The sequence below is a fragment of the Staurois parvus genome, unplaced genomic scaffold (genome assembly GCF_062004578.1).
Source record: "Staurois parvus isolate SC_StPar_1 unplaced genomic scaffold, SC_StPar_1.0 ptg001138l, whole genome shotgun sequence".
NCBI classification, from domain to species: domain Eukaryota; kingdom Metazoa; phylum Chordata; class Amphibia; order Anura; family Ranidae; genus Staurois; species Staurois parvus.
Window position 1 is genome coordinate 401,158 of NW_028318934.1, and position 72,089 is coordinate 473,246.

The window sequence follows — 72,089 nt, forward strand, 5'->3', positions numbered from 1 at the left end:
ATGGAGAGCTCCTTCTCCGCACCATGGGGGGTATCACGGAGTATGGAGAGCTCCTTCTCCACACTATGGGGGTGTCACGGAGTATGGAGAGCTCCTTCTCCACACTATGGGGGTGTCACGGAGTATGGAGAGCTCCTTCTCCACACTATGGGGGTGTCACGGAGTATGGAGAGCTCCTTCTCCGCACCATGGGGGGTATCACGGAGTATGGAGAGCTCCTTCTCCGCCATGGGGGTGGAATTTGTTTCTTTGCTGGCAGACGGGGGGGGGGGGGGGGGTTCTCGACCTTACTGAGACCAGGACCTGGATAATTCTTCCAAAACCTTCCACACCCCGATAATAAAATAAATCTTGTACTCCCACAATAGAAATATGGGAACAGACAGGGGCGGACTGACCATTTGGAAACTTGGGCACTGCCCGAGGGCCTGGGGTCAGTAGGGGGCCCCATGAGATGCCCCTGGTACCTTTTTCATAGGCTTTTTTGAGTTTGGCCAAGGACACAGGGGCCCCACGATCCCCTATTGCCCGGGGGCCCCATGAGTTGTCAGTCCGCCCGAGAACAGAGAACATATTGAAGTACTGGAAGGGTCTGGATGGGGTGGGGTGTCACTGTGCGGAGGATGGGGGTTGTGGAGGGCACTTGGTGGCTCTGTAGGGGAAGAGATCTCTCCAGAAGGCTGCTGGCTTTTCCAGGGCACTGTGAGAGACTATTGGAGCTTCGAGGCACTATGAGGGGCACTGTTGGAATTTGGGGAAAATATGGAGGACTGGAGGCTCTGCAGCAGGTTGGGGGGCAATATGAGAGGCTGAGCTGACACTGGAGAATGGAGGCGCATTATAGAGGCTGAGGGCTCTCAGGGAGCACTGTAGGCCACTATGGGAGGTTGAAGTGCTCTATGGGGCTGGGTTTCACTGTGTGGGGGATGGGGGTCGTGAAGGGGGGTAGGGGACTCTGCAGCAGACTTTGTCACATTGTTGGAGGTTGGAGGCACTATGGGGGTCTGAGGGGCACTGTGGGAGGCTGGAGGGCACTGTCGAGGCTAGATGGCATTGTGTCACATTGTAGGAGGCACTATGGGGGTCTGAGAGGCACTATGGGAGGCTGGAGGGCACTATGGAGGGTCTGAGGGGCACTTTGGGAGGCTGGAGGGCACTGTTGGGGCTAGATGGCATTGTGTCACATTGTTGGAGGTTGGAGACACTATGGGGGTTTGAGGGGCACTGTGGGAGGCTGGAGGGCACTGTGGGAGGCTAGATTGCAGTGTGTCACATTGTAGGAGGCACTATGGGGGTCTGAGAGGCACTATGGGAGGCTGGAGGGCACTGTCGAGGCTAGATGGCATTGTGTCACATTGTTGGAAGTTGGAGGCACTATGGGGGTTTGAGGGGCACTGTGGGAGAATGAGGGGCCCTGTGAGGGCTCTCAGGAGGGTCTGGGGACAATGTTGGGGGTTGAGAGGCACTGCAGGCAATTATGGGATGTTGGGGGTACTATAGGAACTAGGAGGCACTGTAGTAGGTTAGGAATCTGCAGCTGGCTGGTTGGCCCCCAGACAACTTGTTTTTTTCTTTTGCTGCACCCCTTTTACCTGTCAGACATCCAGAGGTGGCGCTGTAGTGCTGCCCTCATAGATCCCAGAAGAAGGTGATGATCAGCGGCGCTCACATCTGGACCCATATTGGAGAACCTTGATGTGCTGGTGACATATCTTCCTTGTGACACATCTGGAGAGGGGGGGGGGGGAGTTTGGCATCTTCACCTTGGGCACTGCATGACCTTGTCCCGGCACTGGCTCCACCCCCCATGTTGCTGCCATTGCAGAGAGGTCTTCTATTTCTTCCTGCAATGTACCGCGTGTGGCCCCCACCGTGGAGAACATGAGGAAGACAAGAAGGCGTTGAACGTTTCAGGCCGCCGGCATCCGCCCACCAGTGCGGCCTCCGCGTCAGACCGGAGCGCTCCTTTAACCAGCACAAATCTCCTTTTGAGTTGGGTTTCGGCGGTCTCTGAGCGACCTCGCCGTGCGCATGTTCTCTTCTCAGTTCGATTTTCCTGGCGGAAGACGCCGGCGCGCTGTCTTCTCACAGTTTGATGTTCAGCGCCGTGTTGATCTCTACAACACGGCGCAGAGAGCGAGCCGAATGAAAAATGCATTTAAAGACCGCGCCGCCATTGACCTCCCTGCCCCACGGCGGTTCTTCCCCACAGAACATTCTGTTTGTAACTCCTTCCGTCTGCGAACCGCAATGTAAAGAATCATTTTCAGGAGGGTGGGAGGAGATTTACCCCAATGGGGCTCCGTGTGACCCGCTGGCTACGGGTAAGTGACCTTCAAGACCTTAAGGCCGCCCCCCCAGGAAGCAATGCTGCTAGGCCAAAGCCGCAACCCAGCATCAGATATATTTTTCATGTTCCATCCAGCAATGCATGCTCAGTAACGGTTCGCTGTAAAACCTGCAGTTATCGGGTCCCTCTCACAGAGATCACAGTACTCCCTGACAATCTGCTTTTCTCCTCTGAAGCACGGCGCCATCTTTATTCAGATCTCATCCGGGGTCACCTGCTCAGAAATGACACAATCGTGCTAATCCTGTGCGGTGTTTGAGCATGTTTACAAATGTCTGACACAGATCAGCCCCTGTAGCCTCTCACCTTGTGACTTGCTACAAAGCTGCACAACTGCAGACACCCTGAGATCCGGGACCTCATGACTGCATCGTCTTTGTGCATGGATGGGAACGTCCCATAGATCTCCGGTGGGTCCTGAAGGCCTGCAGCACATCTGCGCATGCACAGAATCCGACAGCTGGCAAGTGAGGAGCGCAACACCATTCTTGACTAGACAGGAAAGAAGGAAGTGCAAAAAGTATTAGAGGGAAAAACAAGAGGGAGGGGGAGGAGCCAGGTGCAAATAAATTGCTTTATTGAGTGAAATTTTATTCCAGTCAAATTTCAGAACCCCTCCCCCACCACGTGTTCCCATAAAGGCCTGGTTCACCACTATGCAAGTGGCAGTTGATGTGTTTTCATGGATGGTTTTTTTTTATGCATTTTCCATTTTTGGCGGTGTCTGTTATCTTACGGAAGAAACCAGCAGAAACACATAAAATAACGCAAGCACTGTGTTTTTGATGCATTTCTGCTGCATTTCCTGAAGTCTGTGGAACCAAAATCTCAACCTGGTGCATGAATAAAAAGTCGCTGACCGTTTGGTGGAAAACGCAGAGATGTGAACATGACCCATCAAACCTGCTAAATGGACTGAAGTGAGCTTCTGCAAAACTGAAAACGCTGAAAAATGCAAAGGTGTGAACCGGCCTAACACAGCACAGCTAGAAAAAGAAGTTATTTATCCTACTAGCTGTTACTTTGTATCAAGTTTATATCTATATATACACAGTATATACACGGCTCAAAAAAAAGTTAGACTCTGAAAACCTATAAGATCTGAATGGGGAGGAATCTCCTGCTGGATCTCTATCCTGACATGGACGGGGGATGGGTGAGGAATGTAAGGACGCCCCATCGTTGGATGGAAATGATGGACCTACAGAGGACTGAATTCACAGACACCCCGAAAATCAAAGTGAAGGAATGATGCAGCAGGAAAGTCCATGTTGGTGAAATGGCATTGCAGCAACTCAGAATGGTCCTCAGTAGTCTGTGTGGCCCCCACGTGCTTGTATGCATGCCTGACAACGTCGGGAGAGGGTCCTAATGAGACCACGGATGGTGTCCTGGGGGATTTCCTCCCAGATCTGGACCAGGGCATCACTGAGCTCCTGGACAGTCTGAGGTGCAACCTGGCGGCGTCGGATGGCCCGAAACATGACATCCCAGAAGGGTTCTATTGGATTTAGTTCAGGTGAGCGTGGGGGCCATTCAATGGTATCAATTCCTTCATCCTCCAGGAACTGCCTGCATACTCTCCCCCATGAGGCCAGGCATTGTCTGCACCGGGAAGAACCCCGGACCCACCGCACCAGGAGGAACCTCGGACCCATCACACCAGGAGGAACCCAGGGCCCATCACACCAGGAGGAACCCAGGGCCCACCGCACCAGGAGGAACCCAGGACCCCCTGCACCAGCGTAGGGGGTCAAAGGATTTCATCCCGATACCTAATGGCAGTCAGGGTGCCATTGTCTAGCCTGTAGAGGTCTGTGTGTCCCTCCATGGAGATGCCTCCCCAGACCATCACTGACCCACCACCAGAACGGTCATACTGAACCATGTTACAGGCAGCAGAACGTTCTCCACGGCTTCTCCAGACCCTTTCACGTCTGTCACATGTGCTCAGGGGGAACCTGCTCTCATCTGTGAAAAGCACAGGGGGCCAGTGGTGGACCTGCCAAGTCTGGGGTTCAATGGCCAATGCCAATCCAGCTCTATGGTGCCGGGCAGTGAGCACAGGGCCCACTAGAGGACGTTGGGCCCTCAGGCCACCCTCATGAAGTCTGTTTCTGATTGTTTGGTCAGAGACATTCACACCAGTGGCCTGCTGGAGGTCATTTTGTAGGGCTCTGGCAGGGCTCATCCTGTTCCTCCTTGTACAAAGGAGCAGATACCGGTCCTGCTGATGGGTTAAGGACCTTCTACGGCCCTGTCCAGGTCTCCTAGAGGAACTGCCTGTCTCCTGGAATCTCCTCCATGCTCTTGTCTCCTGGAATCTCCTCCATGCTCTTGTCTCCTGGAATCTCCTCCATGCTCTTGTCTCCTGGAATCTCCTCCATGCTCTTGTCTTCTGGAATCTCCTCCATGCTCTCGTCTCCTGGAATCTCCTCCGTGCTCTTGTCTCCTAGAATCTCCCCTGTGCTCTTGTCTCCTGGAATCTCCTCCATGCTCTCGTCTCCTGGAACCTCCTCCGTGCTCTCGTCTCCTGGAATCTCCTCCATGCTCTCGTCTCCTGGAATCTCCTCCGTGCTCTCGTCTCCTGGAATCTCCTCCATGCTCTTGAGACTGTGCTGGGAGACACAGCAAACCTTCTGGCAATGAATTGTTTAGAATAAAAATATTTGAAAAAATAATAAGTAAATAAAAAATATAACATTTCTTTCTGTTGTAACAGGTTTACATGTAGGAATTTATAGACAGCTTATATTGTCAAAAATAAATAAACAAACAAAAAAATAAAAATGAATAAATAAATATAAAAAAAAGTCCCTTCCTAGTTGTTTCCTAATATCAGGTTTATATGCAGATTGAATTGTTTAAAATAAAAATATAAAAAAAATCTGATCTTTCCAGTTGTTATTTTGTAACAGTTTTACACAAATGACTCTATAAGCAGCTTGAATTGTTTAGAATAAAAATACAATAAAAAAAAGTAAATGAAAATAAAAAATTACAAAATATTATCTTTCTAGATGTTACTTTGTAGCAGGTTACAGACAGGACTGTATAGGCAGCTTGTATTGTGCAGAATAATGTCCGGAACACACAATAAGAAAATCATCTGAACTTTTCTGTGGGAGGAGCGATCGTATGATAATCCGATTGTTAGATTTCGATTGGCCGATCATGACAGAACAATATCCGAAGTGAGAAACCCAAACATTTTTTTCGTATAATACCGGAACGAACGATATTCATTTAATCAGTGCAGTAGTCTGCCGGAAAAAAAATTCGGGAAGACCAAGACCGCTCATGCTCAGAAACAAAAAAATCCATTGCAGTACAATACATGACATCCCTTCCGAAGTTGTATTCTGTTATACGAGAATTTTCCTAACTCTAGTAACCTCTTCATTGTCGATATGAGACCAGAATCCAAACAAAAAGGACGATCGTTCGTTCAATATTCTCATCGCGTGTATGGAGCATAACTTGCAATGTGCAGTCAGTAGACCGATTGGTTGTTTAGTGCATTAACATGCAATGTACCACCCAAACCTTGAGGTCTCTAACCCTTTGTGGGGACAGTGTGCACATCTAGTTTACAACTGATAGTGAGGTCTCCCAGCACAGTAGCCAGCGTTAATTATGGTAACTCCCCAGCAACTACCCCCCTCCCCCAACATTACATAGAAGGAGAATGCTAGGTAGGATTTTTCAGGAAGTTAACAGCAGTATAAAGGAAAGTAGCAATTTGTATTTATTTTTTTTAAGCAGATATTTAAAAACATTTGTAATGTGACGGAGAATGTTACAAATATACAGCAGATGTGTTCCCAGAGCTTCTCATGACCCAGGGTACCAAATGTCGCTGTCCTGTGTGCATGCCCCCGGGTAGGAGGTAACAGTGGCACTCCTCTGCTGCAGCGCCACTCCTCTGCTGCAGCATCATTCCTCTGCTCCAGCAGAATTCCTCTGCTCCAGCGACACTTCTCTGCTCCAGCGCCACTCCTCTGCTCCAGCAGAATTCCTCTGCTCCAGCTCCACTTCTCTGCTCAAGCGCCACTCCTCTGCTCCAGCGCCACTCCTCTGCTCCAGCACCACTCCTCTGCTCCAGCAGAATTCCTCTGCTCCAGCGCCACTCCTCTGCTCCAGCGCCACTCCTCTGCTCCAGCGCCATTCCTCTGCTCCAGCTCCACTCCTCTGCTCCAGCTCCACTCCTCTGCTCCAGCAGCATTCCTCTGCTCCAGCTCCACTCCTCTGCTCCAGCTCCACTCCTCTGCTCCAGCAGCATTCCTCTGCTCCAGCGCCACTCCTCTGCTCCAGCAGCATTCCTCTGCTCCAGCGCCACTCCTCTGCTCCAGCAGCATTCCTCTGCTCCAGCGCCACTCCTCTGCTCCAGCAGCATTCCTCTGCTGCAGGCCAGAGCTGACAAAGCGGGGCCGGTCAGAGGACCTTCTCCTCCACACACACAGAGTCAATGTGACCCGCACGAGGGTCAGACCCCCTTCTCCTCCTCACACACAGGGCCGATGTGACCCGCACGAGGGTCAGACCCCCTTCTCCTCCTCACACACACAGGGCCGATGTGACCCACACGAGGGTCAGACCCCCTTCTCCTCCTCACACACAGAGCCGATGTGACCCGCATGAGGGTCAGACCCCCTTCTCCTCCTCACACACAGAGCCGATGTGACCCGAACGAGGGTCAGACCCCCTTCTCCTCCTCACACACACAGGGCCGATGTGACCCGCACGAGGGTCAGACCCCCTTCTCCTCCTCACACACAGAGCCGATGTGACCCGCACGAGGGTCAGACCCCCTTCTCCTCCTCACACACAGAGCCGATGTGACCCGCACGAGGGTCAGACCCCCTTCTCCTCCTCACACACAGAGCCGATGTGACCCGCACGAGGGTCAGACCCCCTTCTCCTCCTCACACACACAGGGCCGATGTGACCCGCACGAGGGTCAGACCCCCTTCTCCTCCTCACACACAGGGCCGATGTGACCCGCACGAGGGTCAGACCCCCTTCTCCTCCTCACACACACAGGGCCGATGTGACCCGCACGAGGGTCAGACCCCCTTCTCCTCCTCACACACACAGGGCCGATGTGACCCGCACGAGGGTCAGACCCCCTTCTCCTCCTCACACACACAGGGCCGATGTGACCCGCACGAGGGTCAGACCCCCTTCTCCTCCTCACACACACAGGGCCGATGTGACCCGCACGAGGGTCAGACCCCCTTCTCCTCCTCACACACACAGGGCCGATGTGACCCGCACGAGGGTCAGACCCCCTTCTCCTCCTCACACACACAGGGCCGATGTGACCCGCACGAGGGTCAGACCCCCTTCTCCTCCTCACACACAGAGCCGATGTGACCCGCACGAGGGTCAGACCCCCTTCTCCTCCTCACACACAGAGCCGATGTGACCCGAACGAGGGTCAGACCCCCTTCTCCTCCTCACACACACAGGGCCGATGTGACCCGCACGAGGGTCAGACCCCCTTCTCCTCCTCACACACAGAGCCGATGTGACCCGCACGAGGGTCAGACCCCCTTCTCCTCCTCACACACAGAGCCGATGTGACCCGCACGAGGGTCAGACCCCCTTCTCCTCCTCACACACACAGGGCCGATGTGACCCGCACGAGGGTCAGACCCCCTTCTCCTCCTCACACACAGGGCCGATGTGACCCGCACGAGGGTCAGACCCCCTTCTCCTCCTCACACACACAGGGCCGATGTGACCCGCACGAGGGTCAGACCCCCTTCTCCTCCTCACACACACAGGGCCGATGTGACCCGCACGAGGGTCAGACCCCCTTCTCCTCCTCACACACACAGGGCCGATGTGACCCGCACGAGGGTCAGACCCCCTTCTCCTCCTCACACACAGAGCCGATGTGACCCGCACGAGGGTCAGACCCCCTTCCCTCCTCACACACACAGGGCCGATGTGACCCGCACGAGGGTCAGACCCCCTTCTCCTCCTCACACACAAGGCCGATGTGACCCGCACGAGGGTCAGACCCCCTTCTCCTCCTCACACACAGGGCCGATGTGACCCGCACGAGGGTCAGACCCCCTTCTCCTCCTCACACACAGAGCCGATGTGACCCGCACGAGGGTCAGACCCCCTTCTCCTCCTCACACACACAGGGCCGATGTGACCCGCACGAGGGTCAGACCCCCTTCTCCTCCTCACACACACAGGGCCGATGTGACCCGCACGAGGGTCAGACCCCCTTCTCCTCCGCACACACAGGGCCGATGTGACCCGCACGAGGGTCAGACCCCCTTCTCCTCCTCACACACACAGGGCCGATGTGACCCGCACGAGGGTCAGACCCCCTTCTCCTCCTCACACACAGGGCCAATGTGACCCGCACGAGGGTCAGACCCCCTTCTCCTCCTCACACACACAGGGCCGATGTGACCCGCACGAGGGTCAGACCCCCTTCTCCTCCTCACACACACAGGGCCGATGTGACCCGCACGAGGGTCAGACCCCCTTCTCCTCCTCACACACACAGGGCCGATGTGACCCGCACGAGGGTCAGACCCCCTTCTCCTCCTCACACACAGGGCCGATGTGACCCGCACGAGGGTCAGACCCCCTTCTCCTCCTCACACACAGAGCCGATGTGACCCGCACGAGGGTCAGACCCCCTTCTCCTCCTCACATACACAGGGCCGATGTGACCCGCACGAGGGTCAGACCCCCTTCTCCTCCTCACACACACAGGGCCGATGTGACCCGCACGAGGGTCAGACCCCCTTCTCCTCCTCACACACACAGGGCCGATGTGACCCGCACGAGGGTCAGACCCCCTTCTCCTCCGCACACACAGGGCCGATGTGACCCGCACGAGGGTCAGACCCCCTTCTCCTCCTCACACACAGGGCCAATGTGACCCGCACGAGGGTCAGACCCCCTTCTCCTCCTCACACACAGGGCCGATGTGACCCGCACGAGGGTCAGACCCCCTTCTCCTCCTCACACACAGGGCCGATGTGACCCGCACGAGGGTCAGACCCCCTTCTCCTCCTCACACACAGGGCCGATGTGACCCGCACGAGGGTCAGACCCCCTTCCCTCCTCACACACAGAGCCGATGTGACCCGCACGAGGGTCAGACCCCCTTCCCTCCTCACACACAGAGCCGATGTGACCCGCACGAGGGTCAGACCCCCTTCTCCTCCTCACACACACAGGGCCGATGTGACCCGCACGAGGGTCAGACCCCCTTCTCCTCCTCACACACACAGGGCCGATGTGACCCGCACGAGGGTCAGACCCCCTTCTCCTCCTCACACACACAGGGCCGATGTGACCCGCACGAGGGTCAGACCCCCTTCTCCTCCTCACACACAAGGCCGATGTGACCCGCACGAGGGTCAGACCCCCTTCCCTCCTCACACACAGAGCCGATGTGACCTGCACGAGGGTCAGACCCCCTTCTCCTCCTCACACACAGGGCCGATGTGACCCGCACGAGGGTCAGACCCCCTTCTCCTCCTCACACACACAGGGCCGATGTGACCCACACGAGGGTCAGACCCCCTTCTCCTCCTCACACACAAGGCCGATGTGACCCGCACGAGGGTCAGACCCCCTTCTCCTCCTCACACACAGAGCCGATGTGACCCGCACGAGGGTCAGACCCCCTTCTCCTCCTCACACACACAGGGCCGATCTGACCCGCACGAGGGTCAGACCCCCTTCTCCTCCTCACACACAAGGCCGATGTGACCCGCACGAGGGTCAGACCCCCTTCTCCTCCTCACACACAGAGCCGATGTGACCCGCACGAGGGTCAGACCCCCTTCTCCTCCTCACACACAGGGCCGATGTGACCCGCACGAGGGTCAGACCCCCTTCTCCTCCTCACACACACAGGGCCGATGTGACCCGCACGAGGGTCAGACCCCCTTCTCCTCCTCACACACAGAGCCGATGTGACCCGCACGAGGGTCAGACCCCCTTCTCCTCCTCACACACACAGGGCCGATGTGACCCGCACGAGGGTCAGACCCCCTTCTCCTCCTCACACACAGGGCCGATGTGTCCCGCACGAGGGTCAGACCCCCTTCTCCTCCTCACACACAGGGCCGATGTGACCCGCACGAGGGTCAGACCCCCTTCCCTCCTCACACACAGAGCCGATGTGACCCGCACGAGGGTCAGACCCCCTTCTCCTCCTCACACACAGGGCCGATGTGACCCGCACGAGGGTCAGACCCCCTTCTCCTCCTCACACACAGGGCCGATGTGACCCGCACGAGGGTCAGACCCCCTTCTCCTCCTCACACACAGGGCCGATGTGACCCGCACGAGGGTCAGCCCCCCTTCCCTCCTCACAATCCTCTTCGTGGCGGTAGACAAAAGAAAACACAAACCAGAAACTTGCAACAGCTGAAGGTAAAAATAGCAGCGTAGCTTGGCCGTCGTCCCTCCCGCCCACATCATTGGCCCTCTTCATTCTCCCAGGCCCCCAAAAATACTCTGAAAACATTGGAAGCGGCGGCAGAAAATTTCGGGTAATTGGCGCATCTGCTGCGGGTTATCGGCAGGCCAAAGCTATGCGCTGAGCCTGTAATTACCAGAGAACCGTCCCTCGTGAAATTACAGTACGGATGGGATCGGCGTAACCCCTTCAGTGGCAGCTGTGCTCACAGCGAATGGAAACCTCAGACATGAAAGAGGAACAAAGCACATCCCTCTGTAGTGTGTCCTTGTCTCAGTCCAGAGCACTGAGTGTCATTTCTGTCTGCTGCCTCCTTCCTCTGCTATCAGCATCAGTCACTCCTGACAAGTTTTCCTGACACAGGACCAGTGCTAGACTACTTAGCACCCTAGGGAAGACCAGCTACTTGCACCCCCTCCTCTCCCCCCCCCCAAAAAAAGAAAAACTGCACCTATAGTTCAACTTCACCTTTCCTAGCACTTCCTTTTTCCCCTCAAATTTTCCACCCTAGCCCTCTCCCCCAAACCCCCCCCCCTCCTCCTAGCATGCCCCCCTCTAAATTACCCTCCCCAGCACAAATCCTTCCTCCCCATCCAATCCCCCCAACCCCCAGCACATCCGCTCCCAATCCCCCTCCAAGCACAAATCCCCGCCCAATATCTTCTAGCACCCCCCCCAATCCCCCTCGTAGCAAAAATCCCCTCATCCTTTTTAGCACAACTCCCCCTCCCCCCGATCCTCCCCCCTAGCACAACCCCCCTTCATAATACAAATCCCCCCCAGTCCCCCCTTCTAGCACAAATTCCCCCATCCCTTCTAGCACAACCCCCTTATCCCCTCTCCTCGTACAAATCCCCCCCCCAATCCCTTTTAGCACAACTCCCCCCCCCCATCCCCTCTAGCCCAACTCCCCCCTGATCCTCCCCCCTAGCACAACCCCCCTCATACTATAACTCCCCCCAATCCCCCCTCCTAGCACAAATCCCCCCATCCCTTCTAGCACACCCCCCCCGATCCCCCCTCCTAGCACAAATCCTCCCCCCATCCCTTCTAGCACAACCCCCCCCCCCCCCAATCCCCCCTCCTAGCACAAATTCCCCCTTCCAGAGTGTATGGCTCAAATTGCACCATACAGCATTCGCATGTGATGTGCATAGTAATGCAGCGCAGTTCCCGTGTGAATTACACGTGATAAGCCGCACCGCACACGCGTGAACCCGGGCTCAGAGCGCCCCTATCATTCGTGGGTTCACGTCCAACTAACGGCCGACTCGAACATCAAGCCCATAATTACTGATTATTTGTGGAAGATGCGATTTTCTCGGCAGGGGGAAGCGGTTCAGGATTTTGCGGCGATCCTGCGCGGGAGCGAAGACGCAGCAAGACTCCCGGAGACGTCTGTCTGATGTGTGTGGGGCGCCTCGACCTGTCAGGATTCGGGGAGCGGTGAGTATTAATGACCCTCCGCAGCCGGGAAGGTAGAAGACGATTCCAGAATTAGATTTCGGGGTGATAACGGCTCCATCATGGCGGCCGATGGATAGATTATTAGGTAAGCGCAGCACTGCAATCAGCCAATCAGCAGTCGGCTTTCCTTCGCACTTTGCTGAGAGAGGAAATCTGGCCACCTCGGGATTTTGTCTTTTTATTGTTTTTTTTTCGTTTCTCTTTTTCTTTATAATTTTTAAGCGTAATGAAGCCCTTGGAGAAATTTGTGCATTTTTTTACCTGAACAGCACTTTCCGGGCCGCTGATAAAGAGCGATTCCAGGGCAAAAAGGGAGAGCGATCGGCGAGCTGCAAATGCCTTCCAGCAAACACTGCGGCTGTGTGATAATTAGAGAGTCGACGCAACGGGGTCAATTTACTAAAACTGGAGGGTGCAAAATCCGGTGCAGCCGTGTGTGGGAACCAATCAGCTTTCAGGTTTTATTGTCAAAGCTTCATTGCACAAGCTGAAGCCAGAAGCTGATTGGCCGCCATGCACGGCTGCACCTGATTCTGCCCCCCCCCAGTTTTAGTAAATCAACCCCAGTGTGCTTTGTTCGATCCGAGGAATCTGCAATTCCCTGCAGCCAGAATCCAGAGAGCTTCTCACAGGGTCATTGGAAGTGAACTCCCTGAAGGAGGGGCTTTGTAGCTTCCCCTCCCTCTGCTTTCTGCATTGCCAATCACTTTCTGGTTGGTGACTTAAAGGAACATCTCGTTACTTACATGTGATAGCGATGGACCAATGAGAAGAGAGATTGATTCTAATGAATAAAGAATAAAATGTTTTTTTTTTGTTTTTTTGGGGGGGTTAGGAGATCCTAGAACAAACTTTCATCTCACGTCAAACTTGTTTCAAATATTTATTTGTTAAGCGCATCAGATACTCCCAATCAGGGGCGGACTGACAACTCATGGGGCTTCCGGGCAATAGGGGATTATGGGGCCCCTGTGTCCTTGCCCAAACTCAAAAAAGCCTATGAAAAAGGTACCAGGGGCATCTCATGGGGCCCCCTACTGACGCCAGGCCCGAGTTTCCAAATGGTCAGTCCGCCCCTGCTCCCAATTGAAATGTAACAAACAATAAAAAAATATAACTATAAAATATATGACAAGGAGAAAATATATAACAATAAAAGTATACAATATGTGACAAAAGACACATATAATGTAAAACAATAACAATTCAACTAAAATTTATCAAAATATATAGCAATGAAATATATCATTTATAACAACCCCTTTTTTATTATTATTATTATTATTATTATACAGGATTTATATGGCGCCAACAGTGTGCGCAGCGCTGTACAACATGAAGGCGGACATTACAGATACAATACAATTTGGCACTAGAGGAAACAGAGGGCCCGGCTCCTGGGAGCTTCCACTGTCAGCTCCAGGAGCCGGGCCCTCCTATTCCTGTATTGAACTGTTTTGTAATTGTACCGTCTCCTTTATATTGTACAGCGCTGAGCAAACTGTTGGCGCCATATAAAGCCTGTAAAATAATAATTAAAAAAAATTAATATAGAATATATAACAATTAAAATATATAGTATGACAATAAACTTAAAATATATAATATAGGAAAATATTTAATATTTCACAATAAAAATACCATCAGTAACAATAAAATATATATATATAAAACCAGGATAAAATATACAATATATGACAATACAAATGTAAAATATAACAAGTATGAGTCATGCTGTATAATGTAAAACAATAACAAGTCAAATATAATATATACAATAAACAATATATAGCAAAATGTATCATTTATAATGATAACAAATAAAATATAATATAAATGACAGTACTTCTACAATGTTACAATGTACAGTCTAGGGGGGAGGGGAGACTGAGGAAATGGCTCCTCCTCCTTCTACAAAGTTACAATGTACAGTCTGATCACTAGGGGGGGGGGGAGACTGAGGAAATGCCTCCTCCTCCTTCTACAAAGCTACAATGTACAGTCTGATCACTAGGGGGGGGGAGACTGAGGAAATGCCTCCTCCTCCTTCTACAAAGTTACAATGTACAGTCTGATCACTGGGGGAGGGGAGACTGAGGAAATGCCTCCTCCTTCTTCTACAAAGTTACAATGTACAGTCTGATCACTGGGGGAGGGGAGACTGAGGAAATGCCTCCTCCTTCTTCTACAAAGTTACAATGTACAGTCTGATCACTGGGGGAGGGGAGACTGAGGAAACGACTCCTCCTCCTCCTACAAAGTTACAATGTACAGTCTAATCACTGGGGGAGGGGAGACTGAGGAAATGCTTCCTCCTCCCTGCAGCAGACGGATGACATCAGATATGTTTTCACATATAAGGAATGTTCTGGCTCCTGTAGGTTGTGACGTGTCAGGGATATTTTCACGCAGGCTCTTGGAGTGATTGGAAGGTCGTCTGTCATTTTCAGGGTCACTGTTAATAATTTGCAGCATTAGAAGGTCGAGGATTTTTTGCCTTCTGTTCCCCGTTGTTCACGCCCGCGATATGAAGTTTGTTTTTATCGCTCCTTTATCCTTCTTCGACACACATTTGTTCCAATAAACCATTTCCGCGGCGTTATTTACTCGATGGCGCGTCCCGCCGAGCCCAAGCCGGTGTCACCGGCGCCTGTACCATGGCAGTCACAGGCTTATCGCGGGCCATCACCTGCCAGGAATTAGCGTTGTTGTAATGAGCTGTCAGGCGCAGCGGAAGACGAGGAAAACGGATCTCGCCATGGCGGCGGGGGAATGGAAGGGAGAGCGCGTCCTCGTCTATTAGGAGGAAGTCGATATTCGCGGTCGGGTCTGTGTTTGCGTTGGTGACAGTCACACCGGAGTCTGCCGGGTACCCTTCCACCGTCCTACCGCGTCCACCATCCTACCGCGTCCACCGTCCTACCGCGTCCACCGTCCTACCGCGTCCACCGTCCTACCGCGTCCACCGTCCTACCGCGTCCACCATCCTACCGCATCCACCATCCTACCGCGTCCACCGCCCTACCGCATCCACCGTCCTACCGCGTCCACCGTCCTACCGCGTCCACCGTCCTACCGCGTCCACCATCCTACCGCGTCCACCAATTCGCGGCCTTTTTTTTTTTTTAGTTTGGAGCGAGAGGTAGCTCTGCGCACATTTTTTTGTACAGTTTATTCAGATATATGTATCAGGAACGTATATAGAAAATATTTCTTTGTATCGGAATTGAACCAATCTAAACCGATCGATAAAATCTCCGTGGTAACCCCTTCTTGCCCAGGAGTGGCGTCCCTTTAATAGGTTCTGTCCTGCTGGGGGGATGGAAAGAAGCGGTGATCATGTGACCACTGTGGTTGGCTGTCACATGACCGGAAGCTTGTCCTGCTGGCCATTGATTGTTAGTGGGGCACTCGGTCTAACATTGGTCACCAAGCAGGTGTTAAAGCCCTTTTTCTGCCACACATATTTTATGGAGGTGGCAACAGGTAGCTTTCAGAATTTTTTAAAATCTGCAGCTGGTGATCCTGCCACGAAGGTCCTTGCTCAGGCACTTCCTGTTAATAGGTGACAACATTCAATCCTTAACTCCCAATTGTGCCCATGAGTTGTCATCCTCAGTAGAAGTCGGGAGGGGGGATCTGATGTCACACACTGCACAGCTAGAGCACAGAGCTGAGTGGAATCTGAGAGCTGAATGGAGGAAATGAACAGCTGAGGCTGTCGGTCACCTGCTGTGTGCTGAAGGGGGATGGGGCCCCCGAGATTCCTTGGTGTTGGCATAGACTGTCAGAAGTGATTAATTCAGGTAGCAGAGGGAAAAGACAGCAGACAGGAACCACATTTGGTGCTCTGGATTAAAGTCATTCAAAGTGCTGACTTTATACAGCTTGTCTGAGCTTTCAGAAAAAAAGGGGTTTGGAAGCTGAAGTTACACTGCAGAGCTCAATGAGAGCCGATTGGAGGCAAGGGACTCTCCCCCCTTTCAGCATGCAGCAACAGAGCTGAGGCTGTCAATCAAAGTCTGTGTGCTGGAGCTCCCTCTCCTGTCACCATTTATCTCTTGGTGTCAGGAAAACCTGTCAGAAGCGACTCATGCTAGTAGCAACGGCAGCAGACAGAAATGACACTGAGTGCTCTGGACTGAGACAAGTACACACTATAGAGGGATATGCTTTGTCCATTTTCCATTTCAGAGGTTTACATCCACTTTAGAAAAAGATAAAAGACAAAAAAAATAAAAAATCAGACTGAGGTCCCTCTATTATCTGCGGCCTTGAAGGCCTCCATCCCCGCCACCTCCAGAGCTCAGTCATTGATGGTCCAGCATTATTGCTGGTGTGTGAGAGATAACGCCGTGGTCAGGGAGGATTTTCAATGCACAAGCTAGGTGATGGCAGCTTCCGGCAGAGCCTTCTCACGCTCTTTGCTCCATGGTGAGCGCCCCATCCCCCCCATTATTGCCCCTTTAAGTGTCACACAGATGACGGCCCCCCCCAAAACCTGCCACCACCGGCTCCTATCATGCTAATGGCATCCTGCGGTTATTACAGCGGCTCGTGTCCAATAAATGATGCCGCAGACAAGGAGCGCGATGGAAGGCGAAGCCGAGAGTCGGGAAGATGAGGCATTCATAACGGTAATTTGATTTTGTAGCAGCAGTATCCCACATGTGCTCCCAGGGAGCAATCTCTGTTACTCAGGTATAGTGTGCCCCCCCCCCCCCGCCCCCCAGGGGGGGGACAGATAATAAAAGGAGAAAGTTCCCCCTCCCCCTCCCTGCAGAAGTCATTATACCGGAGGAGGAATGAGCGCACTTCAGTGCCGGAGTTCTTCTCCTCCGAGGTGAAAGGGACACTCCAATCAGAAGAAGAAAAAAAAAGATTCTAATAGCTGCTGCTAAAAGCTTTTCGTTTTGTGTGCGGCGGCTCTTTGTTCCGTTTTTGTTGAAATTTACTTTTTGCACTTTTGCAACGCTTTTTGTTTCTCCGGGGAGCCTCAACTCTGCCTCCTGGCACATGCCTGAACCCTTCCTGACCTCTGCTTGCTTTCTGGCTGCTTTCTATAGGATAGCGGATGGGCTTGGTGGTGGGCCACTCGTAGCTATGCATGCTCCTCCGGCCCCCATGTGACAGTGCCTGGGCTTGGTGGTTGTGCCACTCATAGCTATGCATGCTCCTCCGGCCCCCATGTGACAGTGCCTGGGCTTGGTGGTGGGCCACTCGTAGCTATGCATGCTCCTCCGGCCCCCATGTGACAGTGCCTGGGCTTGGCGGTGGGCCACTCGTAGCTATGCATGCTCCTCCGGCCCCCATGTGACAGTGCCTGGGCTTGGTGGTGGGTCACTCATAGCTATGCATGCTCCTCCGGCCCCCATGTGACAGTTCTTGGGCTTGGTGGTGGGTCACTCATAGCTATGCATGCTCCTCCTGCCCCCATGTGACAGTTCTTGGGCTTGGTGGTGGGTCACTCATAGCTATGCATGCTCCTCCGGCCCCCATGTGACAGTGCCTGGGCTTGGTGGTGGGCCACTCATAACTATGCATGCTCCTCCGGCCCCCATGTGACAGTGCCTGGGCTTGGTGGTGGGCCACTCATAGCTATGCATGCTCCTCCGGCCCCCATGTGACAGTGCTTGGGCTTGGTGGTGGGCCACCCATAGCTATGCATGCTTCTCCGGCCCCCATGTGACAGTGCCTGGCCTTGGTGGTTGGCCTCTCATAGCTATGCATGCTCCTCCGGCCCCCATGTGACAGTGCCTGGGCTTGGTGGTGGGCCACTCATAGCTATGCATGCTCCTCCGGCCCCCATGTGACAATGCCTGGGCTTGGTGGTGGGCCACTCATAGCTATGCATGCTCCCCTGCCCCCATGTGACAGTGCCTGGGCTTGGTGGTGGGCCACTCATAGCTATGCATGCTCCTCCGGCCCCCATGTGACAGTGCCTGGGCTTGGTGGTGGGCCACTCGTAGCTATGCATGCTCCTCCGGCCCCCATGTGACAGTGCCTGGCCTTGGTGGTTGGCCTCTCATAGCTATGCATGCTCCTCCGGCCCCCATGTGACAGTTCTTGGGCTTGGTGGTGGGTCACTCATAGCTATGCATGCTCCTCCTGCCCCCATGTGACAGTTCTTGGGCTTGGTGGTGGGTCACTCATAGCTATGCATGCTCCTCCGGCCCCCATGTGACAGTGCCTGGGCTTGGTGGTGGGCCACTCATAACTATGCATGCTCCTCCGGCCCCCATGTGACAGTGCCTGGGCTTGGTGGTGGGCCACTCATAGCTATGCATGCTCCTCCGGCCCCCATGTGACAGTGCTTGGGCTTGGTGGTGGGCCACCCATAGCTATGCATGCTTCTCCGGCCCCCATGTGACAGTGCCTGGCCTTGGTGGTTGGCCTCTCATAGCTATGCATGCTCCTCCGGCCCCCATGTGACAGTGCCTGGGCTTGGTGGTGGGCCACTCATAGCTATGCATGCTCCTCCGGCCCCCATGTGACAATGCCTGGGCTTGGTGGTGGGCCACTCATAGCTATGCATGCTCCCCTGCCCCCATGTGACAGTGCCTGGGCTTGGTGGTGGGCCACTCATAGCTATGCATGCTCCTCCGGCCCCCATGTGACAGTGCCTGGGCTTGGTGGTGGGCCACTCGTAGCTATGCATGCTCCTCCGGCCCCCATGTGACAGTGCCTGGCCTTGGTGGTTGGCCTCTCATAGCTATGCATGCTCCTCCGGCCCCCATGTGACAGTGCCTGGGCTTGGTGGTGGGCCACCCATAGCTATGCATGCTCCTCCGGCCCCCATGTGACAGTGCCTGGGCTTGGTGGTTGTGCCACTCATAGCTATGCATGCTCCTCCGGCCCCCATGTGACAGTGCCTGGGCTTGGTGGTGGGCCACTCATAGCTATGCATGCTCCTCCGGCCCCCATGTGACAGTGCCTGGCCTTGGTGGTTGGCCTCTCATAGCTATGCATGCTCCTCCGGCCCCCATGTGACAGTGCCTGGGCTTGGTCGTGGGCCACTCATAGCTATGCATGCTCCTCCGGCCCCCATGTGACAATGCCTGGCCTTGGTGGTTGGCCACTCATAGCAATGCATGCTCCTCCGGCCCCCATGTGACAGTGCCTGGGCTTGGTGGTGGGCCACTCGTAGCTATGCATGCTCCTCCGGCCCCCATGTGACAGTGCCTGGGCTTGGTGGTGGGCCACTCGTAGCTATGCATGCTCCTCCGGCCCCCATGTGACAGTGCCTGGGCTTGGTGGTGGGCCACTCGTAGCTATGCATGCTCCTCCGGCCCCCATGTGACAGTGCCTGGCCTTGGTGGTTGGCCTCTCATAGCTATGCATGCTCCTCCGGCCCCCATGTGACAGTGCCTGGGCTTGGTGGTGGGCCACTCATAGCTATGCATGCTCCTCCGGCCCCCATGTGACAATGCCTGGCCTTGGTGGTTGGCCACTCATAGCAATGCATGCTCCTCCGGCCCCCATGTGACAGTGCCTGGCCTTGGTGGTGGGCCACTCATAGCTATGCATGCTCCTCCGGCCCCCATGTGACAGTGCCTGGGCTTGGTGGTGGGCCACTCATAGCTATGCATGCTCCCCTGCCCCCATGTGACAGTGCCTGGGCTTGGTGGTGGGCCACTCATAGCTATGCATGCTCCCCTGCCCCCATGTGACAGTGCCTGGGCTTGATGGTGGGCCACTCATAGCTATGCATGTTCCTCCGGCCCCCATGTGACAGTGCCTGGGCTTGGTGGTGGGCCACTCATAGCCATGCATGCTTCCTCCACCCTCCAGGTGAAAGTGCCAGGGCTTCATTGCTGGTTACTCCTAGCTATGCACATTCCTCTACCCCCCTGTATCAGTGCCTGGAGTTGGCAATTGGCCACCAATAGCTTTGCACACTCTACTCACCCCCACTTGACAGCACCTGGGCTTGCCGTACGACCACTTGGAGTATGCATGCTCCCTTCCCCCTCACATGACAGCCCCCGGGCTTGGCTTGTAGTCACCGAGCACTGCGCGGGGAGACAGGGAGTGTCACATACTCCACCATACTGGAAGCAGCGAATATTTTTTTTGCAGGCTGGCAGAGCATTAACTTGGCGGGGTAACGAATGGAAAGTATGTATCGTTTTTTGTTTTTTTTTATACTCCATACAATAATGTGACCCTGATGTCTGGAATTTAATAAAAAGCCGTACAGGTGATCCTACACAGAACAATTTAATAACAAGCTTAGCCGACGTGTATTGAATGGAGTCAGCGGAAGGCTCACCTACGGGCCTGGAGTTATTTTTAAAGTGGGAGCTTCTCTCGTCCTCGCAGGAAATCCCTCAGCAGCCGATCATATCCTCTCTAATATTAATATGCTGAAATAGGCCTGCAGCCTCTGGAGAGCCGCTGGTTGCTGCGAGACTTTGGTGGAGCGTTGCCGTATCCGGCTGTCCAGCCAAAGCTCACCGGGCGCCTTCCTTAATAACAACCCCAGGCAATCCTACCTATAAATACGCCAATTCGCTCTTCAGCTGTCAACACGTATTGGGATTGCTCGGCAGTGCTGGTGAGGATCTCTCTACACCTGTGTATGTAGACTGAACTCAATGAAGATATAAAGAAACACCATTGAATGCAGTCCTTAAAATAATTCACTCACGGCTAGCATGAGTACCTAAATCTTCGTATTAGCCTCCTGTCATCTCAAGTAGAGTAATGCAGGCCATACATGGTTCGAATTCTGAACGATTTTTCGATCGAAAATCAAAAATGTTCGCTCGGTGAGATCGAACATAGTCTCTCTGTCTTCTCGCAGGTCCTCAAGGGTAGGTCCTCCTTCATTGCCAAACACAAAATGATCTGTAAGGCTCTCCCACAGCAATCCAGGGCCACCAAAGTCATGTCCCTCCGGAGAGCATTCTGTTGTTACCCCTAAATATTCCTGCTCTGCGTACCATTACAGAGCCCGATGTCGGTTGTCCAGCTCTATCTCCTGCTGGACCAGCCTGTCCAACTCAGTCACCCATTGCTCCTGGGGTCGCTGTCCCAGGAATGGCATCCGTAACTTCCGATGGTCCCTGGCCCGTTCCCCTGGGGTTGGATAGCACTTGCCCTTGTACATACCAGCAACCTGGAGGGCTCCACTTCCCAGCACCTCCCAAATCCGTTGCCTGAGCTCCAGGTACTCATCCACAGACACAGTCCTGGGGTATGCTGCAAGAACGATCCACAGCAGCCCCGGGAACTCTGATGCCAGGTCCATATCTCCACTGGGGTGACCGACGTCTACTTTCATGATCTTGGATCCCGGTGGTGGTTTGGACGTGTTCACAGCCAGGAAGCACAATCCCACCGCTGCCACCAATGGAACGGAACCGACCCCGACTGCACTCGGGTATTTCCGTTAGACTCCCGCTTCCCTGTCCAAACACCGACCACGGACCCCACCGCTGACCATACAAGACTAGAGACCACCAGACTTGAAGGAAACCAGGAAATAGACTGCTTTATTTTAACACAGACACAAGATATAAACATTCAAGGGAACAACCCCCCCCCCCTGCATATGGATGCAGGGCGGGGCAAACCAAATCTAGCAACAAGAGACACATCGGCAGACACCCCCACCAAGCCAATACATAAACACAAACATCCCATAATAGTTTGCTCCCAAGCAAGACACACAATAGAACAATGGGACACACCACATGGCATTAAACAATCCACAACCCCCCCCCCCCACCTATACATGTCTACACAATATCAGAACATTCCACCCCGTACCCCTAACAGGCACAGGGTGACTTACACATAGGAGGGATATGGGGAGCTGAGACAGGGGTCTCCCCACCCCTCCAAAGGGGGCTGTGTTCCATGGCCCCCCACCCACAGTGACTCCCATCACACTCGGTAATCCAATGGCGCCATCATTGATTTAGAAAATCAGCTGATCAAGTCATAAAGCTCACCCCATATAACGGGCGAAACTTCTGTTCCTTCCAGGTCACAGCTCATGCGCATATTCTATTCAGAAAAACGATCTTACGATTTGACCATCATTGAATCGAAAATCGGTCATTTTTCACAAATTTTCCAACATGCTCGATCACCGAAAAGGGTAGGAACCACGGAAATCGGCCGGTGGCATTGACCACACTAACAGAGTGAAAATCGGTGAAAGGAAAGAAACTTGCATGATTTCCCCATCAATGTGTCATTAGTGTTGATGAGTGGAATCCCTCCTGCTGCGCCATTGTGTTCTTCCAGAGGGGGAGCCTTCCCTGCCAGCAGAGCACAATGATCACTGAGGGCTGGCTATAGCCACCAGCAGTGACCACATAAGAAAAAAATCAGACAGGCTGGTTGTATGTAAAAAAATGTGCTGCACTATGACAGAAAGCAAATAAATAAATACAAAATATCATAAAAACAAAGTCGCAAATTCATAAATAAATAGTCCCAAAGTTGAAAAAAAGGTTATAAGTGTCCAAAAACCAAAAGAAAGTCCACATCCAAAGTCGAGCTGATTGAAGTAAGGATATCCTGAAAAAATTAGAAAGGGCCTCCACAGAATCGCATCTCTCTGTGCAGGACAGTCAAGTTCCTCCACCCCAAACTGGCTCCTACATCTCTTTATGGACCTTGCTTTGTGCACTGGTGTGCAGTCATGTTGGAACAGGGAGGGGCCATCCCCAAACTCTTTCCACACAGTTGGGAAAATGAAATTGTCCAAAATGTTGCCTTAAGAGTCCTCTTCACTGGAACTAGGGGGCCAAGCCCACCCCTTGAAAAATAACCCCACACCATAATCCCCCCCTCCACCAAACTTTACACTTGGCACAATGCAGTCAGGCAAGTACCGTTCTCCTGGCCACCGCCAAACCCAGACACGTCCATCAGATTTCCAGACAGAGAAGCGTGATTGATCACTCCAGAGAACACGTCTCCTCTGCTCTAGAGTCCAGTGGCGGCGTGCTTTACACCACGGCATCTGACCCTTTGCATTGCACTTGGTGATGGAAGGCTTGGATGCAGCTGCTCGGCCATGGAAACCCATTCCATGAAGCTCTCTACGCACTGTTGTTGGGCTCATCTGAAGGCCACACCAAGTTTGGAGGTCTTTAGCTATTGACTCTGCAGACAGTTGGCGACTTCTGCGCACTGTGCGCTTCAGCATGCGCTGACCCCGCCCTGTCATGTGACGTGGCCTACCACTTGGTGGCTGAGTGGCTGTTGTTCCCAGTGGCTTCCACTTTGTTATAATCCCACTAACAGTTGAGCGTGGAATATTTAGTAGCCAGGAAATGTCACGGATGGACTTATTGCCCAGGTGGCCACCTATCACGGGACCACGCTTGGAGTCACTGAGCTCCTGAGAGCGACCCATTCTTTCACCAATGTTTGTAGAAGCCGTCTGCATGCCTAGGGGCTTGATTGTATACACCTGTGTCCATGGAGGGGATTGGAGCACCTGAATCACATGATATGGAGGGGATTGGAACACCTGAATCACATGATATGGAGGGGATTGGAACACCTGAATCACATGATATGGAGGGGATTGGAACACCTGAATCACATGATTTGGAGGGGATTGGAACACCTGAATCACATGATATGGAGGGTATTGGAACACCTGAATCACATGATATGGAGGGGATTGGAACACCTAAATCACATGATTTGGAGGGGATTGGAACACCTGAATCACATGATATGGAGGGGATTGGAACACCTGAATCACATGATATGGAGGGGATTGGAACACCTGAATCACATGACTGGGAGGGGATTGGAACACCTGAATCACATGATATGGAGGGGATTGGAACACCTGAATCACATGATATGGAGAGGATTGGAACACCTGAATCACATGATATGGAGGGGATTGGAACACATGAATCACATGATTGGGAGGTGATTAGAACACCTGAATCACATGATATGGAGGGGATTGGAACACCTGAATCACATGATTGGGAGGGGATTGGAACACCTGAATCACATGATATGGAGGGGATTGGAACACCTGAATCACATGATATGGAGGGGATTGGAACACATGAATCACATGATTGGGAGGTGATTAGAACACCTGAATCACATGATATGGAGGGGATTGGAACACCTGAATCACATGATTGGGAGGGGATTGGAACACCTGAATCACATGATATGGAGGGGATTGGAACACCTGAATCACATGATTGGGAGGGGATTGGAACACCTGAATCACATGATTGGGAGGGGATTGGAACACCTGAATCACATGATATGGAGGCGATTGGAACACCTGAATCACATGATATGGAGGGGATTGGAACACCTGAATCCAAGGATTTGTAGGGCGGGGACAATACTTTCGGCAATATAGTGTATGTAGAAGTATGAGTAGCCAATAAGGTGTGACATTTGGTCTTGTCTCAGATTTCTTGCCCCGTGTTCATGCGATCTTTGAACCATCAAATACATGATACAGAAGTGAGACGATTGGCTCTGCTGCACCTTTCTAGGCACTGATTGGTATATGTTGGCGTCAGCTGGATCCATGGCCACTGGCTGTATGCTAGTTCCGGGGCAGTGAAGGTGACCCCCCCCCCCCTCAGGAAAGACATAATTCTCACTTTCCAAACGTTTAAATGAAAGAATTATTGTTAATGTATCATCTCCAAGTTGCGACTTTCATCCAATAATTCCGCGAAGCTCCCCGTCCAGCGCAATCGCTTCCTGTTCCATCAACCTGAAGACATTGGTCACACGCTTTGCTTGCTGGAAGATCTGATTAGTAAAACGGAAATTGAGCAAAAGATGTCAGATCCAATTAAAGGGTCGAGGAGGTCACAAGCACCATCACACCTGCCATGGCAGCGGAGGGTCAAAGGTCGCCCATTACCGAGGTCGACCCGTCCATGCAGTTTACACAAATAATTTATTGTAGAAGAATTTATGATGGAAGACGTCAGTTGTGGACGTCCAGCTGTGACAGGCGGCCTTAATATTTCATGCAATTCCCAGAAGAGTTGTGCTGGGTGAAGGCTGCACAGCATTACTGATGGATGGGGGTCTGCAGGTCGGCCCATACGGGGCGCTCTGTACGATGTCAAATGTGCATTAAATAATCTGCACACAAGATCCGGGTTTAATATGCAGAAAAATCTGTAAATTGCTGGGAGGCTTCTGGGGAAGAAAACGTGACTGTGTGTGTTCTGGAGCAACCAGATTCTGGCTGTTGGGTGACAATGGAGACGAGAGGGGTCAGTGCAGGGAGAGGAGAGGGGTCAGTGCAGGGAGAGGAGAGGGGTCAGTGCAGGGAGAGGAGAGGGGTCAGTGCGGGAGACGAGAGGGGTCAGTGCAGGGAGAGGAGAGGAGTCAGTGCAGGGAGAGGAGAGGGGTCAGTGCGGGAGACGAGAGGGGTCAGTGCTGGGAGATGAGAGGGGTCAGTGCGGGGAGATGAGAGGGGTCAGTGCGGGAGACGAGAGGGGTCAGTGCAGGGAGACGAGAGGGGTCAGTGCAGGAGACGAGAGGGGTCAGTGCGGGGAGACGAGAGGGGTCAGTGCGGGGAGATGAGAGGGGTCAGAGGAGAGGGGCAGTGCAGGGAGATGAGAGGGGTCAGAGGAGAGGGGCAGTGCAGGGAGATGAGAGGGGTCGGTGCGGGAGATGAGAGGGTTCAGTGCAGGGAGATGAGAGGGGTCAGTACGGGAGATGAGAGGGGTCAGTGCGGGGAGACGAGAGGGGTCAGTGCGGGGAGACGAGAGGGGTCAGTGCGGGGAGATGAGAGGGGTCAGTGCGGGGAGATGAGAGGGGTCAGTGTGGGAGATGAGAGGGGTCAGTGCAGGGAGACGAGAGGGGTCAGTGCAGGAGATGAGAGGGGTCAGTGCGGGGAGATGAGAGGGGTCAGTGCAGGAGATGAGAGGGGTCAGTGCAGGAGATGAGAGGGGTCAGTGCAGGAGACAAGAGGGGTCAGTGCAGGAGACGAGAGGGGTCAGTGCGGGGAGATGAGAGGGTTCAGTGCGGGGAGATGAGAGCGGTCAGAGGAGGGGGGCCAGGGCAGGGAGAGGAGAGGGGTCAGTGCGGGAGATGAGAGGGGTCAGTGGGGGAGATGAGCGGGGTTGCTGCGGGAGATGAGAGGGGTCAGTGTGGGAGATGATTGGGGTCAGTGTGGGAGATGAGAGGGGTCCATGTGGGAGATGAGTGGGGGTGCTGCGGGAGATGAAAGGGGTCAGTGTGGGAGATGAGAGGGGTCAGAGGAGGGGGTCCAGGGCAGGGAGAGGAGAGGGGTCAGTGCGGGAGATGAGAGGGGTCAGTGGGGGAGATGAGCGGGGTTGCTGCGGGAGATGAGAGGGGTCAGTGTGGGAGATGATTGGGGTCAGTACGGGAGATGAGAGGGGTCAGTGTGGGAGATGAGAGGGGTCCATGTGGGAGATGAGTGGGGGTGCTGCGGGAGATGAAAGGGGTCAGTGTGGGAGATGAGAGGGGTCAGTGTGGGAGATGAGAGGGGTCAGTACGGGAGATGAGAGGGGTCAGTGTGGGAGATGAGAGGGGTCCATGTGGGAGATGAGCGGGGGTGCTGCGGGAGATGAAAGGGGTCAGTACGGGAGATGAGAGGGGTTAGTGGGGGAGATGAGAGGGGTCAGTATGGGAGATGAGAGGGGTCAGTGCGGGAGATGGACTAGTCACTAAGGACTAAAGATCACCTCCCCCTTGCAACAGAGAAGAGAAGGAGGTGTTCCTCAGTCTTGTCCTAGGGTGACTACAATGCTTCTCCATCAGTGCAGTGAGTGAGCGTTGTCACCCAAGGACAGGAGGTGTGTTACTGCCAGGATCACTAAATAAGAATAAAAGAAAACTCTTTGTGAAAACTAATGCAGCCACATCTGTGCCTTATTGAAGAGTTAAGCTGCCTGTGGATGGTGCCAAGTCAGCAAGTGACCAAACAGTCCAGACAGACTGGGTCTGAGGAGGTATGACAGTGCATTTGAAGCAGAGCAATGACGTTTTTTTGGTTGGGTTTCGGGATGCCATGTGTGGCAGGCTGTGGGTACCGCCGTAACTTCGGGATTTGTCAGAATCCTCCCCTGATTGGCTGCCTGTCTTGAAGTCCAATAATTGACATGAAATAGTGGCATCCCTGGGTCCCCTATGCCGGGTTCATTATCTATGCACTTTGCATGCAGGATGCGGGGGATGGGCTGTTCTTGGATCACAGCTCTGGGAACCCTCCCATTGATGAAGACCGATTCCCACAATCCACATTTTGAAGGATTTCAGCGAGGGAGCGGAGTTGGAGTTGTGCTTTAAGCCTGCCCGCCAGAGCCGTCTATCACCAAATCTCAAATCCCAGGCAGGTACGCAGATGGAGGTCATCATCGTGTCAAGTCAGCGTTCCCTCACCGCTGTCCCCTTCCGATGAAATATTTGGGGCCCCCCCACCCCCCGGGGGATGGAGAGACGTTAACGAGGGTGTTTATTAATCAGAGGGGGGAACGTTCATCATCCCAGCCTGACGTGTGAATGTGCCACTCCTGACTGCAAGGCGGCAGATTGATTGAGAACGCGGCTGATGGATGGCAGCGCCGCGCCAGACGTATGCCGCATTCTTTCTTTTCCCTCTCCTGCCGCCGTTAGTCTGGCCGCGAGGGGTTAATCCGATCCGCGCAGTTTAGAGCGCAATATTTTATCCGTAATCGCTACTTCTTGTAATAAATGATACATCGGATGCAGATAGACGGCGGATTGAAGGAGACTGTGCCGAGACCCGCTGGGTTTGTCTTTGAAAATGTTAGGTGCCTGGCTGGATCCAGTGCTTTGTGGGAAACAAGCATGCAGCCAGTGAAGTCTGATGAGACGTTGTTTTGTCCTCTTAAATATCGGAGTTAATGCGCTTAAAACTCTGCCACTTTGAGCCCCGGGTTCACATTGGCGCGGTGCGGAATTTGCAGTGTTTTCTGTGTGAATTCTGCACCGCATCAGAATCGCACCCCATTCCTGTGTATGCTAACAACACCCCGAAATCGGTCCACAAAATGCGGTGCGATGTACAGAATCGGATCACATAGGTGTGAATACCCATGCGATCCGATTCTAGTGCGGAGCCAAAAAAGGGTCCTGCGTGTTTTTGGTGGGGTGCGATTAGAGCCATATATAATATACGACTCGGAACGCAGCGCACAGAATTCGCAATTGATTTTCAGGGACTGCGGCGAGGTTCCTGTGTGAGTCGCATGCAATATGCCACGCCGCATATGTGTGAACCCACCCACATGGAAGAAAAATATATTTTAAATATATTTTTTAAATATTCTTCCCAAATATATTGACACATATTTGAAATACTACAATTTTGGCCGTATTCAATATATTTAAAAAAATATATATACAGTCAGGTCCATAAATATTGGGACATGGACACAATTCTAACATTTTTGGCTCTATACACCACAATGGATTTGAAATGAAACGAACAAGATGTGCTTTAACTGCAGACTGTCAGCTTTAATTTGAGGGTATTTACATCCAAATCAGGTGAACGGTGTAGGAATTACAACAGTTTGCATATGTGCCTCCCACTTGCTAAGGGACCAAAAGTAATGGGACAGAATAATAATCATAAATCAAACTTTCACTTTTTAATACTTGGTTGCAAATCCTTTGCAGTCAATGACGGCCTGAAGTGTGGAACGCATAGACATCAGCAGACGCTGGGTGTCATCCCTGGTGATGCTCTGCCAGGCCTTTACTGCAACTGTCTTCAGTTCCTGCTTGTTCTTGGGGTATTTTCTCTTCAGTTTTGTCTTCAGCAAGTGAAATGCTCAATCGGATTCAGGTCAGGTGATTGGCCATTGCAGAACATTCCACTTCTTTGGTGTCTTTTGCAGTCTGCTTTGGGTCATTGTCCATCTGCACTGTGAAGCGTCCAATGAGTTGTGAAGCATTTGGCTGAATATGAGCCGATAATATTCCCGAAACACTTCACAATTCATCCGGCTGCTTCTGTCAGCAGTCACATCATCAATAAATACAAGAGAAGCAGTTCCATTGGCAGCCATACATGCCCACGCCATGACACTACCACCACCATGATCACTGATGAGGTGGTATGCTGAGGACCATGAGCAGTTCCTTCTCCATCCTCTTCTCTTCCCATCACTCTGGTACAAGTTGATGTCGGTCTCATCTGTCCATAGGATGTTGTTCCAGAACTGTGAAGGCTTTTTTACATGTCGTTTGGCAAACTCTAATCTGGCCTTCCTGTGTTTGAGGCTCATCAATGGTTTCCATCTTGTGGTGAACCCTCTGTAGTCACTCTGGTGAAGTCTTCTCCTGATTGGTGACTTTGACACACATACACCTACCTCCCGGAGAGTGTTCTTGATCCGGCCAACTGTTGTGAAGGGTGTTTTCTTCACCAGGGAAAGAATTCTTCGCTCATCCACCGCAGTTGTTTTCCGTGGTCTTCCGGGTCTTTTGGTGTTGCTGAGCTCACCGGTGCGTTCCTTCTTTTTAAGAATGTTCCAAACAGTTGTTTTGGCCACGCCTAATGTTTTTGCTATCTCTCTGATGGGTTTGTTTTGTTTTTTCAGCCTAATGATGGCTTGCTTCACTGATAGTGACAGCTCTTTGGATCTCATCTTGAGAGTTGACAGCAACAGATTCCAAATGCAAATAGCACACTTGAAATGAACTCTGGACCTTTTATCTGCTCATTGTAATTGGGATAATGAGGAAATAACACACACCTGGCCATGGAACAGCTGAGAAGCCAATTGTCCCATTACTTTTGGTCCCTTAATAAGTGGGAGGCACATATGCAAACTGTTGTAATTCCTACACCGTTCACCTGATTTGGATGTAAATACCCTCAAATTAAAGCTGACAGTCTGCAGTTAAAGCACATCTTGTTTGTTTCATTTCAAATCCATTGTGGTGTATAGAGCCAAAAATGTTAGAATTGTGTCGATGTCCCAATATTTATGGACCTGACTGTATATATATACAGTGAGGAACAGAAGTATTTGAACAACCTGCGATTTTGCAAGTTCTCCCACTTAGAAATCATGGAGGGGTCTGAAATTCACATTGTAGGTCCATTCCCACTCTGAGAGACAGAATTTAAAAAAAATTCAGGAGATCACATTGTAGGGGATTCCCACTCTGAGGACAGAATTCAGGAGATCACATTGTATGATTTGTAAAGAATGTATTTGTCTCGCACTGCTGAACAGAAGTATTTGAACCCCTGAGAAACAGCAAGAATTCTGGCTCTCAAAGACCTGTTACTGCGCCTTTAAAAAGTCCACCTCTGAGTGGAGTACTCATTCATCTCACTTAGTAGCTCCTGTCTGAGCTCTTTAAAGACACCTGTCCACCCCACAGTCAGTCAGACGCCAACTACTACCATGGGCAAGACCAAAGAGCTGTCAAAAGACACCAGAGACAAAATTGTGGTCCTCTACAAGGCTGGAAAGGGCTACGGGGCAATTGCCAAGCAGCTTGGTGAAAATAGATCAACTGTTGGAGCAATTGTTAGAAAATGGAAGAGGCTAAAGACGACTGTCAGTCTCCCTCGGACTGGGGCTCCATGCAAGATGTCCCCTCGTGGGGTATCACTGATGAGAAGAAAGGTGAGGAATCAGCCCAGAACTACAAGGGAGGAGCTGGTCAATGACATGAGGACAGCTGGGACCACAGTTTCACAGGTCACTGTCGGTAGAACACTACGCCGTCATGGTTTCCAATCATGCATTGCACGGAAGGTTCCCCGGCTCCAGTCATCACATGTCCAGGCCTGTCTGAAGGTTCCCCTGCTCCAGTCATCACATGTCCAGGCCCGTCTGAAGGTTCCCCGGCTCCAGTCATCACATGTCCAGGCCCGTCTGAAGGTTCCCCTGCTCCAGTCATCACATGTCCAGGCCCGTCTGAAGGTTCCCCTGCTCCAGTCATCACATGTCCAGGCCCGTCTGAAGGTTCCCCTGCTCCAGTCATCACATGTCCAGGCCCGTCTGAAGGTTCCCCTGCTCCAGTCATCACATGTCCAGGCCCGTCTGAAGGTTCCCCTGCTCAAGTCATCACATGTCCAGGCCCGTCTGAAGGTTCCCCTGCTCCAGTCATCACATGTCCAGGCCCGTCTGAAGGTTCCCCTGCTCCAGTCATCACATGTCCAGGCCCGTCTGAAGGTTCCCAATGACCATCTTGATGATCCAGAGGAGGCATGGGAGAAAGTCATGTGGTCAGATGAGACCAAAGTAGAACTTTTTGGTCTAAACTTCACTTGTTGTGTTTGGAGGAAAAAGAAGGATGAGCTGCATCCCAAGAACACCATCCCTACTGTGAAGCATGGGGGTGGTAACATCATGCTTTGGGGGTGCTTTTCTGCGAAGGAGACAGGACGACTGCACTGTATTAAGGAGAGGATGAATGGGGCCATTTATTGTGAGATTTTGAGCAACAACCTCCTTCCCTCAGTCAGAGCATTGAAGGCGGGTCGTGGCTGGGTCTTCCAACATGACAACGACCCGAAGCACACAGCCAGGAGAACCAAGGAGTGGCTCCGTAAGAAGCATATCAAGGTTCTGGAGTGGCCTAGCCAGTCTCCACACCTAAATCCAATAGAACATCTTTGGAGGGAGCTGAAACTCCGTGTTGCTCAGCGACAGCCCTGAAACCTGACAGATCTAGAGGAGATCGGTGTGGAGGAGTCGGCCAAAATCCCTGTTGCAGTGCAAACCTGGCCAAGGACCACAGGAAACGTCTGACCTCTGTAATTGCAGACAAAGGCTTCTGTACCAAATATTAACACGGATCTTCTCAGGGGTTCAAATACTTCTGTTCAGCCGTGCGAGACAAATACATTCTTTACAAATCATACAATGTGATCTCCTGAATTCTGTCCTCAGAGTGGGAATCCCCTGCAATGTGAATGTCAGACCCTCCATGATGGAGAAGTGGGAGAACTTGCAGAATGTCAGGGGGTTCAAATACTTCTGTTCCTCACTGTATATATATATATATATATTTATTTATTTATTCTTTGCATGTTGAAATGCATTTTTATATAATACAAAATATATGAAAAATATTTCTACAAATATATTTTTTGAAAGTATATTCTTCAGATTTTTTTTAACATGTAAAAAAAGTCATTTTAACATATATTTTTACGTATATTTGTAAATGCGTTCCAAAAATGTAGATTTGTATTTTTAAAGACCTACAGTATATTTGAAATGGATTTTTAAAAATATTTTTCATAGATTTTGTAATAAAAATGCATTTCAACATACAGTATATATATATATATTTATCTCTCTCTATATATATTTTTTTTTTTATTGAAATATATTTTGAAATATGTTGAATATGGCCAAAATTTTAGTTTTTCAAATATATGTCAATATATTTGGGAAGAATTTCAAATATATTTTCTTCCATGTGGGTTGGCAGAAGGCGGCAGTGCCTGGGATGTTTTCATGTATGTAAAAAGGATAAAATGTAGTCATGTAGTCAGGCTGATGTGCGCTCCGGTGATGGTTCTGTGGCATTTACCATGACGGGTTTGCTGACAGCAGTAGACCGTGCCTGCATCACGTGTTAAAATCCCCTCTTGTGGCCTCCATCGAAGGCGGCTGGCAGGGTGACAACCTGGGAACAAAATTGTGAGACAGAGACAAAGCGTTGTCACCCTATAACAGGAAGTTCCTGAACATGGACCCTCGTGGCAGGATCACCAGGCATTATTTCAATAAAATCTGCCAATCCAAAAATATGTAAAATGAGTTTTAAAATGGCATGGATATAATCAGGGGCAGACTGACAACTCATGGGGCCCCCGGGGCAATAGGGGATCATGGGGCCCCTGTGTCCTCATTCACACTCAAACCACACCCAAAAAAGCCAATGAAAGATACTAGGGGCATCTCATGGGGCCCCCTACTGACCCTGGGCCCTCAGGCAGTGCCCGAGAGCCCAAATGGTCAGACCGCCCCTGGACATGTTACGGATCATGAGATTTTTGGGTTTTACGTGGCCCTGTAGGAGCCAAACAGAAGTCTTCATTCATTGTGGCCCGGTGTGTGTCAGCCGACGTCCACGGCTCACCACGGCGGGAGCTCTCCATTGCCGAGTAATAGATCGCCTGAAGTCATGCACTCGCTTTTGCCTGCGAGCTCAGCCTGAGGGGTTATCGAATGTGAAACCGGAACTTTTTTTTTTTTTTGGCATGCTCTACTTGAGAAAGTTTGTCTTTAGAATTTTTTTTTTTTGTACTTTTCACAAAACTTTGCGTTTTTATCCCCTTTAAGGAAAGTTGGAGTCCGTTCCCAAGGGAAGCGCGTCAGCCTCCAGTGCCATCCGATCCTCGCGCGCTCTGCCCAGCTCTGACCGGTTTGAGGTCATAGTTCCGGGTGGAATCGAAGTGCCGGCATTGACTCCCTGAGAATCGATCGCCGTCTCCCCTGCGCCCCCTAGACGCGGCGTCTCCTCCGTGGCCCCCGATATATTAACCGCTTCCTAAAACGGGGCACGCGGTGTGAGAATGACTCCGCTATCGATCCCGCCGGGAGCGCGGGGCACTATTTTTTCCCTTCCCGATGAGCGTGCCGACATAACCTGCAGACCTGCTAATTATCTTCCTAAATAGACTGTGCCATTAAAACCGCAGGGAAAGAGAGTCGCAGAGAGGAGCTCGGCTTTCCGAGTGCGTCCCCTGGAGCCTTCACGAGTGACAGTCTCTTTGTTTTGGACGGGGACAAGGTCAGATTGGGGAGATAAGAAACTTTATTGGAGAGCGGCACCTGCAGAGCGCACGAGGGCCCTCGCCGATCAAAGTGTATTCTGGATGAAGCGTCTGTAGGGCCTCAAAGACGCCGTCACGTTCAACGCTGCCCTTGAAGATGACAGAGAGGATCAGTGCCAATCAAGATGTTGTAGACGCTCCTTTAGATGATGTCGGGGGTTCCGGTGCCAGTATGTCCCGGGCAGGTCTGCAAAACAGTGAGGAATAGGAAAATGAGGGGTTACATTACATAAGGGAGGGTTTTTTTTGGGGGGGGTTAGTTTTGGGGTTACAGGGTGGTTGAGTGTTAGGGTTACAGAATGGGTTAGTGTTGGGGCTGCAGGGAGGGTTATTGTTGGGGTTACAGAATGGGATAGTGTTGGGGTTACAGGGAGGGTTGGTGTTGGGGTTACAGGATAGGGTAGCGTTGGGGTTGCAAGATGGGTCAGTGTTGGGGTTACAGGGAGGATTAGTGTTGGGATTACAGGGAGGGATAGTGTTGGGGTTACAGGGAGGGTCAGTGTTGGGGTTACAGGGAGGGTCAGTGTTGAGGTTACAGGGAGGGTTAGTGTTGGGATTACAGGGAGGGATAGTGTTGGGGTTACAGGAAGGCTTAGAGTTGTGGTTCTAAGAAGGGTTAGTGTTGGGGTTCCAGGGAGAGTCAGTGTTGGGGTTGCAGGGAGAGTCAGTGTTAGGGTTGCAGGGAGAGTCAGTGTTGGGGTTACAGGAAGGGTTAGTATTGGGGTTGCCGGGAGAGTCAGTGTTGGTGTTACAGGAAGCGTTAGTGTTGGGGTTACAGGGAAGGTTGGTGTTGGGGTTACAGGAAGGGTTAGTGTTGGGGTTACAGGGAAGATTAGTGTTGGGGTTCCAAGAAGGATTAGTGTTGGGGTTACAGGGAGGGTTAGTGTTACAGGGAGGGTTAGTGTTGGGGTTACAGGGAGGGTTAGTGTTGGGGTTACAGGGAGGGTTGGTGTTGGGGTTACAGGGAGGGTTAGTGTTGGGGTTACAGGAAGGGTTAGTGTTGGGGTTACAGGGAGGGTTAGTGTTGGGGTTACAGGGAGGGTTAGTGTTGGGGTTACAGTAAGGGATAGTGTTGGAGTTCCAAGAAGGATCAGTTTTGAGGTTACAGGGAAGGTTGGTGTTGGGGTCACAGGAATGGTTAGTGTTGGAGATCCAGGATAGGTTATAGGAAGGATTAGTGTTGGGGTTACAGGGAGGGTTAGTGTTGGGGTTACAGGGAGGGTTAGTGTTGGGGTTACAGGGAGGGTTAGTGTTGGGGTTACAGGGAGGGTTGGTGTTGGGGTTACAGGGAGGGTTAGTGTTGGGGTTACAGGGAGGGTTAGTGTTGGAGTTCCAAGAAGGATCAGTTTTGAGGTTACAGGGAAGGTTGGTGTTGGGGTCACAGGAATGGTTAGTGTTGGAGATCCAGGATAGGTTATAGGAAGGGATAGTGTAATATTTATAGGAAGGATCAGTGTTGGGGTTACAGGGAAGGTTGGTGTTGGGGTCACAGGAATGGTTAGTTTTGGGGTTACAGGATAGGTTATAGGAAGGGATAGTGTAATATTTATAGGAAGGGATAGTGTTGGGGTTACATGAAATGGTAAGTATTGGGGATACTGGATAGATTAGTGTTGGGGTTGTAGGGAGGGCTACTGTTGGGGTTACAGAATGGGTTAGTGTTGGGGTCATAGGAAGGATCAGTGTTGGGGTTACATGAAAGGTTAATATTTTAGGGTTTCAGTGACGGCCAAGCTGGCCATACACTATAGATTTTGATTGTTTCTCAGTACATTCAGCGACATCACGGATAAATGTCAGAAGCGCTTCAACATTTAGTTTGATTTTAGCATCACGTTAATCATCCAAAATGTGTTCAAGCGACAAAACTCTTCCCTTTCAAAATGTCTGATTACTGCAGTCAAAGCACAAACAGCCAATCAGTTCCTGTGCTGACATTAGGCTTGCTGATAGGAGGAGAGAGCGGAGTGACAGAGAGATGAGCTCATCACTGCTCCGCTTCTCCTTTCACTGTCCAATCACAGGCTGGGGGCGGGTCCATAATGAGTTGAATGATGCTTGCCATCCGACCGAGGACATCTAGTGGAAAAAGACGAGTACTGCAGGGGATATCTCTGGATCGAAGGTGACTATTGCAGCATAAAATCGATGTTTTATACTGAGCGGTCTATTTGTTTTTACCTCGTTATATACGGCTGCAGTTCTTCCTAAACACTGGTAGCATTTCCGCGGCACCCCAGGTGAACCTAGAATTCTCCCATTGGCAAACGCTCGCCCACCTGTCGTTCAGGGAGAGAGACATCCCCCCACCTATATCCGCCCTGAGCCACCCAATCCGTCTCATGATCAGTCAGCAGCGGCGATGTTTGTTGTTGTTAAATCATCTTCCACAATAAGTCCCCCCCGTCAATTATTCTCAGAGATGGATAAGCGGGTGACACCATCAGACCCCCGATCGTCGAAATCTTGAGGTTGTATCATTGTTCGCCGTTCCAATCCATCACCCCCGTCCTTCCTCCGCCGCGTTTCTTGTCTGCGCGCAGGTCGCCGGTCTCGGGTTCAGGGATAGGTCCACTTGTTGTTTGTCGTTTCCCCATTGTTCTGCCCAGCAAGGAGTGGAGGAGGGGGCGTTCAGAATTGTTCTGATTGCGGCACTTGAAGAAAATAAGGAGCGCTCATTGTGCACCGCGAACTGAAAACCGCCTCCAGCTTTGTTTATACAAACCGATTGCCGGGATGAAGAGGAGCTGAATCAGAGGGAGAACAAAGGAGGAAGAGGACCGGACGAAGAGCTGCCAATGGGAAAGGAGGTCGAAGGATCCGCATCGGGGTGTAAGGACTGCCTAACCTTCAATAAAGAGGGGGGGGGGACAAATCGGATATAACGAGAGGAATAAAAAAGAAAAAAAAAAAGAAACTTTGTAGCATAAAAAACAATTCTTTGAACCTTGGAAACTTCCCTGAACTGCAAATTGCCTAAATTGTAGCAGAATAATAACTGTAATCCGGCATTCTGACTTTGAAGGGAAGGTGTGTGGGTACAAATGCGAGCGCGGCCATTGCCAACTTCAGGCAGAGCTGACAGTTCAGATTTCACTGGCTGCATGCTTTTCCTGGGTCATTTGTTTACTAGGTTGAGTGGCAGCCCTCTAAAAAAAAAATTATTTTGGTGAAGTTGCCTTCTGTATCTTTAGGCCTCGTGCACACGGGACATTTTTTCTGGCCAATGGAATGAATGAATGCCCAAACGCTTGACACGCCTAAATACGCCGAAATGCATTTGTGGACAGAGGCGTCCCTAGGGTTGGTGTCACCCGGTGCGGTAACACTTGGTGACACCCCCTCCGACGATCCCCGCAGAATGGATGGGATCTGCGGATTGAGCATAATGGATGGGACTCCAATCCACTATATTCCCCAATCCACAGATCTGCACCATCCTGCGGGGATCGTCGGCTTGCTTTACAACTGATGGCTGTATGGCCAGCTTGGCCGTCACTGAAACCATAACATATTAACCTTTCATGTAACCCCAACACTGATCCTTCCTATGACCCCAACAGCAGCCCATTCTGTAACCCCAACAGCAGCCCTCCCTACAACCCCAACACTAATCTATCCGGTATCCCCAATACTTACCATTTCATGTAACCCCAACACTGATCCTTCCTATGACCCCAACATTAACCCATTCTGTAACCCCAACAGTAGCCCTCCCTACGACCTCAACACTAATCTATCCGGTATCCCCAATACTTACCATTTCATGTAACCCCAACACTGATCCTTCCTATGACCCCAACAGCAGCCCATTCTGTAACCCCAACAGCAGCCCTCCCTACGACCTCAACACTAATCTATCCGGTATCCCCAATACTTACCATTTCATGTAACCCCAACACTGATCCTTCCTATGACCCCAACAGCAGCCCATTCTGTAACCCCAACAGTAGCCCTCCCTACAACCCCAACACTAATCATTCCAGGATCCCCAATACTTACCGTTTCATGTAACCCCAACACTATCCCTTCCTATAACCTATCCTGGATCTCCAACACTAACCAACCCTGTAACCTCAAAACTGATTGTTCTTGGAACCCCAACACTAATCCTCCCTGTAACCCCAACACCAACCTTACCTGTAACCCCAACACTAATCCTCCCTGTAACCCCAACACCAACCTTACCTGTAACCCCAACACTAATCCTCCCTGTAACCCCAACACCAACCTTACCTGTAACCCCAACACTAATCCTCCCTGTAACCCCAACACCAACCTTACCTGTAACCCCAACACTAGCCCTTCTTGGAACCCCAACAGTAATCTTCCCTGTAACCCCGACAGTGACAACTTTACATGTTGTAAACATGCCAACATTTAAAACTCACCTTTTCTTGGAGCGGGTCGGGTGTCACCCGGTATAGGTTGCATGTCGCCGATCCCTGCAGGATGGATCGGATCTGTGGATTGAGCATAATGAATCGGAGTCTGATCCATCATCCTCCCCAATCCGCATATCCCATCCATCCTTTGGGGATTGTCGGCTGGCTTTACAACTTACCTTTTGGTGGAGCGGGTCTGGTGTCACTCCGTATAGGTTGCATGCCGACGATCCCCGCAGGATTAAGCTGCTTTGTCATATATATATATAATGTATTTATTTATTTTATATAAGCAAATAGATTTAATTGAATACTTAATATGCTATGTCTATACTGTGTGTGTATATATATATATATGTATTATATATATAAACTAGCTACAGTATATGCTAAATATTATATGCTCTGTTATATTATAATAAATATTAAATAAATAAATGTTATATTTACTATATTTAATTTATATACTGTAATATACTTTCTTATAATACAATAATATATTTGAATACATATATATATATATATATATACATTTTTTATATATAAAATATGATGCAAATAGATTTAATTGAATGTTTAATATGCTTTGTATATACAGTAATGTGTGTGCATATGTATATATATATATATAAAAAAATAATTATTATTATTGTATTATAATAAATTGATTTATGCAAGGTCATTGATAATAATAATAATAATATTATATTTTGAATACTAATTAATTTTATATATATATACATTCATTTTTTTATATCAAATATATATTTTATCAAATATGCAAATAGATTTAATTGAATATTTAGTCTGCTTTGTATATACTGTGTGTGTATATACAGTATATGTATATATATATATATTTATTATTATTGTATTATAATAAATTGATTTATGTAACGTCATTGATAATAATACAAAAATATTGTATTTGAATACTAATTTTATTTATTTATATATATATATATATAGATGTGTGTGATGCAGATTTCCCTATTCCTGATATAATTGATCTCCTGCCCTTTCCCTCTCCAGCAATAAATCTCCTCTAATAAGGGGTAACCTTTGTAATAAGCTCTCTCCTCCCAGCACACAACTCTCGGGGGGTCTCTGGGGGTCTCTGACATATGAAATCCTTTGCAAGCTTACAGCTTTTCCACCTCTTCACATTGAAGTGATGGCGGCGTTGGCTCTCCGCGCTGCGTCAGCATCCTCCATGAACCGCGCTGTTTCCGCCGCCTCCTGTCGACTATTCTCAAAAGGAAAACATTTTCTGAAAGTTGATACTTGGCTTGTCCAATAAAGCTCCGTAATGATCCCCAAACTCCAGGTCGCCCGCTCTATGGATCCCCCGCTCTATGGATCCCCACACTATGGATCCCCCGCTCTATGGATCCCCGCTCTATGGATCCCCGCTCTATGGATCCCCCGCTCTATGGATCCCTGCGCTATGGATCCCCGCACTATGGATCCCCCGCTCTATGGATCCCTGCGCTATGGATCCCCGCTCTATGGACCCCCACTCTATGGACCCCCGCTCTATGGATCCCCGCGCTATGGATCCCCGCTCTATGGACCCCCACTCTATGGACCCCCGCTCTATGGATCCCCCGCTCTATGGATCCCCCGCTCTATGGATCCCCACACTATGGATCCTCGCTCTATGGATCCCCGCTCTATGGATCCCCCGCTCTATGGATCCCCCGCTCTATGGATCCCCGCACTATGGATCCCCGCTCTATGGATCCCCGCTCTATGGATCTCTGCTCTATGGATCCCCGCTCTATTGATCCCCACACTATGGATCCCCGCTCTATGGATCTCTGCTCTATGGATCTCTGCTCTATGGATCCCCGCACTATGGATCCCCGCTCTATGGATCCCCGCATTATGGATCCCCGCTCTATTGATCCCCGCTCTATGGATCCCCCTCCCTTGGATCCCCGCACTATGGATCCCCGCTCTATGGATCCCCGCTCTATGGATCCCCGCTTTATGGATCCCCACACTATGGATCCCCGCTCTATGGAGCTCTGCTCTATGGATCTCTGCTCTATGGATCCCCGCTCTATGGATCCCCGCTCTATGGATCTCTGCTCTATGGAGCTCTGCTCTATGGATCCCCGCTCTATGGATCCCCGCTCTATGGATCCCCGCTCTATGGATCCCCGCTCTATGGATCCCCGCTCTATGGATCTCTGCTCTATGGACACTAAAGAAAATAATGGCCTCTCGTCTTGGAAGCGCCGGTAACATTTTCTGCCTTTCCTGCGTATGTCGGGGAAAGAATGTGTTCGTTTTATGGCTAATAAATCTGAGAAATCGTCCCGCTCCGTGCTGGAGAATCGCGGGATCGTTCCTGATGATGGAGGGAGATTTCTTCTAATAAAATCACAGAATTGCTTCGTTTGACAGCCGATAGAATTCATTCCGGATTTCACGGGAAACGGCGGCGTCCTCCATCCAGCGCTCATTATGAGTGATTATTGTTAACTTTACTTGTTTTTAATGTGTTGGGTTTTTTGGGGACGGGAAAGTTTCTTTGCTGTTCCACCCAGACTCTTTATTGTTGTGCCCATTATGAGGGGTTACCACCATCCCTGTGCTGAGTTCCCAGGTCTGTACGCCCGCTGTGCCCATTATGAGGGGTTCCCACCATCCCTGTGCTGAGTTCCTGGGTCTGTAGGCCCGCTGTGCCCATTATGAGGGGTTCCCACCATCCCTGTGCCGAGTTCCCAGGTCTGTACGACCCCTGTGCCCATTATGAGGGGTTCCCACCATCTCTGTGCTGAGTTCCCGGGTCTGTATGCCCCCTGTGCCCATTATGAGGGGTTCCCACCGTCTCTGTGCTGAGTTCTCGGGTCTGTACGCCTGCTGTGCCCATTAGGAGGGGTTCCCACCATCCCTGTGTCGAGTTCCCAGGTCTGTACGCCTGCTGTGTCCATTATGAGGGGTTCCCACCATCTCTGTGCCGAGTTCCCAGGTCTGTACGCCCGCTGTGCCCATTATGAGGGGTTCCCACCATCCCTGTACTTACAGGGTGACAATGCAGCAGCATAAATTGCAGATTTAAAAAGTTTGAAAATGACTTTAAAACCGACAGGAACACATGAAAGCCGCTATAAGATTGGCTGTACATGTACTGTAATGAGCCGACGTTCAGCACCTCTCCATCTCCATGACGGTATCGGCGGACCGCCGAGTGACTTTAGCAGCAGCCTGGCGGATGTTTTTTCTGCGCGGTCTTTGAGTCTCGCGGTTCTATAAATATCATTTAGCCTCTGCGGAGTCAGGGCCACCGCGCCAATGTCTTGTATATTCCCGTAATGAAAGAAAATTTCTCCAGGCGAGATCGGAATGTCGATACAATAACAAACCGCCGCGCTAAAAGGAAACGCGCGATTCTCAGTGATGGAAGGTGAGCGGCTTCTGGAGGCATTCGCTGCAAATTCAAAGGGACTTTTCTCCGACCCGCGCTCGGTCCAAATGTGTCGTCAGCAGGTGGATGCAAATGGATATTATGGCGAGTCCGAGCCGCAATCCCGTCCAATCGGTTGGGCCGGCCTGGCGGGTTCATTCGGTATAGAAACAGAAATGACAAATAATTATAATAACCAATCAATACAAATCGTTCACTAATCTGACTTTGGTACTTCTGAGCGATTGGCTGCTTTCAGGTTGCATGTTAGCCAAGTTGTAATGATAAACATTGTTACATTGTATCATACAGGAGTTACATCGTTATAGAGTTGTATAGTTACAGTGCCTTGAAATGTCCCCCATGTTGTCATGTTACAATGTATCCCCCCTCCCCCCTGAAATGTCCCCCATGTTGTCACATTACAATGTATCCCCCCTCCCCCCTGAAATGCCCCCCATGTTGTCACATTACAATGTATCCCCCCTCCCCCCTGAAATGTCCCCCATGTTGTCACATTACAATGTATCCCCCCTCCCCCCTGAAATGTCCCCCATGTTGTCATGTTACAATGTATCCCCCCCTGAAATGTCCCCCATGTTGTCACATTACAATGTATCCCCCCTCCCCCCTGAAATGTCCCCCATGTTGTCACATTACAATGTATCCCCCCTCCCCCCTGAAATGCCCCCCATGTTGTCATGTTACAGTGTATTCCCCTCCCCCCTGAAATATCCCCCATGTTGTCATGTTACAGTGTATTCCCCTCCCCCCTGAAATGTCCCCCATGTTGTCACATTACAATGTATCCACCTCCCCCCTCCCCCCTGAAATGTCCCCCATGTCGTCATGTTACAATGTATCCCCCCCTGAAATGTCTGCCATGTTGTCACATTACAATGTATCCACCTCCCCCCTGAAATGTCCCCCATATTGTCATGTTACAATGTATCCCCCCTCCCCCCTGAAATGTCCCCCATGTTGTCATGTTACAATGTACCCCCCCCCCCCGAAATGTCCCCCATGTTGTCATCTTACAATGTATCCCCCCCCCAAAATGTCCCCCATGTTGTCATGTTGCAATGTATTCCCCCCCTCCCATGTTGTCATGTTACAATGTATTCCCCCCCTCCCATGTTGTCATGTTACAATGTATTCCCCCCCCCATGTTGTCATGTTACAATGTATTCCCCCCCTCCCATGTTGTCATGTTACAATGTATTCCCCCCCTCCCATGTTGTCATGTTACAATGTATTCCCCCCTTCCCATGTTGTCATGTTACAATGTATTCCCCCCCCCATGTTGTCATGTTACAATGTATCTATTGGGATTGGATGTGATGGACCGACACAAAGTGGCACATAATTGTGAAGTGGAAGGAAAATGAGAAATGGTTTCCATTTGTGACCAATAAATCTGTGAAAAGTGTGGCGGCATTTGTATTCAGCCCCCTTTACTCTGATCCCCCAAAATGGGACTTTACGGCCTAAAAGCAAAACGCTATGTGTGGCAGAAAACTAACACTGCCCATCCCCCTGAACACACCATCCCCACTGTGAAACATGGTGGTGACAGCATCATGTGGTGGGGATGCTTTTCTTCAGCAGGGACAGGGAAGTTGGTCAGAGTTGATGGGAAGATGGATGGAGCCAAATACAGGGCAATCTTAGAAGAAAACCTGTTAGAGTCTGCAGAAGACTTGAGACCGGGGCGGAGGTTCCCCTTCCAGCAGAACGACCCGAAACATCCAGCCAGAGCTACAATGGAATGGTTCCGATCAAAGCATCTTCATGTGTTAGAATGGCCCAGTCACAGTCCAGACCCAAATCCAATGGAGAATCTGTGGCCAGACCTGAAAATTGCTGTTCCCAGACGCCCTCCATCCAATCTGACAGCTTGAGGGATTCTGCAAAGAAGTACGGGCAGAAATGTCCCTCTCTAGATGTGCAAAGAGACATCCCCAAAAAGACTTGCAGCTGGAATGGCAGCCAAAGGGGGTCATGAAACGTGGACATGTAATTCAAAGAACATGACACATGGACATGAAACTTGAACATGCAACTCAACAAATGGGAAACGTGGATAGAAAACGTGGACATGAAACGTGGACATGGACATGTAATTCAAAGAACATGACACATGGACATGCAGCGTGCACATGTAACTCAACAAATGGAAAACGTGGACATGAAACTTGGACATGAAACTTGGATGTGGACATGTAAAAACCTGAAATGTGGACATGAAGCTTGAACATGAAACTCAAAAAATGTGCCAAGCCGCACCGTGAGTGTATTTTTGATGCAACGCTGATACTGTTTCCTATCAAAAATCAGTGGAAGGTTTCTTTGATGTGTTTTTAAAACAGGACACCGCAGGTGCACCATGCAGGACTCTTCACAACGCACCCACAACACCGACCACAACGCATCCACAATGCACCCACAATGCACCCACAACGCACCCACAATGCATCCACAATGCACCCACAATGCACCCACAACGCACCCACAATGCATCCACAACGCACCCACAACGCACCCACAACGCACCCACAACGCACCCACAAGGCACCCACAACGCATCCACAACGCACCCACAACGCACCCACAACGCACCCACAACGCATCCACAACGCACACCCACAACGCATCCACAACGCACCCACAACGCATCCACAACACACCCACAACGCATCCACAACGCACCCACAACGCACCCACAACACCGACCACAACGAATCCACAACGCATCCACAATGCACCCACAACGCACCCACAACGCATCCACAATGCACCCACAACGCACCCACAACGCATCCACAACGCATCCACAATGCACCCACAACGCACCCACAACACACCCACAATGCACCCACAACGCACCCACAATGCACCCACAACGCACCCACAATGCATCCACAAGGCACCCACAACGCACCCACAACGCACCCACAATGCATCCACAATGCATCCACAAGGCACCCACAAGGCACCCACAATGCATCCACAACGCACCCACAATGCACCCACAACGTGCCCACAACACACCCACAAAGCACCCACAACGCACGCACAATGCATCCACAACGCACCCACAACACACCCACAACGCACCCACAATGCACCCACAATGCACCGGTGTGAAGAGTTCCATACGATGTAAACAGAAATATTTTATTGCGTTTTTTGCTGCAATTTAGCGTAGCAAACTCTTATCGGTGCAAAAAGGGGGCCTAAAACCTTCATCTCTCGCACAAATCCCACCCATCTCCCCAATGACAGGGGTCCGCTCCCCACGCCATGAACCCCGCGCCCCCCTATCAATGCTCTGTAATATCCCGACTGCGGCAGAGAAAATCCCCCAACAAAAGTGCAGGAAAAAAATAAAAAAATAAATAAAAAGAGCGGCGAGACATTATGAAGATGAAAGATGTGATATTTTGTAAAGGTCTGAAAATTGTGCCAGCAAAGCTATTTCATGCGTTGTGCGGGGAAGACTGATTGACGGAGCCGCGATGTTATCCTCAAAGTCAAAATAGCATTTTAAACAGTTTGAAGAGTAAAATCTGCATGTGCCGGGAAAAAGAGACAAAACGTGAGGCTTCCTGTGCGGGGAAGGTTGGACGGTCGTCACCAACTCTCTAAGTTTGATGGGACTGCAGCGATCCCGCCCACCCCCGGCTCCCCTTCTGGACCGGTTCTTTGTCCCACCATCCCAATTATTAGACCTTTGTATGGAAATATACATGAGATCCAGAATTCTAGGTACAGACACTGCATCTCTGTGGGGATGGGGGGTGGGGGGGGGGAATTCATTTCATGGCGGGCCGTATCAGCATTATGGTGGCTCTCAAAGGGACGGTTGTATCTGTAAGACTAGATGTCCAGAGCACCCCCCGCCCCTTATTACATCTGTTATCAAGATTCCCACACCCTCCCTAACATCACCGTGTGCCCCTTTGGGGGCAGAGCTGGAAAGCAGAAAGTGCAGAGTCTGGAGGAGGACCAGAGGAGGAGTGGAGTCAGTTACCAGAGTCTGCTGAATGCTAAGACCGGGGGAGGCAGAGATGAGGGGGTGCTGCAGCTGCACTGAGAGGTGCAGGATTTGGCAGAGGAGTTCTGTTCTCCTCTCTGCTGCCGACTGCTGAGACAAGGGGGTACCTGCAGGAGAGGTGTAAGGGCCACAAGAAATGGCCTGGCGCGCCAGATTCAGCCTGTGGGCCTTGTATCCTGTGCTGTATCTGATCATTGGTAATCATGGTTCAGGAGGGGGGCGGGGAGGGGTGGTTTGGGTTTTTATTTATATATATATATATATATATATATATATATATATATATATATATTTTTATGACAAATTTGCATGAATCCCTTCATGGTGGGGGTGGGGGGGTCATTGAAGCCAAGATGACCAGAGCAGATCCTGCAGCATCATTAGGCGTCGGTTAAATTGACCAAAATTCCAACAAATGACCCAAAATAAGAATTACTGTAGCCCCTTCATTACCAGAAGAGTAAAACACAGTGGTGTTGGTGGTGGTGTTGGTGGTGGTGGTGGAGGTGGCTGTTGGTGGTGTTGTTGGTGTTGTTGTTGTTGTTGGTGGTGGTGGTGGTAGTGGTGATGGTGGTGGTGGAGGTGGCTGTTGGTGGTGTTGGTGGTGGTGTTGGTGGTGGTGGTGGAGGTGGCTGTTGGTGGTGTTGGTGGTGGTGTTGGTGGTGGTGGTGGAGGTGGCTGTTGGTGGTGTTGTTGGTGTTGTTGTTGTTGGTGTTGCTGTTGGTGGTGGTGGTGTTGGTGGTGGTGATGGTGGTGGAGGTGGCTGTTGTTGTTGGTGGTGGTGGTAGTGGTGTTGCTGTTGGTGGTGGTGGTGTTGGTGGAGGTGGCTGTTGTTGTTGGTGGTGGTGGTAGTGGTGTTGCTGTTGGTGGTGGTGGTGTTGGTGGTGGGGGAGGGTGACCAGCATTTGTCATGATGTGCTCCTCCAGTAATGTGAGGACCGGTCTCCCCGCACCCACTCCATCCCCAGTGGTGCCATGTTCCTCTTCTTCCAGGTCCATCATCTTCTTGCTTGGCCCATTGGGCGCTGATGATGTAACGTCCATGCTTGCGCGCTCTCAGCCTCTGGCGCCATTCACATCCTCGCTAAAAGGTCAGCAATGGGCGGGGACTCTGCAATATACTGGCCGTGTGCCACAGTCCCTACAGGTTTTAGTAAAATGTTGCTAGCAGTAAATATGTTTTTGTTTTCTGGCAGAGGACTCCTATAGATTCTCTTCTACCCAGAGATCCAACTTGCTGGCAGATTTTTAGTTTTCTGGCTTTACTTCCACTTTAAATTGAGAAAACCGGACCGGGTTCAGCAGCGTCGGCGCCGGTCCGTTCATGTGATCAGCACTGAGCCGCGGGGGCGCACACATTGCACATTCCTAGATGTTTGCTGGTAATTAACGCTCCAATAAAAAGGGAAATCGATGACAATAGAGACAATGTTTGATAACCTAGGATATAACAATGTATACAGCAACAATATATATCACAGGATTACCAATAATCCGTATAACAATCAATACACGATCCGTAATAATGCGCATAACAATGTATACATGTCAGCAACACTGCATATAACAAGGTATATGTGTTCTGTAACATTGTGGACAGTAAAACAACGTACAAGATATAATAATGTATACAATGTAACATCATATATAACTGTGTATACCGTATAACAATGAGTACATGATCAGTAACAATGTATATAACAATGTGTAAATGATCAATAACAAAGTATACAGTATATCAATGTGTATATGATCAACAACAATGTATATACTAATATATAAATGATCAGGAACAGAGTACACAACCTTCTATAAAGTTATGTACTGTATAAGCTGTCAGTAACAATGTATACAGCATAACCATGTATATGACAATGTATGCACAGACTGTAACAATGTATACATGATCAGTAGCAATGTTGTATGTAACAATGTATACATGATCAGTAGCAATGTTGTATGTAACAATGTATACATGATCAGTAGCAATGTTGTATGTAACAATGTATACATGATCAGTAGCAATGTTGTATGTAACAATGTATACATGATCAGTAGCAATGTTGTATATAGATGACAATAAGTTGCCTGACAGAAGGACAAACCATTTGTGATGACACTTTGGGAGTTAATCAGCCAGTATGGGAGATGAGAAAATCTAGGTGGTTGGGGTGCTGGGTGGTCGGGTGTTGGGCGGGCCACGGTTGGTGTGTGGTCAGGGTGTTGGGGGTCAGGGTGTTGAGTGGTCAGAGTATTGGGGTGTTGGGTGGTCAGGGTGTTGGGTGGTCAGGGTGTTGGAGGGTTGGGGTATTGGGGGCCGGGGTGTTGGAGGGTCAGGGTGTTGGGGGGTCGGGATGTTGGGGGGTCGGGATGCTGGGTGGTCAGGGTGTTGGGTGGTCAGGGTGTGGGGTGGTCAGGGTGTTGGGGGGGTTGGGATGTTTGGGGGGTCGGGATGCTGGGTGGTCAGAGTGTTGGGGGATCGGGGTGCTGGGGGGGTTCAGGTTGGAAATATAATAGGAGATATTAAGAGGTAATGGGGGGGGGGGATCTCTAGATCCATACAGCAGAAGTAACAATCCCCCAATTCTTTGTTTTCACCTATGAGGCTTTTATGTGGTCCAGTTACTTTGGAGATAGGATATCAGCCACACAGGGGATGCGTTGGTTTTAGAGGGTTTGTGAGCCATCGTGTAGCACTGCAAAGCAGGAGGCGTGCAATGAGGAAATACAGCTACACATATATAATCCCAATTTATACACAACCTGCGTTCAGCTGCAACCCCAATGCAATACCAAGTCCAAACCATAGTTCCCAACGCAATACCAAGTCCAAACCATTGCTCCCAATGCAATACCAAGTCCAAGCCATTGCTCCCAATGCAATACCAAGTCCAAACCATTGCTCCCAACGCAATACCAAGTCCAAACCATTGCTCCCAATGCAATACCAAGTCCAAGCCATTGCTTCCAACGCAATACCAAGTCCAAACCATAGTTCCCAACGCAATACCAAGTCCAAACCATTGCTCTTAATGCAATACCAAGTCCAAGCCATTGCTCCCAACGCAATACCAAGTCCAAACCATTGCTCCCCATGCAATACCAAGTCCAAACCATAGCTCCCAATGCAATACCAAGTCCAAACCATAGCTCCCAATGCAATACCAAGTCCAAACCATTGCTCCCAATGCAATACCAAGTCCAAACCATAGCTCCCAATGCAATACCAAGTCCAAACCATTGCTCCCCATGCAATACCAAGTCCAAACCATTGCTCCCCATGCAATACCAAGTCCAAACCATAGCTCCCAATGCAATACCAAGTACAAACCATTGCTCCCCATGCAATACCAAGTCCAAACCATAGCTCCCAATGCAATACCAAGTCCAAGCCATTGCTTCCAATGCAATACCAAGTCCAAACCATTGCTCCCCATGCAATACCAAGTCCAAACCATAGCTCCCAATGCAATGCCAAGTCCAAGCAATTGCTCCCAATGCAATACCAAGTCCAAGCCATTGCTCCCAATGCAATACCAAGTCCAAGCCATTGCTCCCAATGCAATGCTAAGTCCAAACCATTGCTCCCCATGCAATACCAAGTCCAAACCATTGCTCCCCATGCAATACCAAGTCCAAACCATTGCTCCCAATGCAATACTAAGTCCAAACCATTGCTCCCTATGCAATACTAAGTCCAAACCATTGCTCCCAATGCAATACCAAGTCCAAACCATTGCTCCCCATGGGCTCGGTGGGGTGAATTGGTATTTGTTTTGTAAAGATTGAACATGCCTCGTTTCGGTGAAGTGCGGAGCGCTACAACGCATCAAATGCATTTGACGCACATTAACCTGAGTTCATTGCAACAGGCATGGCGGGAATTCGGCTTTTACCAATTTTTTTTTTCAACCGCTCTACATGGGTTCGAGTACACCGATCCTATCTGTATACCTTATAAAATGAGATCAGGGTTTGGCTGGCGCCCCTTTAAGCGTTTAATGGAGTCCTGCCTCATTCCGGGAGTGTTTAGATGGGGTTACCTCGATTTGTTAGAACCTAATTCCTCGATTAGTTATGTATTCCTGTGAAATCTGCTGCTCTCCTCTCTCCAGATGCTGCGCCCCCTCCGCTCGCAGCTCCAAGCTGGCAGCCATGGAGCGCCGGTGATATACGGCGCACTTATGGGTATAAATCCGCAACGGAATGGTCTTGTTTTCACATCCAGCTTGGCTACAGGAAATTTAGTCCAATTTCTCCCTATTGCCGCAGAAACGCTGTTTTGATGTGAAAATTTACAGCGCCGGCTTTAAACTAGTTACAGCTGGAGAGAGCGAATCGCCATTAGGCTCCCTCTGGATTTAACCCTGCGAGGTGCCGGAGGCTTTGAAGGCGCACCGGGCCAGGACTGGAAGGGGAGGTTGCCCAGGCTGTGGCTTAGGGAAGCAAAGATGTACGGTGCCTTGCAAATCAATTCACCCCCCTTGGGTTTTGTTTTTATTTTTTTTTGTTGCTTTATGGCCTGGAATCCGAGTGGATTTTTTGGGGGGGGCTTTGTACCATGTGATGTGCACAGCATGCCTATGACTTTGAAGGTACAAAAAAGATGAACGTTCCTGAGGGCGCACCAACAGAAGCCCACCCCCTGCTCATGCATGGCTAGACAACACCTTCTACCTCCTATGGTGACCCATTGATGATGGAGCTCAAAAGAATCTCCATCTCAGCACGCCTTGTTTCACTGGTCACTAGGCAGTTGGGCTCTTGACGGCCTGTTCGCCTATACAGCCAAACATCTCCTTGGTGGGATATAGTAGCATGTATGTGTTGCTTTACGACCTGGAATCCAAATGGATTTTTGGGGGGATTGTACCATGTGATGTGCACAGCATGCCTACGACTTTGAAGGTGCAAAAAGAAGAAGGGTTCCTGAGGGCACAGCAACAGAAGCCCACCCCTAGCTCATGCATGCCTAGGCAACACCTTCCACCTCCTATGGTGACCCATTGATGATGGAGCTCAAAAGTATCTCCAACACAGCACGCCTTTTTTGGCTGGTCACTAGGCAGTTGGGCTCTTGACGGCCTGTTCGCCTATACAGCCAGATGTCTCCTTGGTGGGATATGGTAGCATGTATGTGTTGCCTTTGCTATGGTTATAGCATATCTTCAACTTCCAATAAAAAATTATAATAATTATAAGGGTCTTGTCTTCATCTTCCCTCAATTTCCTGCCACTGAAGACCATCTAATGCAGCTTTCAGCAAGGGGGTGGCAACAGCGCCGCACTGCTCCTGAATTCAGAGCAGCGTTGTCACCCTCATGTAGGTTGTGCCACCTTGAACTACAGTGGGAGGAGAAGACAATGTGGGTGTGACTATCAACATTGTCGCTGCCGATTCAGCCTGTAGAGTGTCAGTCATCACCTGGCCACATCTAATCCCGCCTACAGATTTCTGGATTGGCCACATGTGAGTCAAGGTATGAAACTCTCCCATTGTGAGCTGCAGTGCCTGTGAGGGATAGCGCGTGAGACACAAATGAGGCTCAACGGGGGAAGGCAAAGGGAGTTTTTGTGGCTTGTGCATCGCAAAGTTACTGGATTTGAAAAAAATAGAGAAACGCTGCCGACCAACAGCTCTGAATATGTAAGATATAGAAAATGGCTTCAGGCCCAGATCCTCCTGATAACCACACCTGCTGACGTGCTTCGCCCAACCCTTAGGGCTTAGTAGTAGGGGTGGGAGACCAACTTCTATAAGTCCCATGGTGGGGTGAAATGCATCAGTGGCATGGCTATTGGCAAGAGCCAAGACCACCCACCATTATGACTAAGCACTGGGGCGTAGTGAAATGCGTCAATACATGGCTATCAGGAAGAGCTGGGGTAGAGACCACCCACCTATGTGACTAAGCACAGGGGCGGGCCGAAATGTGTCAGTGGGGGAATGGCTATCAGGAGGAGCCGGGGCTGAGGTCACCCACCTTTATGACTAATCCCTGGAGAGGGGTGAAATGCATCAGTTGCTTGGCTATTGGGAGGAACCAAGGTCACCCAACTTTATGAATAAGCACTGGGGCAGGGTGAAACGTGTTGGAGGTGGGCATGGCTATCAGGAAGAGGTGGGGCCCAAGTCACCCAACTTTGTGACTAAGCACTGGGACAGGGTGAAATGCATCGGAGGGTTGCATGGCTATCAGGAAGAGCTAGGGCCCAGGTCATCCACATTCATGACTAAGCACTGGGGCAGGGTGAAATGCGTCGGAGGGGGCATGGCTATCAGGAAGAGCTGGGGCCCAGGTCATCCACATTCATGACTAAGCACTGGGGCAGGGTGAAACGCATCAGAGAGGGGGCGTGGCTATCAGGAAGAGCTGGGGTCCAGGTCATCCACATTCATGATTAAGCACTGGGGCAGGGTGAAATGCATCGGAGGGGGGCAGGACTATCAGGAAGAGCTAGGGTCCAGGTCATCCACATTCATGACTAAGCACTGGGGCAGGGTGAAATGCATCGGAGAAGGGGCGTGGCTACCAGGAAGAGCTGGGGCCCAGGTCATCCACCTTCATGACTAAGCACTGGGACAGGGTGAAATGCATCGGAGGGTTGCATGACTATCAGGAAGAGCTAGGGCCCAGGTCATCCACCTTCATGATTAAGCACTGGGGCAGGGTGAAATGCGTCGGAGGGGCATGGCTATCAGGAAGAGCTGGGGCTCAGGTCATCCACCTTCATGATTAAGCACTGGGGCAGGGTGAAATGCATCGGAGAGGGTGCGTGGCTATCAGGAAGAGCTAGGGTCCAGGTCATCCACATTTATGACTAAGCACTGGGGCAGGGTGAAATGCGTCGGAGGGGGCATGGCTATCAGGAAGAGCTGGGGTCCAGGTCATCCACATTCATGACTAAGCACTGGGCCAGGGTGAAATGCATCGGAGAAGGGGCGTGGCTATCAGGAAGAGCTGGGGCTCAGGTCATCCACATTCATGACTAAGCACTGGGGCAGGGTGAAATGCATCGGAGAAGGGGCGTGGCTATCAGGAAGAGCTGGGGCTCAGGTCATCCACCTTCATGATTAAGCACTGGGGCAGGGTGAAATGCATCGGAGAGGGTGCGTGGCTATCAGGAAGAGCTAGGGTCCAGGTCATCCACATTTATGACTAAGCACTGGGGCAGGGTGAAATGCGTCGGAGGGGGCATGGCTATCAGGAAGAGTTGGGGCCCAGGTCATCCACCTTCATGAATAAGCACTGGGGCAGGGTGAAATGCATCGGAGAAGGGGCGTGGCTATCAGGAAGAGCTGGGGCTCAGGTCATCCACCTTCATGACTAAGCACTGGGGCAGGGTGAAATGCATCGGAGAAGGGGCGTGGCTATCAGGAAGAGCTGGGGCTCAGGTCATCCACCTTCATGACTAAGCACTGGGACAGGGTGAAACGTGTCATGGCTATTGGGAGGATCAGGAGCCACGGTCGTTCTCTATATCTTACCTGGAGCTGTTGGTTTGAGGCTTTCTCTATTACCCGCCTTTGACACCACTGGGCCATACCACTCCTCCTTTGGGATAGCTTGTGACAGGGTGACAACACTTTTGGGAGACAGGGACAGAGCGTTGTCACCCTCTAACAGGAAGTGCCCGAACAAGGGCCTTCATGGCAGGATCACCAGGGGTTATTTTAATGATTAGAAATGACTGAAAATACCTTGTGAAGTAACGTGAACACGTGAAGCTTGTATGAGATTTTAGCGGTCGCGCTCGCGTCTACTTTACATGTCGGATATTTTTACAACGCATATAATCTTGCAGAAATATAGATTGCTTGCGAGATGTAAAATATTTGATACGTCTCATTCCGGAGAGAGCTCTCTATTGATCGGGCATTATCCCACCCTGCCTTTCTGTCCCAATTAGTCGTCTGCGATCTCCGCGCGTCCTGTGCGCTCATCTGTCCCCGCGTCGGAGCTGTCCTCCCCTGTGCTGGCTCGGGACGATGGCGGGCTGTCTTGGCAGCTCTCGCACATGTCATTATGATGCCTCTAAAGTCACCTTGTCTTGGGAGACGCACAGGCTCCTTCAGACGCCCAGGACTGATCTGATGTCTCTGCAGTCTCTCGGCTGACTCCTCCGGGCTCCTTTGTCTTGACTGATCGTCTTCCTCAGCTTGTCATTGGGAGGGCTGAGCGAATCTGAGGGGGGGGGGGTGGTCAGAGAGGCCAGGAGCACTTTAAAGTCTATGGGGGACCAATCTTACTATTTGGTTCTAGAAAACTGGGCATGGGGAGCTGGGCGCTACCGTGGGGGGGACATGTACCCATACAAAATGTAAAAAATCCCAGGACGCAGGGAGAATGCGGGGGGACGCAGGTCCGGCACCTCCAGGACTGAATGCATGTATTGGTAAGGGATGCTGGGCTGTGCTGGAGGGTCTATCTATGCTGGCTGCTGGGGGATCTATTATCACTGGTGTGGATCTATTTTTGTATGGGGGTCTGTTTTTGCCATGGAGGCCTACTGTTGCTGGTGGGGGATCTATTGTTGCTGGGGGAATCTTGTCTTGCTGGGGGGGGGGCAATGTTTACTTGTTCATATATTGAGTCTCTCCTTTTATGGCCCTGCACTCACCCATGGTGGGTTTCTCTCCTATATATTGGGTCATGGTGGATCATTAGGCCAGATATTGGGTGTCTCTTCTTTTGTGGCCCTGTACTGGTCCAAGGTGGGTTTCTTGCCCATATATTCGGCATGGTGGGTTACTCGCTCAAATGTTGGGTCTCTCTTATTTGTGCCCCTGCACTCGCCCAGATATTAAGCCACTCTTCTTTTGTGCCCCTGCTCTCACCCATGGTGGGTTTCTCACCTATATATTACATCATAGTGGATCATTAGGCCAGATATTAAGTCTCTCTTCTTTTGTGGCCCTGCACTGGCCCATGGTGGGTTTCTCGTCTATATATTGAGTCATGGTGGATCATTAGGCCAGATATTAGGCCTATCTTCTTTTGTGGCCCTGCACTGGCCCATGGTGGGTTTCTCTCCCATATTATGGATCATGGTGGGTTTCTGTCCTATATATTAGGTCTCTCTTTTTGTGTGCCCCTGCACTTACCCATGATGGGTTTCTTGCCCATATATTGGGTCCTAGCAAATTACTCGCCCATGTATTGTGTCTCTTTTTCTTTTGTGGCCTGCACTGGCCCATGGTGGGTTTCTCATCTATATATTGGGTCATGGTGGATCATTAGGCCATATATTAGGTATCTCTTCTTTTGTGGCCCTGCACTGGTCCATGGTGGGTTTCTCGTCTATATATTGGGTCATGGTGGATCATTAGGCCATATATTAGGTCTCTCTTCTTTTGTGGCCCTGCACTGGCCCATGGTGGGTTTCTTTCCCATATTATGGATCATGGTGGGTTACTGTCCTATATATTGGGTCTCTCTTTTTGTGCGCCCCTGCACTTACCCATGATGGGCTTCTCACCCATATATTGGGTCCTAGCAAATTACTCGCCCATGTATTGTGTCTCTTTTTCTTTTGTGGCCTGCACTGGCCCATGGTGGGTTTCTCTCCCATATTCTGGATCATGGTGGATTACTTTCCCATATATTGGGTCTCTCTTTTTGTGTGCCCCTGTACTTACCCATGATGGGTTTCTCGCCCATATATTGGATCCTAGTAAATTACTCGCCCATACATTGGGTCTCTTTCTTTTGTGCCCCTGCACTGGCCCATAGTGGGTTTCTTGCCCTTATATTGGGTCACGGTGGGTTGCTCCCCCATATACTGGGTCTTGGTGGGTTGCTCCCCCATATACTGGGTCTTGGTGGGTTGCTCCCACATATACTGGGTCTGTCTTCTTTTGTCTCCCTGCACTTGACCATGGTGGGCTATTTTGGTGATCTGACTCCAGTACACATTCCCGGAGGTCACACAATTGGCCCGTACTGTGCTCCTTAACATAAATGTTACAAAGTACAATTTAATAAAATTTACTGTAATATTAAGATGTCATCTTTGATTTCACATGACATGATGTGTGGGAACCTTAAAAGCCCGTTATGGTGATTACTATATGATTAACAATTTAATTAATTGAATGTGGTACCCTTAAAGAGGAGAGCCCACTTCTGGAAACTGTCAGCGTATGTTTGATGGTATTTAGATCCTAATCCGCTTGCTGCGGCTCGTATGAATAGAGAGATGATGCCAGACAAAGAAAATTGGTTTTATATTCCTTACTTATTATAGGGATACGGAGATCCCGCTGGCCGCTTGCGCTGGTAGCGAGGAATGTGTTTTTTAGGTAGTGGCACGGCTGACCGCTGCGACGCGGTGGACTTGAAACATATTTTGTAAGCCGGTAATCAGAGAGGCCATTAGCTTGGCGGCCCCTGTGGACTTTTGGGCTCTAAGTGCTGCTTTATAACACGTAAATTTATTTTCTGGCACCGCTCCTTACCCAAACAATATAATATTCCCACAAAGAGCACCTCGGCGCAGAGGTATGAATTTCCCATGAGCCTTTCTACGTAACCCCCAACCCTGTTTTTATTTTTTTTCTTTTGCTTTTTTCGCTGCACTCAGCCATGATGTTTTGCGCGCGGCGATCTATACCATTAGTCGTAGCCTGTACTAGGCCTGGGTTTATTCTCTCCGAGCTGACAAGAGCTGTGACCTACGGAATAAAAGCTCCATTATAAGGCAATTAGGAGGGTGGAAAGGACTGAAAAAGCGATTGGTAGATTAACAGCCTTACTGCAGCCCTGACGTTTCTGCTGTTGGATGCTTTTGGTGGCGAGTATGAAGGCCATGTTAAAGGTGATGCGGGTAGGAGTTTGCTGATGCAGTCGGACAGGACAGTGGAGGGAAATGTTCCCATCAGGGTCACAGCTATCCTTGCGTACAATCAAGCTCCACTCATATCTGTAAAAGTGTTTTTATACTGCCTGTGTCCCCGTTGTGAAAATTTCCTACATTTCCTGTCTTGGTGACAATCATCATCAAGGCTGGAAGTGAGAAGAAATGACAAATACTGTATAAAGACAGATAAATAAGGGTCGATTTCATGCTTTCACATTTAAAAATGCACAGGGTGGCTACATAGCTTCTTGAAAACATCACAGCACTCTTGAAGCACTCTTGAAGCCTGTAGCCTCAACAGCTGTAAGCTCACGTTCTTCTTATAGGCTCACCTTCTCCCTGTAGACTCAATTTCTGTCTGTAAAGCTTAACACCTGGAGGTTCAACTTCTGTAGGCAAACCTTCTCCCTGTAAGCTCAACTTCTCTTTGTAGGCTTCTTCTTGTAGGTTCAACTCCTGTAGGTTCTCCTTCTCCCTGTAAGCTCAACTTCTCTTTGTAGGCTTAACACCTGTAGGTTCCCCCTTCCCTGTAGACTTAACACTTGTAGGTTCACCTTCTCTCTGTAGGCTCAACTCTTGTAGGTTTACCTTCTCTTTGTAGGCTTAACGTCTTCCTGTAGGCTTAATATCTGGAGGCTCAAATTCTTCTTCCTGTAGGCTTAATGCCTGAAGGTACACCCTCTTCCTGTAGGCTCAACTCCTGAAGGCAAACCTTTTCCCTGTAGGCTCAACTTTTCTCTGTAGGGCTTAACCCCTGGAGGCTTAACATCTTCCTGTAGGCTCAACTCCTGTAAGTTCACCTTCTACCTGAAGGGTCAACTCCTGTAGGTTCATCTTCGCTCTCTAGTCTCAACTCCTGTAAGTCCACACTCTCCCTCTTTGCTCGATGCCTGTTGGTCCACATTCTCTATGTAAGCCCAATGCCTGTAGGTTCACCTTCTCTCTGTAGGCTTAACACCTGGAGGCTTAACTTCTTCCTGTAGGCTCAACTCCTGTAAGTTCACCTTCTACCTGAAGGGTCGATGCCTGTTGGTCCACATTCTCTATGTAAGCCCAATGCCTGTAGGTTCACCTTCTCTCTGTAGGCTTAACACCTGGAGGCACATTTTCTTCTTCCTGAAGGCTCAATGCCTGTAGGTTCACCTTCTCCATGTAGACTCGACTCCTGTAGGCTCACCTTCTTGTTGTAGGCTCAAATCCTGTAGGTTCACCTTCTCTCTGTAGGCTCAACACCTGTAGGCTCACCTTCTCTCTATAGGCTCAACTTCTGAGGTTCCCCTTTCCCTGTAGACTTAACACCTGTGTGTTCACCTTCTCTTTGTAGGCTCAATCTCTCTCTGTAGGCTTAACACCTGGAAGCTCACCTTCTTCTTGCTGTATGCTCAATGCCTGTAGGTTCACCTAACTCCTGTAGGCTCAACTCCTGTAGGCTCTCTCTCTCTCTGTAGGCTCAACTTCTCTCTGTAGGCTTAATACCTGGAGGCTCACCTTTTTCTTCCTGTAGGCTCAACTCCTGTAGGTTTACCTTCTCTTTGCAGGCTTAACGTCTTCCTGTAGGCTTAATATCTGGAGGCTCAACTTCTTCTTCCTGTAGGCTTAATGCCTGAAGGTACACCCTCTTCCTGTAGGCTTAACTCCTGAAGGCAAACCTTTTCCCTGTAGGCTCAACTTTTCTCTGTAGGGCTTAACCCCTGGAGGCTGTACGTTCACCTTCTTCCTGTAGTGTCAACACCTGTACATTCACCTTTTCCCTGTAGGCTCAACACCTGAAGGCTCACCTTCTCTCTGTAGGCTCAACTTCTCTTTTTAGGCTTAACACCTGGAGACTCTCCTTCGTCTGTCTGTAGGCTCCACACCTGTAGATTCACCATCTCCATGTAGGCTCAGCACCTGTAGTTTCACACTCTCCCTCTTAGCTCACCTTCTCTATGTAAGCCCAACGTAGGTTCGCCTTTGCCCTGTAGGCTTCTGCCCGATGGTCCTCCTCCAGATTGAATGAGAGCCATTGTCATTAAACCCACATTCTGTGAACTTTGTCTGTCATGGACAATCCCCCTGGGAGTACGTCTTTGTGCTGCTACAGTTGTGACCAAAATTATTCAACCCCCAATGCTGTAAAGGGGTTTAGGGACTATAGTGTACATTTGGAATTGTATTCAGAATCAAATCCTACAAGGACGTTGTAACTACCCAAATGCAACTAAAATGACATCAATTGTTTATGTAATACAGTAGTAAATGGTTCTTATGTGGTTTCTTCATTGCCACAATTATTCAACCCCTTAAAGACTACCACTCTGAAGAACAGAGGTTCATACAGGTGCTTTCCATCAGGTATTGAAAACACCTGTGGATGTCACCGAGCAGCAATCAAGCATAATAAGCACCAATTAGGCAGCTTTAAAATGACTGTGATACTCAGCTCCTTCTAGACATTTACTGGTGTGGTTACAAACATGGTGAAGGCAAGAGAATGGTCCAGGAAGACAAGAGAAGAGGTGATTTCTCTTCACAGGAAGGGCAATGGCTATAAGAAGATTGCAAAGATGTTAAACATACCAAGAGACACCTTAGGAAGCATCATTCGCAAATTCAAGGCAAAGGGCACTGTTGAAACGCTACCTGGTCGTGGCAGAAAGAAGATGCTGACTTCGACTGCTGTGCGCTACCTGAAGCGTAGAGTGGAGAGAAGTCCCCGTGTGACTGCTGAGGAACTGAGAAAAGATTTGTCAGATGTGGGTACAGAAGTTTCAGCCCAGACAATAAGACGCACACTGCGTAATGAAGGCCTCCGTGCCAGAACTCCCAGGCGTACCCCCTTGCTGTCTCCAAAGAATAAGAAGAGTCGACTGCAGTATGCCAAAAGCCATGTGGACAAACCACAAAAGTTGTGGGATAGTGTTCTGTGGACTGATGAAACAAAATTAGAACTGTTTGGGCCCATGGATCAACGCTATGTTTGGAGGAGGAAGAACAAGGCCTATGATGAAAAGAACACCTTGCCTACTGTGAAGCATGGTGGAGGGTCAATCATGCTTTGGGGCTGTTTTGCTTCTGCAGGTACAGGGAAGCTTCAGCGTGTGCAAGGTACCATGAATTCTCTTCAGTACCAGGAGATATTGGATGGAAACGTGATGCAGTCCGTCACACACCTGAGGCTTGGGAGACGTTGGACCTTTCAACAGGACAATGATCCCAAGCATACCTCCAAGTCCACTAGAGCATGGTTGCAGAGGAAAGGCTGGAACATTTTGGAGTGGCCATCGCAGTCACCAGACTTAAATCCGATTGAGAACCTCTGGTGGGACTTAAAGAAAGCAGTTGCAGTGCGCAAGCCTAAGAATGTGACTGAACTGGAGGCCTTTGCCCATGAAGAATGGGCGAAGATACCCGTAGATCGCTGCAAGACACTTGTGTCAAGCTATGCTTCACGTTTAAAAGCTGTTATAACTGTAAAAGGATGCTGTACTAAGTACTAAGATTGAATGTCACTTGGGGGTTGAATAAAACTGATAATGCTGTGAGCACAGAAAAGACATTTGTGGTTATTTCATTATAACTGTTATGTTATATTTGTCTGACCTACAAGTGCCTCTTTAATGTAAATGTAAGCAAGATGACTGAATGATCAAAAGCAATGTCAAACTGGCCAAAACACTCAATTTCAGTGGGGGTTGAATAATTTTGGTCACAACTGTATGCTGTCCCAAAAAACTGATGCACAGAACAGTGCTTACACATCACAAGCACCATTCTGTATATCAGTAGGGACGGCCCAGGGATGAAAAGGAAGGTCCGTCACCAGAATGACTGGAAGGAATCTGGATTTTATGCTCAGTAGTTGGGTCGAGCTCTGATTTAAAAACCTTGCCTGCAATAGTGAGAACATTTTAATCCGTGCCGGCACCCCTGTTAGACCTTCCCCTGAAGATATGGACCTCTTGTAAAAAAAAAACCCCTAAATATCTCCAGTTTGGAGGACAAAGAATAAGTGGAGAGGCGTTGTGATGTCTCCTCGCAGATATTGAGTAAGAAGTCTTGTGGGGGATCTATTTCACACAGAGATGCGACAACGCGGAGAGGTCATGGCACTGTGCTGGGAGGATGGCAGACTCCGGGGATATCTATTGTACAGGACGTGGCCTTGTCAACCTCCTGAAATGGATGAGCATTAATAGAAGAAGTCTTCAGCCGGAGGGGATGATTTTTGTATAAGAATGAGGCTGCTCCACCGAGCTCCGGCTGTCCCCGTTGGACACCAAGGTAGACGATATTGATGTGAAGACTCCAACCAGGTAAATGGAGGCTGTTAATGTTGTCAAAATGGCAGCTGGTTGGGACTGTGCTATAGATAGATTATATCTGCTGAAATCTTAAAGAGAACCAGTCACCAGTTGTGGGCCTATTCAAGGATTTGAGTTCTTTGTAACCGCCTTTCATCCGACCATCCTACATACTCTGATAGAAGATGGATGCCACAGCGTGGGACGCCTTTTTCAAAAGTCCCTTTTTTTTCCCTTTGCTCTTGTGCACCCCCTAGTGCATGCACAGGCAAACACCGCGACCGTCTGTTGGGCAGTAAAGATCTCAAACCGAAGGTACAGAGCCAAAGCGAGTAATTGTTTTCTATTAAACGTTTCCAGAAGCGAGGTGCGACATACAGGTTCATCCTCCCGGAACTAGAGAGCAGCCACCCGGCCGTTTATGAACATTGGTCAGATGGGAAGTGATGAAATACCACCAAAAGAAAGCTATTTGTCTTATATATAAATATAAAATTCATTTTGGAACAAAAAATGGAGTAATTGTCAGTCAAACTATCGTCACATGCCTGATGAAGGGGTCCTGCGAGACTCCGAAACGTTGCCTTGCTGTAACTATGGGTCACATGCCTGATGAAGCGGTCCTGCGAGACTCTGAAACGTTGCCTTGCTGTAACTATGGGTCACATGCCTGATGAAGGGGTCCTGCGAGACTCTGAAACGTTGCCTTGCTGTAACTATGGGTCACATGCCTGATGAAGGGGTCCTGCGAGACTCTGAAACGTTGCCTTGCTGTAACTAAGGGTCACATGCCTGATGAAGGGGTCCTGCGAGACTCCGAAACGTTGCCTTGCTGTAACTATGGGTCACATGCCTGATGAAGGGGTCCTGCGAGACTCTGAAATGTTGCCTTGCTGTAACTATGGGTCACATGCCTGATGAAGGGGTCCTGCAAAACTCCGAAACGTTGCCTTGCTGTAACTATGGGTCACATGCCTGATGAAAGGGTCCTGCAAGACTCCAAAACTTGCTGTAACTATGGGTCACATGCCTGATGAAGGGGTCCTGCAAGACTCCGAAACGTTGCCTTGCTGTAACTATGGGTCACATGCCTGATGAGGGGGCCCTGCGAGACTCCGAAACGTTGCCTTGCTGTAACTATGGGTCACATGCCTGATGAAGCGGTCCTGCGAGACTCTGAAACGTTGCCTTGCTGTAACTATGGGTCACATGCCTGATGAAGGGGTCCTGCGAGACTCTGAAACGTTGCCTTGCTGTAACTAAGGGTCACATGCCTGATGAAAGGGTCCTGCGAGACTCCGAAACGTTGCCTTGCTGTAACTATGGGTCACATGCCTGATGAAGCGGTCCTGCGAGACTCTGAAACGTTGCCTTGCTGTAACTATGGGTCACATGCCTGATGAAGGGGTCCTGCGAGACTCTGAAACGTTGCCTTGCTGTAACTAAGGGTCACATGCCTGATGAAAGGGTTCTGCGAGACTCCGAAACGTTGCCTTGCTGTAACTATGGGTCACATGCCTGATGAAGGGGTCCTGCAAAACTCCGAAACGTTGCCTTGCTGTAACTATGGGTCGAATGCCTGATGAAAGGGTCCTGCAAGACTCCAAAACTTGCTGTAACTATGGGTCACATGCCTGATGAAGGGGTCCTGCAAGACTCCGAAACATTGCCTTGCTGTAACTATGGGTCACATGCCTGATGAGGGGGCCCTGCGAGACTCCGAAACGTTGCCTTGCTGTAACTATGGGTCACATGCCTGATGAAGGGGTCCTGCGAGACTCCGAAACGTTGCCTTGCTGTAACTATGGGTCACATGCCTGATGACGGGGTCCTGCGAGACTCCGAAACGTTGCCTTGCTGTAACTATGTGATCATTCATTCAAACTTTTGGACCCGTATTGGGGATCCTCGGGGTGCTGGTGACATTCTCCCTTACTGGAATATTGCCTGGACAGGAAGGGGTTTAACATGGTGGTCACTGTAGTGGTTAACATAATCCCTGGTGATCCTGGCATGAAGGCCCTTGTCTGGGTACATTCTGTTTTGGCAGCTCCAAAATGTAGGCAATGGTCAAGGGCCACACAGGACTTGAAACGCGTAGGCATGGGAGTACATATCCTGTGGTAAGTATAGAATATTTCTGCTACCCTTGTTTGTCTCTAAGCGGTGTCACTCCCATTGCTGAGGCTACAGGCAGCACATTACACAGGCCTGGTCCACCATTGTCAGGAAGCCGGTCCAGAGCAATGATGTGCAGCCAATGTTGGAGCAAGTGCATGTAGGCAGGAAGTGGCTGTAAGAAGGTGCAGGAGATCAGCAGCACTGAGAGGATACAAATAAATAATAGAAGACAAATGAAAATGAATATGGGGTTGTGTTGTCCGCAACGCAAACCTTGGGGGCTACGGGGTTAACTCATCGCCATCCAGTCCGTGTCTAGTGCCTTCCATCATCGTGACTGAGAGGGCCATTTATAGATCATCCCTCATAGACAATTATTGGAATGGTGCCAGAAATAAGCCTTAAAGACATTTTAGCATAATAAAGGTAATATCCTGACATTGGACGTGTATGGTGGAACCAGAGGCCGGGCGTCGGGTCGTTTAGGAGCGCCGGGGTTTGTCGCAGCAACCAACTGACCTTCTTCAGACCCCAAGATCTGTTTACCCTCCGCAACTGCCCCTGTATTGGGGACAAATAATAGACATACACTATATTGCCCCAAGTATTGGGCCGCCGGCCTTCCCACGCACATGACCTTTAATGGCCCCCAGTCTTAGCCCGTAGGGTTCAATATGGAGTTGGCCCCGCCCTTCCCACGCACATGACCTTTAATGGCCCCCCAGTCTTAGCCCGTAGGGTTCAATATGGAGTTGGCCCCGCCCTTCCCACACACATGACCTTTAATGGCCCCCAGTCTTAGCCCGTAGGGTTCAATATGGAGTTGGCCCCGCCCTTCCCACACACATGACCTTTAATGGCCCCAGTCTTAGCCCGTAGGGTTCAATATGGAGTTGGCCCCGCCCTTCCCACACACATGACCTTTAATGGCCCCCAGTCTTAGCCCGTAGGGTTCAATATGGAGTTGGCCCCGCCCTTCCCACACACATGACCTTTAATAGCGATCCAGTGGCTAATTACCCGCTCAAAAGAAAGACAATCAGCAGCTGGAAAAAAAATACTGGGGTTCAGCCATAACCCCGGTAAACCACTTGAAAGCCGCAACATACACTATATTGCCCCAAGTATTGAGCCGCCGGCCTTCCCACGCAAATGACCTTTAATGGCCCCCCAGTCTTAGTCTGTAGGGTTCAATATTGAGTTGGCCCCACCCTTTCCATGCACATGACCTTTAATGGCCCCCCAGTCTTAGTCCGTAGGGTTCAATATTGAGTTGGCCCCGCCCTTTGCACCTATAACAGCTTCAACTCTTCTGGGAAGGCCGTCCACAAGGTTTAGGAGGGTGTCTATGGGAAGGTTGGACCATTCTTCCAGAAGCACATTTGTCAGGTCAGGCACTGATGTCGGGGGAGGAGGCCTGGCTCGCAGTCTCCGCTCTAATTCATCCCAAAGGTGTTCTATGGGGTTGAGGTCAGGACTCTGTGCAGGACAGTCAAGTTCCTCCACCCCAAACTGGCTCCTCCATGTCTTTATGGACCTTGCTTTGTGCACTGGGGGACAGTCATGTTGGAACAGGAAGGGGCCATCCCCAAACTCCTCCCACAAAGTTGGGAGCATGAAATTGTCCCAAATGTCGCCTTAAGAGTTCCCTTCACTGGAACTAGGGGGCCAAGCCCACCCCTTAAAAACAGCCCCACACCATAATCCCCCCTCCACCAAACTTTACACTTTGCACAATGCAGTCAGGCAAGTACTGTTCTCCTGGCCACCGCCAAACCCAGACACATCCATCGGATTGCCAGACAGAGAAGCGTGATTGGTCACTCCAGAGAACACGCCTCCATTCCTCTAGAGTCCAGTGATGGTGTGCTTTACACCACGGCATCCGACGCTTAGCATTGCACTTGGTGATGGAAGGCTTGGATGGATACATTCCATTATACATTGTATCGTTATATACATTCCATTATACATTGTATCATTATATACATCCTATTATACATTGTATCATTATATACATCCCATTATACAATGTATCATTATATACATTCCATTATACATTGTATCATTATATACATTCCATTATACATTGTATCATTATATACATTCCATTATACATTGTATCATTATATACATCCTATTATACATTGTATCATTATATACATCCTATTATACATTGTATCATTATATACATTCCATTATACATTGTATCATTATATACATCTTATTATACATTGTATCATTTTATACATCTTATTATACATTGTATCATTTTATACATTCCATTATACATTGTATCATTATATACATTCCATTATACATTGTATCATTATATACATCCCATTATACATTGTATCATTATATACATTCCATTATACATTGTATCATTATATACATCCTATTATACATTGTATCATTATATACATTCCATTATACATTGTATCATTATATACATTCCATTATACATTGTATCATTATATACATTCCATTATACATTGTATCATTATATACATCCTATTATACATTGTATCATTATATACATCCTATTATACATTGTATCATTATATACATTCCATTATACATTGTATCATTATATACATTCCATTATACATTGTATCATTATATACATCCTATTATACATTGTATCATTATATACATTCTATTATACATTGTATCATTATATACATCCCATTATACATTGTATCATTATATACATCCCATTATACATTGTATCATTATATACATCCCATTATACATTGTATCATTATATACATCCCATTATACATTGTATCATTATATACATCCTATTATACATTGTATTGTTATATACATCCTATTATACATTGTATTGTTATATACATCCTATTATACATTGTATCATTATATACATCCTATTATACATTGTATCATTATATACATTCCATTATACATTGTATCATTATATACATCCTATTATACATTGTATTGTTATATACATCCTATTATACATTGTATCATTATATACATTCCATTATACATTGTATCATTATATACATCCTATTATACATTGTATTGTTATATACATCCTATTATACATTGTATCATTATATACATTCCATTATACATTGTATCATTATATACATCCTATTATACATTGTATCATTATATACATCCTATTATACATTGTATCTCTCCAACTCCTGGTATAGAGAGGGAAAAAAATGTTTGTTAAAAAAATAAATCAATAAATAAATATTAACAAATTAAAGAAAAAATACCCAGATGAAGGTTTGATCTAGTTCAGTGCTGGGGTAATTGCTTGGGTCAAGGTCAAAGGTCAAGGTCAAATGTTTTTGAAAAAAAAAATTTGGTGTCTGTGTGTTTTAGGTTAAAAAAACCCCAAAAACCAAACTTCGCACTCTTGTTTCTGGGCCGCACTCCGGGTACAAACAACAAATAACACACATATATGGGATCGCTGCGATCGTCAGGAGCTGGAGAATGTATTTTGTGTTCTGTGGGGGTCGGTTATGGTAGTAACAAGAAACACTCAGTTAAATAAAAAAAACATTTTTTTTTCCCTATTTTGGGTTTTCCTTTTGATAATAAAAAAAAAAATCAGGAGAAATCCATTCCCATTTACCGCCAAATGAAAACAAAGTATAATCCACCCGGATGTACGAAGTCGTTGTGGTGATTCGGACGGTTTTACTAACACGGGTCAAAGTTGTAAAATTGTGCTTAGGCGTTAGGATTTGTGTTACACTCAGGCAGGAAGGGGTTAAAAAAAAACAGAAAGTGCAGCAAAAACGCGGTAAAAACTCCTATGTGTGTTTTTGCGGTGGATTGGTGTAAAAGTCGCCTAATTATCTACCTTCATTTTGTACAGCGCCAGGGGCGGACTGACCACTCGGGCACTGCCCGAGGGCCCGGGGTCAGTAGGGGGCCCCATGAGATGCCCCTAGTACCCTTCATAGACTTTTTTTGGGTGTGGTTTGAGTGTGGGTGAGGATACAGGGGCCCCATGATCCCCTATTGCCCGGGGGCCCCATGAGTTGTCAGTCCCCCCTGTACTGCGCTGTGCAAACTGTTGGCGCCATATAAATCCTGTATTATAATAATGCCTAAATGTCCCCGTTTCTGCCGGGGGGATGCAAACTACGGCGCACCGCTCGTGTACATTCCCGTAAATACTCGGATTCTCTGGTTGATTCGAAGCGTTGGACGTCTTTCACTAAAAGGCCGGGATCAGCCTAATCTCTGTAATGTGATGGCGGTGATATGCAGGAAGCCGACAGCGAGACCCCAAATCCCCCCTAATGGGATAACGCTCTCCCTGCGACCTCTCGCTGTATTCACAGAGACGACATTAAATAGATTTCTGCCTATTACTGGCTGGGATGGCAGATGGAGAGTCGGCTCCGGATCCAGGAATGTATATGGAAGGGGGGAGGGCGCTCGGCTCGGCATTCATTCCATTACAGATCATCCAATATGAGCCACAACTCCGACCGAAACATCACAAACAACAAATATCACTCCGAAAGATGAAAGAACACAAACCAGATTTGCAGAAGGAAACGCCCCCTCCTCCTTCTACAAAGTTACAATGTACAGTCTGATCACTGGGGGAGGGGAGACCGAGGAAATGCCTCCTCCTCCTTCTACAAAGTTACAATGTACAGTCTGATCACTGGGGGAGGGGAGACCGAGGAAATGCCCCTCCTCCTTCTACAAGGTTACAATGTACAGTCTGATCACTGGGGGAGGGGAGACCGAGGAAATGCCCCCTCCTCCTTCTACAAAGTTACAATGTACAGTCTGATCACTGGGGGAGGGGAGACCGAGGAAATGCCCCCTCCTCCTTCTACAAAGTTACAATGTACAGTCTGATCACTGGGGGAGGAGAGACCGAGGAAATGCTCCTCCTCCTTCTACAAAGTTACAATGTACAGTCTGATCACCGGGGGAGGGGAGACTGAGGAAATTCCTCCTCCTCCTTCTACAAAGTTACAATGTACAGTCTGATCGCTGGGGGAGGGGAGACTGAGGAAATGCCTCCTCCTCCTTCTACAAGGTTACAATGTACAGTCTGATCACTGGGGGAGGGGAGACTGAGGAAATGCCTCCTCCTTCTACAAAGTTACAATGTACAGTCTGATCACTGGGGGAGGGGAGACTGAGGAAATGTCTCCTCCTCCTTCTACAAAGTTACAATGTACAGTCTGATCACTGGGGGAGGGGAGACTGAGGAAATGTCTCCTCCTTCTTCTACAAAGTTACAATGTACAGTCTGATCACTGGGGGAGGGGAGACTGAGGAAATGCCTCCTCCTCCTTCTACAAAGTTACAATGTACACCGTGATCCAGGGGCGGACTGACAACTCATGGGGCCCCCGGGGCAATAGGGGATCACGGGGCCCCTGTGTCCTCACCCACACTCAAACCACACCCAAAAAAGCCTATGAAAGGTACTAGGGGCATCTCATGGGGCCCCCTTCTGACCCTGGGCCCTCGGGCACTGCCCAAGAGCTCAAATGGTCAGTCCGCCCCTGGTCTGATCACTGGGGGAGGGGAGACTGATGAAATGCCTCCTCCTCCTTCTACAAAGTTACAATCTACAGTCTGATCAGTGGGGGAGGGGAGACTGAGGAAATGCCTCCTCCTCCTTCTACAAAGTTACAATGTACAGTCTGATCACTGGGGGAGGGGAGACAGAGGAAATGCTTGGAGCCTGTAACCCCGATATATTGGATTTGGGTCGGGCCCCGGGCCCCCTCCACACTCTCACATGGACTATGCAGAGCAATAAATGAGGATTAGGGCAGGGAGGGGCCCGATCCAGGAGGAGAAATAATCGTTCTCTCTGATGTTGGCGGATTCTGGATGATTAAACCCGAATGTATGAAATGGACGGCGAGAGGTGGAAGTGGAAGGAGAGGTCGCGCCATGAGCTGCGGGACGCGTCTGAAGTTGTAGGACGCGGCTTGTAGATACAAAAGCATTGATGGTCTCACTAACAACGTTCGATGGGCAGATCTGACCGACACCTCGCACCTCATCTCCTCAAATCACTCATAGAGGATGATGGAGACAGGAGGGGGGATGGGCCGAGGTTGGAGCCATTTATGGGATGGCTAGAAATCGCCTCGTTAACCTTTCATCCCGAAACATCTCTCATCACAGCACATTGTTTGATAGGTAGTTGACCCGTTCTTCCGTCTGTACTGGCGGGTCGGTTTTCTTTAAATCTTCTATGAAATTGGCAGCTTGTTAGGAATATTGGAATTCCTCCCACTGACACCAATGATGGGGCACTATTCCCCCAGTGACACCAATGATGGGGCACTATTCCTCCCACTGACACCAATGATGGGGCACTATTCCTCCCACTGACACCAATGATGGGGCACTATTCCTCCCACTGACACCAATGATGGGACACTATTCCTCCCACTGACACCAATGATGGGGCACTATTCCCCCCACTGACACCAATGATGGGACACTATTCCTCCCACTGACACCAATGATGGGACACTATTCCTCCCACTGACACCAATGATGGGGCACTATTCCCCCCACTGACACCAATGATGGGACACTATTCCTCCCACTGACACCAATGATGGGACACTATTCCTCCCACTGACACCAATGATGGGACACTATTCCTCCCACTGACACCAATGATGGGACACTATTCCTCCCACTGACACCAATGATGGGGCACTATTCCCCCAGTGACACCAATGATGGGGCACTATTCCTCCCACTGACACCAATGATGGGGCACTATTCCTCCCACTGACACCAATGATGGTGAACTATTCCTCCCACTGACACCAATGATGGGGCACTATTCCTCCCACTGACACCAATGATGGGGCACTATTCCTCCCACTGACACCAATGATGGGGCACTATTCCTCCCACTGACACCAATGATGGGGCACTATTCCTCCCACTGACACCAATGATGGGGCACTATTCCTCCCACTGACACCAATGATGGGGCACTATTCCTCCCACTGACACCAATGATGGGGCACTATTCCTCCCACTGACACCAATGATGGGACACTATTCCCCCAGTGACACCAATGATGGGGCACTATTCCTCCCACTGACACCAATGATGGGACACTATTCCTCCCACTGAAGGGGAAGAGCCAGTACACTTGTGCAGGACTGGAGGGGAGGAGCTAATACACCTGTGCAAGATTGAAGGGGAGGAGCTGGTACACCCATACAAGACTGGAGGGGAGGAGCCTGTACACCTGTGCACGTCTGGAGGGGAGGAGTCAGTACACCTGTACAAGTCTGGAGGGGAGGAGCCTGTACATCTGTGCACGTCTGGAGGGGAGGAGTCAGTACACCTGTACAAGACTGGAGGGGAGGAGCCTGTACACCTGTGCAAGACTGGAGGGGAGGAGCCGGTACACCTGTGCACGTCTGGAGGGGAGGAGTCAGTACACCTGTACAAGTCTGGAGGGGAGGAGCTGGTACACCTGTACAAGACTGGAGGGGAGGAGCCTGTACACCTGTTCAAGACTGGAGGGGAGGAGCCGGTACACCTGTGCAAGTCTGGAGGGGAGGAGCCGGTACACCTGTGCAAGTCTGGAGGGGAGGAGCCGGTACACCTGTTCAAGTCTGAAGGGGAGGAGCCGGTACACCTGTGCAAGTCTGGAGGGGAGGAGCCCGTACACCTGTGCAAGTCTGGAGGGGAGGAGCCGGTACACCTGTTCAAGTCTGAAGGGGAGGCTGGAGGGGGGATTTAATTAGGAAACACTTTAGATCAGGAAAAAAATAATTTTGAGTGACTGTAAGTAAAGCAATGAAATCACAATGTATTTGGGGCCCCTTGAGCCTGACATCTCGTCCTCCTAAGGGCCACTGCTTCAGAAGCTCCACCACAGGTAGGTATATTGTGCAACATAAAACGCATTACGTGCAAACCAAAATTCAGCTCCCCTGACGCCTTTGTCCCGCCCGCCGCCATATCCCGCCTTTCCTCTGCGATTTTTCCACCCTCCTCCCAAAACCAATTAAGCTCACTCCTAACGAAACTGTTATTCTGACCTAACTAGATAGCGGCGCCTATTCACTCGCTGCGAAATAAAACCGCAGTTAATCAAAAACAATTCGGGCCTCCATTACAGCCGGCCGCGCGAAAAAAAGGCTGGGGTAGCAATTGTCAGGTAATTGCGGGAGAGATCGCCGAGAGAAAATTGGAATATAGTCGAGGGCGGGAAGGATATTTAGAGAAGCTATCGCTCTGGGGAGGGGGGGGGGGGGCGGCCGACGCATCTGTCTGGGGCTGAGTACAAAACAAACAATTCACATCTACCGCAGGAAGGTGGCGGCGCCATTGCGACTTGGAAGCTGCAACCTGTGCAATTTTCGCAGGTAAAATTAGGGGAGGGTTCGCGTCTTTCTCCTTTTGAGATAATAGGAAAATCATTGATACATTTTATTTAAATTGTACTTTACGATGACCGCGGACCTCCATCATTCCCAATACTCGACTCTGCGGGCGCAATCTTCTCCGGCGCGGAGTTATAGTTATCTCGGGGTGGTTCCGCCTACCAACACACATCCTTTGCCAAAATGGAAATATTATGCCGATTATATTCAGGGCTTCACTGGATCAATTCCAACAGTTTCTTTTTTTTTTTTCTTGTAGTTTTAAAGATAGCTGGTCGGGGACATGTGGACAGGAAGGGACAGCAGAGTGTGTAAGGGGGTGACCTCACCCCTGTGCTGCTGCTACTTCATTGTCCAATCAGAAAGCTGGGGAAAGGTTCGCGGACCTGGCATGTTTTCATTCCCATATACTTATATTTGCTGGTATTTACAGGGTCAGCCCAGAAAAGGATGAGCCAGACTTTTTTTTGCACCCCCCCCCCTCCATTATAGGT